Below are 62,838 nucleotides of genomic sequence, written 5' to 3'. Positions count from 1 at the left end.
TCATTTGGGATATACACAGTTTCATAGAACATTTCTGGATTAATTTCATGGGTGATCTCAGTATTGATTCCTCAACTTATTCACTATGTTTTTCACACCCAGTAAAGGGTTTGTCACTTCTTTGATTATCTTTTGTAATATCTGTTGTCCAAATCTGCTAAAAGTCTGCATGCATCTCTCTCATTGTTTTCCTCTTTTTTCATTTTAGAAACCCAATGAGTAGTGATTATACAGTATTCAGTGGTGTACTTACTGTACTTGAATTGGCCATTTTTCATGTCCTTTATCTGAAACAAACAATAAATGGAATATATTTAATAAATATACAATATATATAAATACAACTTGGTGTAAAATGACAGAAAGAACTCTGCTTCCATTTCTTGTCATTTTACACCAAGTTCTATCTTTGTGAAAAAGTTGTATTTATATTTATTGTATATTTATTAAATGTAAATATTGTCGACCATGTGTTTTTTACTATTTTTACTTGTTCCCACATTATATATAGTTAGGATTTTTTTCTTTTAGTTAAAGTATTTGCTTGCAATTCTTGGAATACAGAAACTTATTGAAACAAATAGTAACTAAAACCTTAATAAATATTATTTTTTAAAATTGTTGATTTGTTTTACTTCTCAACTTTTTTTTAATAAGAGACAAAGAACTAAGGAAACTCTGAAAAATAAAAAGGATATTTTTCTGTTCTAAGTAAGATATACATTTCAAGTGATTTTACAAAAATTCTTTTATACCCCACTTCAGACTGTAAACATACAAACTTTTACAACTAAGATTGTGTTTTTATTAATTATCATTGAATTCTAACCTTTTTACAAGTTTTCTGATCGAACATCATTTATCAACTGACATTTATCTTTATGTGGATAAAAGGAAGTAAAAAAATAAAACACGTCAACAATTTTTAAGGTTTTAGTTTTTATTGTTTTTAAAGATTATTTCTGCCTCATCTATATATATAATTGAATGGGTTGATAATAATAATGATGATAATAAGTGCAGAGCACAAACGGTTAGAAGTTGAAATTTGGTACACGGTACGTCACAAGAATGTACACTAAGAAGGGATTTTTCGAAATTCCCCTCGCGGGGGAGAGGTGGTTAACATTTCCCCATGGACCCTTCAAAAATTCTAATAAGTTCTAAAAATTCTAATGGAGGAATATCATCACCCTTAAGCAAGTGCTCCCACCAGCCTCTGGTTGTTGCATTCAATTTAAATTGAGCATATTATTTATGTTCATTATTCAAACTCATCTATATTAAAATTTAGAGCTTCTAAGGATTGAATACACACTGTAGTAGAGTGAACAATATTTAAAATTTGTACCACATTTTCATAATTTAATGTTGGCAAACTCAATATCTTCTTAATTAATGAAACTACCAATTCTCTTTTCCAAGAATACCTTTGGGAAAGTAGTTCCCATGCAATTTCGATCACAAATGGATAGGGATTATATGATTTTTAAAGGGTCATGTTAGAACTTTACAGCCAACCAAAACTCTGGCTAATAAAAGATTCATGTCTAAGGTACATCTCTCACTTCTCAAACAAAGGGACAGTGTGCATGCTGTAGGAGAGACCATTCATTACACAAATATGCAAAATTTCAGAAGCTTAAGGTACAGGGCAGAATAGGGTTAATTAAAACACAAACCTTCCCTTTTTGCTATTTGTTGAAAAATCACAGTGTGAGAAATTGACTGTCAATGTTTCTTGTTTAAACTGCAAGAGAAGACACAACTCACTCTTGTGTTATGGAAGAGAGAGAAATTCCATCTCATGTTGACTCCGAGTCAAATCCACAAACCACCCTTCCAACCATGAATTCAAGTATAGCTATTCCTGAGATGACAAAAGGGACAATTTGTAAGTCAACCACTTCAATTTATGAAGGATGGTCAAAGAAGAATGTAAACAACTCTGAAATGGGTAATGAACTGATTAATGAATTAATTCAATTATTAAGGAGAGCTAGATTTGAGCTCCACAAATGGTTCACTTGTGAACCGTCAATATTTAAGGATGTGTATGGTGGTTCGTTAGGTGACATGTTTCATACAACTAGTGAAACTAAAGTGATAAAGATTCTATGTCTAGAGTGGTGGGGGAAGTGTTAACAATGGAAAACAAGAAAAAGCGACGTGCAAGATTTACAGGTGCTGGACAAAAAACGAATATGAGAAGCATCACAAAAATTTAAAGAAAAGAATCCTGAGGCAAACAAAAGAGCTGTAAACAGTGGGGGATGAAAGAAGTGTATTCCTTAACAATGGGAGTGTTAAGAGAAAGCGATGTGCAAGATTTACAGGCGCAGATGCGGTTTTTTGTGCTTTTGCGGGAAATCGAACATATTTTTAGACCCATCTAAAAATTCTCTAATTAGCCTGGAAACGGGGACCTAATTCTTGCATTCTGTGAAAATGGATAAGATTGGCTATAATGCGATAATCTTAATCTTCGCTATCGTTACTTTTTGCCCGAGCAACGCCGGGCTTATCTGCTAGCTGTATATAATTAAAAACAAATATTTATTGTTTTCACTGAATTTCCGTGAACAGCAGTTGCATTTGTTTATAGAGTCAGTCAGGAAACCCTAATTTCAAAAATTATCTTTAACAGAGGATGGTAAGTAATAGTGTCATGGCCTACACATGTCATCACTTGTTAACATAACAAAACGTAAAACATATTATTCCAGAAATCCTGAAAAGCATTTTGTATGTTAATCTGTAGATGTTTTACAGTTTTCAGCTTATCCTTATACACACTTTCCTTTAGGTAATCTCAAAGGAAAAAATCCAGCAGATATTCGGATGGGTCCTAGTCATTGAAAAAGGTTTTTAGCATATCATAGAGTTATGGTGACCTGCCATAATTCCATTTCCATGGAAATTCTGGATCCAGCAAGATGGGGCAACATGCCATAACCAGTGTTTGTTTCTTTGCTAGCAGAATCAAGCTGGGTAACTAGATTCTGTTACAGCTTGGTAAGTTGAATAGAAGAAAATGACCCCCTTTTGATTCTCTGCAGCACTGCACACCATACACTCACTTTTTGGGACAAAAAGATTGTATATTGCATTGCTCAGTAGTGTAGAACTGTTTCGATGGTTTCATTAGTGATAGTTCAAATATCCTTCAAAAAGTACTGTACTGTACTGTACATGTGGTCCAGGATGTTCATATTAGTGGGAGTGAATGTTCTGAATTACCAGTAGTACCACATTTATCAGTGTGTTTATCAGTTGATTTCAGTACTTGCACAAATTCAGCTGATGATAACGTTCACAAATCGAGCTTTCGTGGTGTTTTGAAGGAATCCAATAGAAATTTGTTTCTTGGATAGGCAAAGAAGCAACTTTTGAAGAGAATTATGCAGTGTGTGTATGTGATCATCATCAAGTACTGGCTCAATACAAGATATAATCCAGGTAACTATTAATTAAAATACGACAAGGAGAAAACAATTTTCAAATATTGATTTGCAGCATTAAATGTAACAAGTTGTTAATATGATTTTCAACACAGTCAAATTACCTATACATAGTTTTAATTATTGCATGTGGAAACTGATCTTTTAGAATTCCGATCTCAATGTTGCGAGATAAGGAATATAGGATAAAGGAATTTGTTTTGCACTGTGATATGAGTAGTATAAAGAAGAGAGACTTTGGGATAATTTGTTAAACTTTTAAGACTTTATAACTTTTATTTCAGTATCGCTCTACATTTCGGGGGAAAGACGTCGACCAGGGGCTAAAAATCGCAATAACCGTTGAATCGCTCGAGCGTTTCTACGATATTTGCATTCCAAAAGCTCCCGTAGACATTAAAACCACGCCCATTTTTGTTGCCCCTTCGGATATACTTCACCGCGAAATTTGAGCGAGCGTTTTTAGAATACGACGAACGAGCGATTGTAGCCGAGTCTTAAGAGAGACAATATTTTTTTATATATATAACTTTAAGAGATTTTTTTTGTTTATATATAGATCTCTTAAGAGAATCAATTTTTTTTCTTTATTTAAGAGAATTAATATTATTATTATATATATATATATATATACATCTCTTTCTTTTATTTATTATTTTTTTTTTTTTTGTAACTCTTTCCGCCCAGTGGGCACTAAGAGGGCCTCTTATAGCAAGCCCATTATGGGTTCGGCCAGGCCCAGAATGGGGCGACCGGGTGGTGAGGGACGGGGCCCGACATATCCGAACGGACCACCCCCCGAAAAATTCCTGGGGATTTTTCGACCCATTCGGATTCGATCCCGGGTCCCCCAGGGCGGCAGGCTGCTAACCTTGATCGCTCGGCCATCCGGCCCTCTTTCTTTTATTGGTATACTTCATATTTTTTTTGTTAAGTCATCTTAAGAGAATCAATATTTTTATATTTTATAAGTTTTTTTTGTTAAGCCGGCGCCATCTGTCGACAAATATGTGTCGCGACGACGATTAAATAAACGACACAATTTTCTCTCTTGTTCTTTTTATTATGAATAAGAAAACAAAAAAAAGTTAAAATAAAAAATGATAACAGTATACAAAAAAGTTTGGATTATATTATAATAATTAAAAAAACAAAATAAATACAAAAAAGTTATATAAAAAAAGGGCTATATTAACACAAAAAAAATAGATGAGATCTCCATTCGAATGTATCTAAAAAAAAAACAATAAATATTATGTTAAAAATTTTTTAAAAATAAATATACATTATAAATAGTTTAAATTAGAAATTAAAAGTAGACTGTAAGGAAAATCCGCAAGAAAAAAAAGCAGAGGGCGTTAGTTGTTGTTCTTTTTCGAAACAAAGATTGGCAAACAAAGAAAGACGTCTAGTCATTGTGTCTAAATGTAACTGTCGCTTTTTGACTTACAATTGTTTTAAATATAAGAGGCAATCGATAGGATTATCCGATGCATTGCTATCAACCGCGTCTATAAGAACCGCGAAGGTAAGAAGTTTAAGATTGAAATTATAAAAAAGCGAATTAAAGTTATAAAAAATACGTTAAAAGTAAATAGAATAGAAGTAAGTCCTAGCATCTTAATTGGAATGGAAAAAACATTAGAAAATTCTGTAATTAAAATGCCTTATCGACGAGTTAATATTAAAGTATTTACATTAAGGGTAATTGTGCATATTAAGGGAATATGAATTTTTTTAATTATGTTATATTAAAAAGAATGTATATTTAATAGTCGTTCGGAAAACGCATAACGTTTTTCCGTCCGACCCGTATATAAAGAGCTATAAACAAAAAATCATAGGACTACTTACCGATTGTGCTCCGTTCGAGACGCCATTACTTAAGCTTGCCGTCGTCGTGGAGGTGCACACTGGACGGCGGATGCACGCGAAGCGTATCACGTGACCCAGTTTCAACGTCACTCAGTCACGTGACTAGGTCTCTGACGCGTTTCCGGCAGCTTTTCTTCTCGCGGAATAATCCGTTCTCTTTGCACTGACACGTCATATTATTAACACGTGATTAACTCTTGTCACTTAGAACAGCTCGCGGACTACAGTTTGACAACTTTGCCTAGTTACGCTTTTCTAACATCGTAACGTTCTATATCCAAATCCCAGTTAATATTTGACATCGACGATTTATTTTTCGATGTTAACTCCGTAAAAACAGAACAAATGAAATAATAAATAATCGAATTACTTTAAAATTCAGATTAAATGCTATAAAACTATAAATTTAATATCTAAATTTACAAACATGTATGTCTTATATAACTAATCTCTCTAATTTTAAAATCTAAAATTATATGACAGTAATATATAAATTACTGTATGTAAGATGTGTGACAACACTACATAGAGACTTAAAATGTTTTATTTTATTTCCAAACAATGTCTATAGTCATGTATTATTTAATAATGGACTTGGTTGAGAAAAACTATTTTTAGATTAACTTAAATAAAGCAGATTTATTTTATTGTGTTGACATTAGTTATAATCGACATTCTTGAATTGATACGAAGATTTAAATTTTTTCAAATCTGAACTGATGAAAAGGTTATCCACAAAAATTATCAAAAAGAAGTAATATGTTATTTATAAATTAACTTCATTTTTTCGATTTAGAATTATCAAGGTTCAATCATTAAACTGTTTCAAAATAATTGCAGACGTTTCCTCTTGATGCAAAGGGGAAAAATCAGAAGGCGGAAAGGAGTAATAGTTATAATAGTAGTCTACTCTATATGGCTAAGGAAAGTTGCTTAACGTAACCCGATCTGTCGATATCCTTGTAGATAATAGGCAGACACAGAATCATAATGGCGCAAATTATTCAATAATATTTATACTGTGTGTTTCTTGTAATTAGGAGCGCATTCCCAAATAACTATTCCGAATGTAATCTTCGGGTCTATACAGACCTTATAATCAGTGGGCGTAGCGTAGTGGGGCCTCCGGGGGCGGCACTTTTAGGGAGCGGCAAAATTTTACAATAAATAATATTTTGTGAAAATTTTTGTAATAAATGTGATTATTGAATTGCAAAACATATATATATGACTTTTTTATTTGTAACATGTACTGTACAATACACAATAATGATGATTGTTCTTGCCGAAAAGTTCTTTAGAATTACTGTATATTTTATTTCTTTAAATTGAGATACCTAAATAAGGGGGCGGCGAAATTTTCCTCCGCCCCGAACGGCTGACTCCCACGCTACGCCAATGCTTATAATTTATCGTTTTGCTATATTTTTAAGATAATTACACAATTTCTTAGATGCACCAATAAATTTGGTCATATCGGAAGTGTTTGTGAACATTCTAGCTTAAATTTATCATCCAGCGTCATTATTTACTGTCAGTTACTTCTTTGATATTATTATTGATTCTAAATTCTCCGTTGCAGCTATGTGCTGTATTATCTCTATTCTTAAACAGTATATTCCACATATTTCATTTTATCTTCATTATTAATTTATTGTTTATGATGCTTAATATGATGTTAATGATTTAATGATATATATATGGATATATGTATGAAAATAACAATAAAAGTTTTTAGATTTAAGGATGACAAATAATCAGCCAAAAGCAATATGATGGTTTTTCAGCTGTTTATTTATTTATTGACTCGCTGTTGTATTAATTTACTGTATTTACTAAATAAATTTTATTAAAACAATTTTTATAAATCTTCGAATAACTTTTATTAGTTATTTAAGGAACTTAAGAGATTCTTAATACTATTCCGGTAAAAAGATATATTAATTGGCTTCAAAAAATAATTAATGCAGAAGATTTGTCATCTAAACTAATGTACTTATTATACAATAGATCTAGAAATATAAACATTCAACGGAATTGGATAACTCAATTATCGAAGATTTTTAATGCTTACGGATTTTCGATAGAACTAGTATTTGAGTATCTCAAAAATAATGACCAACGAATCAGTCAATTACTATATAAAAGCCATGGAATATTCAATAAGCCAGGATAATGAAGATATAAGAAAAAGATCTCCCATTTAATGTTAAGAAGTTTTTCATTCAGTTAAGACTTAATCAAAAAGGTCTAGTTACTATAAACAAATACATAGAATATAATCAATGTACCTGCTCCAAGTGTGGAAAAAAATTATCAAAACTACACTTAATCTACGGATGTAACGAGGAGGAAGAACAAGATTTAAATATTATCAAGGATCAAAGTCATAACCAAAAGACGGAAATTGATATGTATAGAAAACTAGATAAAGTCAATAGTAATGACATTTATGGGCTGTATAATATTGTCAATAGGTTATTAAGGCAACGTGTTAATAGTTAATTAAGCCTTATGGCTAATTAATAAATTGAAAAGGTATACAATGTTAAAGGATACCTAAAACTGTAGATTATGTTATCCTAAAAATTGTATTTTTAACCCCCCTTGTAACAGGCTAATGCCTACTACGCTAATAAACTTGATTGATTGATTGATATTAGTTATTTAATTAATAAGACTATACATTCGATTTATTATAAAAATCGAATGAATCGTTTTATTAAATAAGTAATGTATATGTTGTTTTTATGTATAAGCTTTTAATTTAAAACTGATCGTTTACATTTCTTCATAACCACAATTGGATAAATATTTCTTCATTAAAAATATGGAGTTTTATTCAGCAAAAGATAAAAGAATTCTCAGTGGATAATACGACTACTTTCGAATAGTGACTGTAATTAGATAATTAGACTTGTAAAATCATTAGTTTATATATTAGCAATTATTCTGAATTATGCCACTACAAACAACGAGCAAACAATGAGCTCGAATTCAGGTCGTCCTCAGACAGGATACGTCCCGCTATGCTAACCCCCTCCGGAAAAACTGAACAGTTCAAGCGAAAGACAAAATTGCTTTGTCTCCGCCAACTGTTAGTCTTACACATTAGCGATCGTAGTGTTACATCACATTATTTTCGGAAGTTCCCTAAAATATATCAAAAATTGCTAAATTCCTTTTCCGCTACCTTCCCAATTAAGCGAAAAGTTGTCCCAATTAAATTATGTATTAGTTTATTAGTTTGCTTTTCGTAATTTGAGATTTGGCCCAAAAACGCGGCTGTCAAAATTATACTTTTTATTCTAGAAATTAGCTCTCTTTTTAAAGAGTAACTTTTTAGAAAAGTATTAAGGCTGCGATACCAGCAAGTAAATAGTTAATAGTTAACTGTTTTTAGGACTTATTTTAACGTGTTTAGCGACGATCCATCTTTCATTCCAAGTTTATATCACGACTGAAACAGTCGGGCAAAATGTAATGGGAAGTTTGAAGATAAAGAATGCATTTCTAAAAAATATAAAACAAAACTTTGTAGATCTCCAGCACAAAATTTTTACTAAGTAAACGTTTTTGTTAAATTTAAACATTAAGAATCTGAGTAGATATCTAAAAAGGTTGTTATTCACTCTTTAAATACATTTCACAGGAAACTGTTGAAGTGTCTTTTAATAAATATTAATAAAATTTAGTTAATAATTACGCTAAAAGTATACAAACACCATATTAAATTTGTAATATTCACTAAAACTATTAATCAGGGTTAATAGCAATCAAATGTCATACTATTTTATATTAATTTAACATAAAAAAAGCAAATTTTTAGTAGTGAAAGGGTCGTGGAGGAAGATAACGATATTAAATTTAGAATAAATTCTAGAATTTTCGACAATGAGAGAAGACTTAAATGTAAATATTCAAAATATTATAACAGAATTTAAACGTTTATGTGGTAATGTCTGGTCTACAGAAGAGATTTATATGCCTTTTATTTTGGACATTGATAAACGGGTAGCTAAAATGCTTTTAATGCATTTAGTGATATTTTAAGTAATTAAGTAAGTAGAGACGACGAAGAATTTTGTCGGATGGAAGACAATAATTTGATTAAAGTTATTTCAGACGAAAAAAACACTTGTCTGCTTAAAGAAAAAGAAGTCGATAACGCAAACACCGACTGTGAATCAGGATATTCAAATGATTATGAAAAAGCCGATAAGAATATAATTAAGTTTACAGATAGTGATTCCTGGAATGCTAAATTTAAAAAAGAGTACAGATCAGTATCTCGTAAAACTACAAAACTTGTAAATAAAATAGAGTAAACGAAAAGGATATTTTAATAAAAGCAGCACAAATTTCAAACCACAGTAAACAATTTATTGCCATCTTATTCGCGTAACCTTATATTCAATACAGATCAGTGTGGTTTTTTCATACGAAATGATTTCACCAAGAACACTTTCGTATAAAGAAGATAAAATACTATTTGATTTGCACATTCTCCAAGTAATAAAATTTACTCATTCCTACACTGTTTAATATTTAATTAATGCTAACGGACGAGTTGTAGGTAATGTATTTATTTACTTAAAGAGGATCACGGAACCTTCAGACCTAGAATTGAAAGATCGCTGCTGTTTAATGCCCCAAACGTTACTGTTACAGCTACTATAGTAATTATTACAAACTATGTAAAAGATATATTAGCTTCAAATATAACAGAAAACTCATTAATAATTGACTCGTGGAGTGGGCAAACAAATATTAATATTTATAACACATTATTTCAAACATCTATAAATCAAAATTCATGCGAAGTACCAATTATTCCACCAAAGTGTACGTCCAGCTTTAGACGTTGGATTTCATAGACAAGTAAAACTTTTAGCTAAATTTAGTAAAGAAATTTTAAACGATATACAATTATTTTGTAACGCTTCTTCGATAAAAAATGACATAAAATTACATTCGCTTTTCATCAATTATCTGCGCCAATATTTAATAATTTGATTAAATATGGATGGTTTTGCTTCTAGACTCATACGTAAAAAATGTGAATTTTTAAATGTAAAACATATTTTTAGACACTAACAGTTTAAATTGTGTTGAGATAATTGCCAAACTCTTTGATTTGTTAAATGTGCACGATGTCAACAAGTTCTTTATTTATTTATTTTGTTTTGTTGAAAAATATTACGTAAACAGTTGCCCATCTAATAATTTGTAAATGTAATTACTTTCCAGTTAAATACATCCAATAAAATGTAATTACTTATTACGTTTCGATTATTTTTTTATATTTATTCTATTATTACTTTTATATTATATTTTATTGTTAAAAGTAGTGTATATATATATCTAATCTTTCATATAACATTTACTTGAGTTTATTCCTTATTCTTCTCTGTAAATGTAATATCGTTGTCTTCCCCCACGACCCTTTCACTACTAAAAATTTGTTTTTTGTGTTAAACTAATATAAAATAGTATGACATTTGATTGCTATTAATCCTGATTAACAGTTTTAGTAAATATTACAAATTTAATATAGAGTTTGTATACTTTTAACGTAATTATTAACTACATTTTATTAATATTAAAAGACACTCCAACAGTTCCCTCTCGGTTGACAATTTTTTGTTGATGGCGTTACTTTCAATTTCTTTCGATGCTGAATTATTTTTGTATGCTACTTAATGTTAAAAGCTACAGGTTTTTTTGCAATTTAAACCCTTAGTGTCACCGTTGGTAAACCCTTAGGTATACCAACGATCGAAATCTGCTCACAAATGCATCTTTTAAAGACGATTAGGATCATATTTTGTTGTAGTTTTCTCAATTGCTTTCGTCTAAACCAAGGGTCGCTAAACTTTTTTGATCGTCGACCATCTACAAGTGTTCGAAACCTCATATTGACTCCTACCAAAAAGTTTGTTACAAGCAAAACAAAGCACTTACTATTTTAATACATTTCTGTTTCATTTATTGTATATTTGTTAATAATTTTATATTTCTCATTAATTTAACATTATAACCGAATTACTTTATAATTCAGATTAAATGCTTATAGTTATAAATGTATTATCTAAATTTACAAACATGTATGTTTTATCTCTAATTTTAAAATGTAAAGTTATTTAACAATAATAGAAAAGTAACAGTATGTAAAATGTGTGACCAATACTATTTACTGTTATATAACTTTAGATTTTAAAATTAGAGAGATTAGTTATATAAGACATACATGTTTGTAAATTTAGATATTAAATTTATAGTTTTATAGCATTTAATCTAAATTTTAAAGTAATTCGATTATTTATTATTTCATTTGTTCTGTTTTTACGGAGTTAACATCGAAAAATAAATTGTCGATGTCAAATATTAACTGGGATTTGGATATAGAACGTTACGATGTTAGAAAAGCGTAACTAGGCAAAGTTGTCAAACTGTAGTCCGCGAGCTGTTCTAAGTGACAAGAGTTAATCACGTGTTAATAATATGACGTGTCAGTGCAAAGAGAACGGATTATTCCGCGAGAAGAAAAGCTGCCGGAAACGCGTCAGAGACCTAGTCACGTGACTGAGTGACGTTGAAACTGGGTCACGTGATACGCTTCGCGTGCATCCGCCGTCCAGTGTGCACCTCCACGACGACGGCAAGCTTAAGTAATGGCGTCTCGAACGGAGCACAATCGGTAAGTAGTCCTATGATTTTTTGTTTATAGCTCTTTATATACGGGTCGGACGGAAAAACGTTATGCGTTTTCCGAACGGCTATTAAATATACATTCTTTTTAATATAACATAATTAAAAAAATTCACATTCCCTTAATATGCACAATTACCAAAGATTCGATTTTAATCCCACCCAATCCGTACACCCCAGACTTCGACGCCAAATCCTACGCTCGAAGTTACGCAACATTATTCGAAGAAATAGGGGGAATTCCCTACGGAAAATTCGCTAATATATCGTATTCCGATTACGCTCAAGGATACATGTTCGATTTAACTCCCGACCGCGCCGCATCCGAAAATCATACCTCTGTGTTGACGCATGGAAATGTTAGTTTCGATTTAAAGTTGAAAAGACCTTTGCCAGAAACAGTTAACGTCATATGCTTCTTAGAATATCGTAATACAATAGAAATCGATTGATCGCAAAACATTTACGTCGACTACTAAACAAATAATGGATACGATTACGCTCTGGAAACTGGCATTAGGTGATTCTGAAATTAGCAAGACATTCGGAGGCGTCTATCCGTCGGATTTATTACCTCCAACAATCGGAAAGGAGAGAAGCTTTATCGTTAATACGGAGAACAGCAAAAATCCCGGACGACACTGGATAGCTCTTTTTTTTCCGAAATTCGACTTGTTATTATTTTGACTCATACGGTCTACCTCCAAAAATCCCGAAAATTATAAAGTTCATAAGACAGAATTCCAAGGAGTTACGCTGGAATCGAAGAACGCTCCAAGGTCCATATAGCCCTACGTGCGGATACTTTTGCCTATTTTTTCTCTACAAAATATCGAGAAACCAAGACTTAAAAATTCTTCAGCCTAATACTAAATATTTTAATGATAACTATGTAATCGCTTTTGTACGCAATCATTTTCGTTTTGGTAAAATACCACCAAATATATTCATTAAATGTAATCAATGTAGCGTTAGTTTACTCAAATAAAATTTTTTTAAAACTTAAAAAAAAATGTGTTTTTTAATTGAAACTATAAAACATTAGTCGCTTTGTGTGGGAATCGGGTCACCTCGAATTCTTGACTTTGAATTAGGAGGCCTAACTTTGACCTAGAATGTAAAAAGATAGAGGGGGACAGATAAGACGCGACTTTGATGCCGTAGGCTAACATGTGAACGCATATATTAATAAACCTAGAGTATAAATACTTTCACTTTTACCCAATTTTTTAACCCCAAAGATGAGATCTCCATCGAATGTATCAATATTAGAAACGAAATATTATACTAAATATTCGGTAAATTTCGAAGGTCACGTGGGTAATTGTCTATAAGTATTGAATGGGGCGTTTTTTTCTAATTTTGCTCTCTTAAGACACCTCTCTAGTAGACGTGTCCTAAACAAAAATTTTTGGGGGCGAAGCGTATATTAAGAGCTATAAGCGAAAACTCATCGGATTACTTACTGACTGTGCACGGTGGGAGCCGCCATTGCTTAACATTGTTCACATCGCGGAGTAGCACGTTGGATGGCGGACGCTTACAATTCGTGTCACGTGACCTCGATTCCACGTCATCCAGTCACGTGACTAGCTCGTTCGACATCATCGGTCACATGACTACAGCTTTGATGCGTTTCCGGTCAGCTATATCACGTGATAGAGCAAAGACGTAGAGTGCGTTCGTTAATAGCGACTGTTTGTAAACATTGGGAACAAACGACAGACAAAGAAAGAAAAAGATGGCGACGTCCGTAGTATCGACAGTATCGTGACAGCAGGATCTATAATTTTAAAATATGCGTTTTTAGAGACAAAATTGGAAAAAAGGCTTTCAATGTCATTCAAAGTAGTTACGAAAAACTTTCGAGACGACACTTACCACTTACATCACCGTGTGGGTGTATATATATACTGTATGTTGACGTGCGCTTTCACAACTTGTAATTTTTCATTCATAAAACCACATAATGAACACTAAAACTGCGGAACTATCTGAGCCATGGAGCACGCGCTACGTTGCCTCCTACCGTAAACTACTATTACAAACGTTGTTGCGTCCGACAGCGAGCTTCCCGCCAGAAAGTAGAAACGAGTTCAGAATTATCCTTTATTGCTAACACGTGACTACTTTTTGGAGGCAACCGGCGTGGACATTTGACAAACTTTGCTCGAGTTACGCTTCCGTAACACCGGGACATTCTACAACGAACTTCACGAGTTAAGATTTTTGACAACGACGATTTATTTTTAGAGTTTAACTTGTTAAAAAGAGAACGGAATCAAATTACTTTAAAATTCAGATTAAATGTTTATAAATATAAATTTATTATCTAAATTTATAAACATATATGTTTTATATAGCCTAATTATTTTAATTTAAAATGATTAGATTTAGATGCAACATGCGTCACAGCAATGTTCACACACCCTTTTTTTTTCATTCCCATACCTCGCGGACCAATACTTTTGTGAAATTAAAATAAAAGTAATGATAAGACGGATCATCTCTGGTCTGCGGTATCACAGTTTGAATACGTCTAGACAGCGAGCGACTTTGTTTTAATTTCTTTTATGAATTGCACAAATTTTATTTCTTATCAGACTTTTCAATTAAACACGAAATATCTGTAGCTTTTAACACCAAATAGTATAAAAAAATGATTCCGTATTGAAAGAAATCGGAAGTAACGTAGTCGATAGAAAATTGCCAACCGAGATGTATTTAAAGAACGAATAACGTAACATTTCTAGATATTTGGCTGGATTCTTAATGCTTAATGTAACGAAAACGTTTGCCTGGTAAAAGTTTTGTGCTTGTTATCTAAAAAGGTTTGGTTATTCATTTTTTAGTAACGCCGGCTTAAAAACAAATCTTTAAACTTGGCAATTTTTCCTACTGCTTCGAGTCGAATAAAGTCGGATAAATGAGACTTCTGAATGCGTTAAGCGACAATCAATCCTAAAAAACAGTGAAATCTTATAAAATAAGTTATAGTTATCATAAACAAATCAATTTACGATTGATAATGTTAAAATGAAAGATGTATAAATGAAATAAAAAATGACGACTTCCTGAATATTGTGTAATTCCTATTCGACTGATATAATAAGTCTAGTTTAGAACGTGGATAAGAATATGCCGACAATAAAACTATTTCGTTACTAAACAGTACACCTTTATATTTCATCTAAAAAAGATAAAAGTAATAGGAATAAAAAATCTAACCATGGACTAGTTCAATGAATATTGTAATTAATATCTTAGTTTGGTAAGATACAGCTTCACTCATAGGAACAATGCGTAACGAAATTTCATATCGGTGATCGAAAAAATTAGAATTTTGGCTAGGAAAAGGTGGAAGAAGTAAAACTCACATTTTTATTTAAATATCGTAGATAAGCAAAGTAATTAAAAACTATTTCAAACATGTATTAAGTGGCAGACAATACACGACTCGAACGTAAGAAGTTACACGATACTGTTTGTTTAATAGTGCCGTCAAACCAAGAAAGCCAAATCAAGATGCCTTTCCTATTAGTTCAAAATCAAAATACGTATATGATACTTTTTTTATTTCAAAGGATGACTCGTCAACACAGAATTATTTTTAAAAGAGCGTCTTTTTAAAAACGTTATTTTATAAAGTTTAGTTATTTAAAATGAGCAATATAGATCTTTCCCGCTAGACTTATTATACCATCAATTAGAAACAGGACATGCTTTAGAAAATCACATTTTTTTCCCTAGCGTATGCATTTTTCGAACTTCGAGTTTCTTATCAACTCTTTGTCATGTAACTGTTTAGTTGCAGTTACAAAATTTGTAAATTTTTTTAACTTACATGGTTATGAGCACAGAAATTGTGACGATTGATAAAATACAGATGATAATTATTAATTTACAGGTATTTGCTATCGCATTAGTTAAAATGTTAATGATTTACAAGAACAAACATGCGCACGAGAGTTACGTTTTTCTGTTATTCAGAGGTTAACTAAAATCCCATTCGAGGTCTTGCCTAAACGCATTCCTAAGCATGTAAATAAAATTATTTTTATAAAAGTTGACCATATGGGAAGTGTTTAATGTGAACATTATATTGTAATTTATCTTCGATCGTTATGTATACAGTATTTGTTGTCAGTTAATTCTTTGATGAAATTGGTATCAGAATATTGCGGGTATAACTCGTAATAATAATATCGTCTGCTTGGATTAATTAAAATAATTTCTTTTCAAATTATTTGGAAAAATAATTTGTTTCCTTACACCCCATAGCTACCTGTCAATCTTCATTACAGACCCTTTATAACGTACGAGTGGAATCTACAACGGCAACCACGTTGTCAGTGAAAAATGGGATTCAGCACAAATTTTAAAAAATTTTGAAGATGAGGAGCGAAGAATTTGTTTTTTCCACAAAGGAGTGTGGAGAATTTTAGACAGAAATGGTAATTATCTTTTTTATATTTTAGTAAAATTTTTTTACTTGTATTTTTTAAAAAAGTATTTGCTAATTTTTCAGAAACATCAATTCCAATCCATAACATATACCACGTGCGTCCCAGAATTTCTATTCCATTAAACATACTATCAGAAGTAACAATAGGTGTATTTAAAAAAGAAACAATTTATCATGCAGGAAAAATATATTCCAAAATAACCAATTTAAATACAACATTTAAAAAAATATAATTATATTCCAAGACTGTTTCAAAAAACTAATAATAATAATGGGACATAGAAAAATAATTTTATTTGAAGAATAGAAGGTAAGTTTTTTTCAAAAACTTTATATAAATTTTAAATAATAGATGTAAGAATATTCCGCGAGATTTTTCGAGGCAAAGAAAGATGAATGTCTAGGCATTAGCTCAATTTAAATTCTTTTAGTTTTTTAATATTCGGAATAAATTTACGCTTTCTACGACTAACTTTTTTATAACTTTAATTCGCTTTTTTATAATTTCAATCTTAAACTTCTTACCTTCGCAGTTCTTATAGACGCGGTTGATAGCAATGCATCGGATAATCCTATCGATTGCCTCTTATATTTAAAACAATTGTAAGTCAAAAAGCGACAGTTACATTTAGACACAATGACTAGACGTCTTTCTTTGTTTGCCAATCTTTGTTTCGAAAAAGAAGAACAACTAACGCCCTCTGCTTTTTTTTTCTTGCGGATTTTCCTTACAATCTACTTTTAATTTCTAATTTAAACTATTTATAATAAAAATTTTTTAAAAATAAATATACAACATAATATTTATTGTTTTTTTTTTAGATACATTTGAATGGAGATCTCATCTATTTTTTTTGTGTTAATATAGCCCTTTTTTTATATAACTTTTTTGTTTTTTTAATTATTATAATATAATCCAAACTTTTTTGTATACTGTTATCATTTTTTATTTTAACTTTTTTTGTTTTCTTATTCATAATAAAAAGAACAAGAGAGAAAATTGTGTCGTTTATTTAATCGTCGTCGCGACACATATTTGTCGACAGATGGCGCCGGCTTAACAGAAAAAACTTATAAATATAAATATAAAAAAATAAAATAAAAATATATATAAAAAAACTAAAAATATATAAATATAAAATAAAAAAATATTGATTCTCTTAAGATGACTTAACAAAAAAAATATAAAGTATACTAATAAAAGAGAGATGTATATATATCGTAAAAGAATCGATAAAAACCAAATAGCAAATGGCGCGATCCGATTAGCGACGGACGGTTCGCGCTGTTTGTTATTTTTTTAATCGCCTTCGTAATTTCGAAGGATCCAAAAAAATAATTTAAAAAAAATGAAGTTTAATATTTTGCCAACAGATGGCACTGGCTTAACAAAAAAATATCTTAAATATTAAAGTTATATATATATAATAATAATATTAATTCTCTTAAATAAAGAAAAAAAATTGATTCTCTTAAGAGATCTATATATAAACAAAAAAAAATCTCTTAAAGTTATATATATAAAAAAATATTGTCTCTCTTAAGACTCGGCTACAATCGCTCGTTCGTCGTATTCTAAAAACGCTCGCTCAAATTTCGCGGTGAAGTATATCCGAAGGGGCAACAAAAATGGGCGTGGTTTTAATGTCTACGAGAGCTTTTGGAATGCAAATATCGTAGAAACGCTCGAGCGATTCAACGGTTATTGCGATTTTTAGCCCCTGGTCGACGTCTTTCCCCCGAAATGTAGAGCGATACTGAAATAAAAGTTATAAAGTCTTAAAAGTTTAACAAATTATCCCAAAGTCTCTCTTCTTTATACTACTGATATGCAAATTTTCAATTACTTCTCACCATTGTTGAAATCATTTGCCAGACATCAAATTAATGTAGCATTTATTATTATTTTAAATACTTTTCATAAAAGATCAAAATGAATGTGCATCGTGAAGAATATTTTGAACAAACATCTAGTTTGATGATATAGAACAAAGAATTATATGATGATTGAAATGAACATTTCAGCATTTCATTGTCGATGTGAATGACCACATTTCATCATCAAGAAATTTCAGACGGACATCCACAACTGCCGTAAATAGCACCTAACACCTTCCTCTAGTGCCAAATTCATTTGTAATTCGTAATTATTATTTCCAAATTATAGCCTGATTATCTACAGTTGTGGATGTCTATTTGCTATGCATCGGGTCTCTGTTGGTATTTATAGTTGTATAAGAAATTTCAATTTTTATACACTTAAGATTTCTTTTTATACAAATATCCTTAAGAGATATGATTTGACTTATAATTATTTTTGTACTACAGACTGACTAATGAAATATGATGATGATGATGATGATGATGATACTTTTGTTGTTATATAAACCAAATAAATGAAGACAGTATTGTTATAATGATAATGTATTCACTAATTTTTATTTAAATAATCACTTTTTTAAAAAAATTCATGCAACAATAAAAAAATTATCATTTACACACCGAAAAATGTTTTAAAGAAGATATATAAAAAAGTCGTCGAATATGTTGCCTTGCGTGTCCATTCCACCGTGAAGAAAAATTGCCGATCTGCCAGATTGAATATTGCTTGTATGTTCACTGTGGCTGGGTTTTAATTGCATGCCTCCTATATACATAAGTTTTAAAAATTATCAATCAAATTTAATTCAAGATTATTGAGATATATTCAAAATATTAGCTAAGTAAACAGGCAAATTTAAAAAATAAATAATTATTTCAGATCCTAAGATAGTATTAGTAAGTATAGAGCTATAATATCTAGGAATTAAAATTTTTACTAAAAATCAAATTTTATAAATATTTATGTCTAGAAATTTAGCCTAATTAATTAAATATATTGTTATATTATAATTTACACAGTGTTACATTTTGTGTTTAAATTAGACATTTATTATAGGAGAAAAAGTTGAGAGATTATAAAAAAAAAGTCACAACAAATGAGAAAATAAAAGCAATATTGTACATTTTATAAAATAGTATATGCAGATAATGCAAACTTACTCTTCATCCAGTGTACCTTATCAGAGGTGAATGTAAACTCGAGTGCATTTATGTATTGTATGTACAGAAAAAAGATTTAAATGCGACAATACATATCTATGTGTACATCATTTTCTCAAAGTTGATTATGCTACTATGTATTAGTTATGTTGTTGCTTAAATTTTATGTATTTCATGAAAAACCATATTGATACAAAATAAAAGAATGCTACCTCTGAAGTGTAAACAGGAAATGGAATTTAAACTACTGTAAACATTTTATCTAACTGGATATTCTCGAGTACACACAATAACCATTAGAATCAATCAACATGAAAACATTAATTGATTCTAAGTAGCTATTTAGGTAGATTGCTTCTTATTTTATTTTGGCACCATAAGAAATGTGCATTGTTTATGGACATTAACCAAATTCATTTAAAAACAATTTGATAGCTGTCTTGAAACAATAAAGACAACACAGATTTCCTTTATGTTGTAATAATTTTTGTCTCAAAATGATTGAAATTCAATCTTAGTCAAGTAAAAATTTAAAATATATCCATACAAGTTAAAAAGAAATACAGTCTAACTGGTTTATAATGTCATCCATGGGACCGGAAATTTTTTGACGTTATAACCGAGTGTCGTTATCTGCGAGGTCATAATTTCAGTCTCATAAAAAGTACCAAGTGTGTTTAGAATGGAGTTTATAATAGATTCTTAATTTAACATCGTATGTATTACCGTAAAATTATTTCTTAATGGTAATACAGTAAACTGTATCTATAAAAATGCAAACTACATGTTTAAATAAACTTTATTTATGTTATTATGTCTAAGTTTACATCGACGTAATTAAAAATGTCAAAAATTACCTTTTATAAGAAATTTCTATTTGTCTTAAGTTTCAATAATGGCAGAACTTCCGGTTTTGAGAATAATGTTGAATCGAAAGGCAACAAAAGGTTAAATTAATATAATAATTTAATTACTTTTAATTGGCATTCTTTATAAACTATTTGATAGAATATTTAACAATTTAGCATAACATATATCATTTTTAATATAAAGTAATTTAAAAATGAGTACGTAATAACCGATCGTCACGTCGTTTAAAAGTGGCGAATTTAAACCCACCGAAGTCAGGTGGAGAGCACCACCCACAGTCATTCTAGGAAGTGGAATCTGACCCTAGGACTGAACAAGTAGTTTTTCTTTGTTACATAAAATTTGTAATCTAATTTTGTAAATTTGGGAGTGCTTCAAATATGACGTTAAAACAGGGTTTTATGTCGTTACAAGCGGGTTTTTTAACATTATCTAGTATAGTAAAATTGTGGGACCGATTAAAAATTTGATGTTATATTAGGGTTGTCGTTACATCTGATGACGTTATAAACGAGTTAGGCTGTAAAACATTCAACAATGTATATACAGTCCTGCATTTTGATATCCTTTCTTCTAATCTGCAAACTTCTGATGTCTGAGTCAATTTTAAAAGTATTTCTATTGTATTTGTACAATCAAATATAGATTTTTAAGTTAAAATACAAAATCAATACAATCATAAATACTAACAATGAAATTTAAGATTAAAAATTAATGCAGTTCAACAGAAAACTGTGTTGGATGTTCCTAAACTTCCTTGTATCATAGTGCTATATGAGTCTTAATATGCATATTATTTTTTCTAAATTCTGTAAAAATAACTATATGCATAATATAAAACAATTGTTCAGTAAGTAAATTAAAGTACTAATATAAAACTGATCACATTTTACTCCAAAGTAATACAAATAAAAACCTGCTTGCTTAAAATGATGTCTCAAAAATCCATTGTTGTGGCATAAACACAGATGGGATTGGGATCAATCTTACTATGTTCATGTAAACATTAACATTGTAAAAAGATCTCTTGATAAGCATTAACAAATGCTTATCAAGAGACCTTAGTCATTATGACAAAATGCTTAAAATTATCTATTTTTGGATTTAGATTAGAAAAACATTTTCGTTCAGGGGAAAAAAATTTTATCATCAATCTCTCTTAATTATAGGTGCATCTTATAAATTATAAACACAATACATATAAAAAGCACAGTAGAATATTCTACTTGTGTATTTTTTAAAACTCATTGAGATAATATTTACTTTGAATGAGAGAAATATAAATTTTGAAAATGCAATTTCATTTTAATCTATATATGAATGAAAATAGGAAATAGGAAAATTAATATGATGTTTATCCATATGCAGTAACATTCAACAGAACACATATAATAATGAAATACTAATGTAAAACAATTCAGGCATTATTAAACAACTCCATAAAAATGATACCGATCATTCCAATATTTTCGCTATATCTTAATCAGCATTTACTAGAATAAAGCTTATCAACAGAATGTGAATAACTAGATTTAAAAAGAATTATATGTCATCTTCATCTAAATTACAAAACTAAACATATTTTTGAGTGAGTTTCAGATGTCCAAACAAAAACAATTTCACAAAATAAACAAAACTGTCATACAACAGTGTCAGGTCGATGCTTCAAACTGCTTTTTCAATCAGAAGATGCCCCGAAGAATTGTGGACTTTACAATAAATTTTGATCTTATAGTGGAGGCTTCAACGATCTCTTGTTATGTCCCAGAATGTATCTATCCCCTTTGCAGTGCAGTCAATAGGAGCTGGAGATTTCCCCTGGGCTCAGAGAAAACTTTATATGGATAGGAATTACTTTCCCTAATTCATGTTATTTTTATTAACAAAAAATAAAATCTTAAAACCCCCCTTTTTGTTAATAAAGAAACCTTATATAATTTTTTTTGAGCAAATAAAATTAATGATAAAGGGGCCCCATACAAGTTCTCAATAGCCCTACCTCTTATTCTTTAATGGCTTATTATAATTCTTATTCTTTATGTACTTCAGTAATTACAAACTTTTTAAATTATTAGATTAAATGCAAAATCACTGGAGAATATTGACATCTCTCAACTATAATAAGCAGTATTTGCTTATTAAGAACTAGTTATATTATGCTACTAACTGAAAAAGCATGTTGAAGCATAAATGATATTGTATTATTATATTCAGCATGTATGCTGAATGCAATAACCCAATATGTAAAAGAAAATTTTTCATATACTATATGATAATTTAACACAACACAAAAATTAATAGATAAAAACTGAAAAACATTATATTCAATTGAGACTGTACACTCAGTTACATTTAATTATATTTGTTATCTAAAAACACTTCATTGAGTGTTGTATGCCATTTTAAATAATATAAAGTAAATTTGCAACTTGAACACAAACTATATGGTGTATTTTCTCGGACACATGGCAAATTTCATCACTAATTTTTCTTCAGTTGATACGTGATGAAATTTGCCATGTGTCTGAGAAAATACACCATATAGCAGGGGTGGCCAGACTTTTTAGAACTTGAACCATATACTGAAAACAGAATTCGTCGAAGAGTTGCATATACATATATACATATTTTTCCACAGCTAAAAACAAATTTGGTCAGTTTTTATATAGTAAAATAAACAGTACTAACACAATTTTGAAAAAATCACATTTATTAATTAACTTGCATGACAATAAAAAAATCACATTGATACATAAAGCTTTAAAAGATTGCACCACTATTAAAAATAATAACAATAAATCGACTGACTAACGCAAAAAAAAAATACAAAACGAAATCATTTAATATTTAGTCTTTACTAGTTGAAGGATGAATTTGTAAATTGGAAACTAATTTTGGATAATTTGGTGTGTAATTTGTAACTGCACTTCTGAGCAATTCATTTAAATGGGAATTGGTAAGCTGCGAACGAAATTTCGATTTAATAAATTTCCTATTAGAATATAAAGATTCAACTTCATACGTTGACCCAAATAATGATAACAGTCGACACGCTGCATTTTTTAAATGGCCATATTTTTGTGTGGGTACAGTGTTTCAAAACTCGTTAATTGATTTTTCAGATTTGTAAACCATTTGCAGGCCCGCATCCTCTTGCATTTCAATCAATTCCATTTCTCCTATAGCTGTTTCCGGAAGTATTTGTTTTATAAGTGGTAAGCCGTTGTTGACTACGTCACGTTGGAACGGATTTAACAGAAATGTAATAGATGGTTTAAGTTCTTCTAGATCAGCAAATCTCTCTTCAAAATCGTCAAACACAGATTTTAATTTGTTTTTGTAATTATTAATTGCATTAAATGAAACATTAAGTTCAGCATGAGCTTTTAGACGTGGAAAGTGATTAAAAATTTTATCAGTAATATCCCTTTCAAATAATTTTAATTTATTTTTAAAACTAAAAATATTTTGCATCATTTCCGAAATATTTTTATTTTTACCTTGCAACGATACATTTAGAATTTTCAAATGTTCCATAATATCACAAAAGAACATTAGGTCCCGAATCCAATCGCTATCTTTCAGTTGTGGGTATGATTGTTTTTTGTATCCAAAAATTCAGATATGGGTTCTATCAATGCAACAAATTTATATAAAACATCGTACGTAGACAACCACCTTACTACGCAATACAAAGATAAATCTGTTATTGGTTCAGTTAAATTACAGTCTTCAATAAAATTTTGAAATTGACGATGGTTTTTTGCATTTGTGCGAATATAATTTACACTTTTTAATGCTGGTGTAAATACGTGCTCAAAATTTAAGTGTTTTGCAGTTAAATGTTTGCGACGTAAAATGCAATGAATAGGGATAAAGTCCGGAATGGTTTCATCTTTTTTTAAAAGACCAATTAAACCTATGTTTTGGCCCACCATTGCTGCAGCTCCATCTGTAGCAACACTAACTAACTTATTTTTTGGGACTGTTTTAAGATCATCATCAAGTGCTTTTTTTTTTATATCAACACTGCGTGTAGTATTTTTAAGAGAAATCGTGTCTAACAATTCTTCTCACACTATACAGTCATTCGAAACGAATCAAATAAAAATTGCCAGCTGCGGTAGATCAGTTACATCGGTAGATTCGTCCAGGGCTAAACTAAACGCAACGCAATTATTTATGTCGTTACGCAATCGTTCCAATAAATCTAAGTTTATTGCCGAAATACGACGTTCAATTGTATGCCGTGTGGTAGGAATGTTCTTAATCGAATTTAAAAGTTTCGTGTTATTAGGATCTAAGATCTTAATGATATCAAGAATATTTTTCTTTAAGAAAATCTTCCATATATGGACGTTTATCACGCACGATATTCCGTGACATTATAAAACTAACTAAGCCTAATGATTTTGCTTCTTCCGTAAATCTGGTCATTAAATTAATTTGACTGTTTAATGACAATTTTAAAGATTTAATCTTCTTAGAGCCAAGTTCCGATTTTCCTGGAAATCGAGCCGAAAAATCCGAACGTAATTTATCGTGGTGACGCTTTAAATTTCCCACTTTAAAATCATTTGTAGTTACTTTACATATGAGGCAAAAGGCTTTATCATCTTGTTGAATAAATGCATAATTTTCCTCCCAGTCGTCATTAAAATTTCTTTTTTCATCGATGTATTTTCACTTTTTTTTTAATTTTCACATGCCATGTTAAAAGGTAATCTAAAATAAAAATTTAAAAACAAGTTCATTTGTTTACTTAATAAATCAGCAGAAATATTACCTTTTTGTCAAAAATGTTCGTTTTCGAGTAATATTAACACAACTAACTATACTAACTATAGAGACAGAGCATTAACTCGATTTCAGCACCACTGCAGAATCAGAATTGGGATAGAAGTTCACAAATAAATATGAGGCAACATAGATTAAAAATAATATTATTAAATTTTACATGCTATTTTAACGGAAACTTTTTAAATCAAATATAAACATTTCCGATTCATATATGCAATTCATTTAAATATTTATAAAAAAAACAACACTTTAGCTATTACTTCATTTTATACTATGTTTTATAATACAATATAATTTTTTTAAATAATAAATAAATTATAATTGCTGTATTAAGTAGCATAATCTAAATTTAAAAACCAAAAAATGCTAAAACGTTTCCTAGTTTCAATTGTCAATAAGGAAATATAAATTTCAAAACTATTAACGTTATAGAAATTGTTATTCATTATCTATTCATTTTTAATGTTGATTTGGATAAATAAGCATTATAATTATTTTTTCTATTAATGTTTTTACGTATTATGTTATTTAATAAATATTACATTTATCTTTTAATAAATAATGTATAACGTTGCCATATTTTGACTTTTTTAATTCAAACAATATATTATTTATTTTATATTATCCAGGAATCATACATAAAAAATAATAAAAAGCAAAGTTAAAATAAAAACAAATTTGGTATAAATTTAAGTATCTTGCAGTGAGCCACAAGTATACTAGAAAAGAGCCGCATGTGGCTCAAGAGCCACAGTTTGTCCACCGTGGCCATATAGTTTGTGTTCAAGTTGCAGAATAAGCACCGGCACGGTTTCATAAATACTACATAAAGTAAATTATTAACATTATCTCAAAAATATAATGAAATTTAATAGTTTAAATAAAAAAAGAAATTATATGCTATATAACTTACATATTAGTAAATTTAATATTCATTTTGAATGAAATTAAATTAATCTCAGTAAAAATTTACCACATCACCATGACCAAATAGCCAAAGATTAATACATTAAATTTTAACTAAACTATTCATCTTTACTTTATATAAACTTATATTTTAAAAGGGGATTTTATTATTTAAATTTTATTTAGTGATTTTATTAAGGGGATTTTATTTAAATTTTGATTTTATCTAACTAGATAAAATCAAATTTTATCTAGTTTAAATTATCAAAGTATAAATCTCTCTTCACTGTCTAGATCAGTGGTTCTTAACCTTTTTAAGGCCATGAAACTACATCAATATCAATTCAAAAATCTATAAGCAATTCTATGTTTACTACACGTATCCCTTGATTAATAAGATTATTCAATATTATTAGTTTTATTTAATTAAAGTAGTAAACTTGGAATTATCTATGAGTAAAGAAATACATTGTAGTACTGTACATTGGAATAAACTGCCAATAAAAACTTAACATTTTTTTTTTCTTTCATAAGTGCTTGGAAAGTTTGTGGAACCTGGGTTGAGAACTAATGATCTACACAATAATTTATCTTTGATTATTTATTAGAACTAATGTAGATAATTATACATTACTTGATAACAATACTTTTTATTTACAATATAAAATCATCTGCACAATTAAAAGATTATTGTATACAAATTCACTATTTGTTAATAAATACAAATGTGTTATTTAAATGAAACGTGCAAAATGGTAATAAATGTAGCCATGCCACATATACCCTATAGAATGCTCTTCATTCAAATTAGTTGGATTAGAAAGATTAGATGAAACACAAGCAACTATTATATTTCTCTGGTATGAAGCATCATCATTATAAAGTCCAAATTATTGGTGCTTACCTGAAAAGCACCAACATTTGAGAAATCCAACATCATTACGAGTAAAAGAAACTAGTTGGGGAAAAAATAACATATAATAATATTATATAAGACATCATTTTAAAAAACTCAGAACTGATGTCAACATTTTCATAATTTTCAGAAATTATATAAGTAGAATAATCCATTGATGGGAAATGATGAACCTAGAGTATAATTTATTAATAATATATACCAAAAATCTCTGTAATAAAACAAATTTCATTTTATATATATACACAATAAATTCACAAACCCAATATTTAATTAATGCCAAATGATCAGTATTATCACTAACCTAATTGCCTACCCCATGTCAAATTAGTTTATATCTAATTATACATTAGTTTTATTATAACCCAATAATATGGCAGATCATTTGGCAAATTTTATCTTTATTCTGTAAAATTATTGTTAACTTAAATACCAAATGTTATAGATTTCTTAAAATCATCATCAAATACTGAATTGAGAAATAATATTTCTCATTACTGTTATGTAATATATATTTTTGTTCTGCATGTACCAAGAGTTCATTGTGGGCTTGCCAAGTCCACAATGGATGAGATCTAACAAATCAGACTATCCTAAAAATTCTTCAGGATACAATCTAGATTGAACTTTGATCCTTTAGAATGATATTTACATGCCTTAGACACCTACCATCAAAATATATTGCTTATATGTATGGTGAAATTTCTTCAAAGCATTAAAATCATTCCAAACAGACTAACACAACATTATTAATATACTACTTAAATAAAAACAATGATAAATTTAGAAATCTAGCAACATTTGGCTAAGTAAAATAGTTGTGATTTCAAACAGAAGTTTCGCTTATATTATAAATAGAATCAATAATATATTTAAACCAAATTTATAGCAATTAGAAATTATTCTAAAACAGTTTTACACTTTCAACTTCTCTGACAAGTTACATAGAATGTCCAAAAAGTTACTGTGCAGTGAGAAATTTGTAATGACACTAAAGTTATTTGTATAGTATTGTATACAAAACCTGTAAGTTGTCTGTTTGGTAGTAGTTGACTGTACTTTAATGTCACTACAAATTCCTCACTGCACTGTAACTTTTTGGATTGTCCTGTAGCACTTATCAATTAGTATTTAAAGAATATTTTATAATTTTTCCAAAAATTCCATATTTTTGTTAATTGTTATATAATTGCAAAACTACAGAAAAAACTTTTTAGTAATTTATAATTTGTGTATATTTTTAGTTTGATTCTATTAATAATACACTTATTTAACATTCAAAAGTTAATAATTTTGTATACTTTATACCTTTTAGTAATCTTAACAATACACTAAAATAATCATCATCATAACACATTTAACAATTATGTGATGATGATAAATATTCTTATAATATAATTATTTTTATTACATCTAACATTAATTTAGATTTAATTAAAAACATATGCACTCACTTGTATTAGATAACCACGATGGAGATGCTTTTCTAACAGGGTGAGATTGGCCATCTAATAATAGAACAATTGTTTTTAACTTTAGCATAAATATAAAATTATTAATCAATTTAAATCAAAATTAATAATATTTAAAATATTTGAGTCTACATAAATTAATGAAGCTGTATTTAAAAACATTTATTAAATACTTATCTAAATTAGACATTAAAAATTATGACAATATTGTGATAATCAATGAAAAGTTAAAACAGTTTGATCAACTGAATTATTTGAATGAAAATTTGACTTATAAATTTTAATTTCTCTTATATATATATATAAGACTTTAACAATTATTACATTATTCTTAGACAATTGCATCAAGATATGATCAAGGAACAGTTACAAAATGAAGTGTAAACAAAAATTAGCTTCATTTTAAGCCCAAATTAATAAATGATTGCAATGACAAGAACAATGTTACTACTTTCTTCACATTGTAAAAGTTTAATTGAACATACTGTAGAATGGTTTGATAAAGTGCACAATGAAATTTAATTTCATTTAAAGTATACTTTTCAGATCATACAATACACATTTGAGTAAAAGCCTCACTAAGTCAAACTTTCAGTAATTGACTAAACTTTCCCCAATTAGTTCTAATGTATATATATATATATAGAAATAACAATACGAGGAAAATATATATATATACTTTTAACCAGAAATTTTAATTGATTGAAGCTGGAAATTACTTAGAAATAAAAATAGTAATTCAAGTTTGTTCATACAGGCATAAGGAAAAATTTGATGATATTTTATATTTTCCTTATGTTAAATTTTCTTGAGAGGTAGTTTTACATTTTCCTAGTACAAAAAAAAAAAAAAAAAAAGAAAATTACTTCTATTTAAATATACTTGACTACTTGTATTAATTTATTATTATTTTCTTTTTTCATTCTTTAGCAACTGAGATTAATGACAATAAAAAATAATTTGCTTGCAAACTTATCAGAACTGTGGATTTAAATTAGAATATGACAATGTAAAATTATGTAATATGCAGAATACAGAATTTCTGCAATGAAAGAAAAATTAAATAATAAATAAATTTTGTCTTCAACTAACTTAACTTTATTATGTTTTGTACAGTGGAGCATAATTTATATATTTTAAGGGGTTAGACCAAAAAGGCATAATCAAAAATTCAAGATGCATCATAAGATGGCAGAACTAATTGTTTATGAAAAACTCATAGTAACAGCTTTGTATACCACACTAAAACATTCATTAATGTTTTCATGTTGATCTTTTATTTTATATTTTTACTAGCAAGTAGGCCCGGCGTTGCTCGGAGAAAAGTAACGATAGCGAAGATTGAGATTATTACGTTATAGTCATAAAAGAAAAAGAGTAATTTCATCAACAAACTAAGTATTTCTAAAGAAAGGTCAAATTTGAAAATCGAATGTTCTAATATTGTTCGATTTTCACGACGTGTTCTAATAAAAAAATTAAAAAACAAAAACCGTAATGTTTCCAGCAATAAAAACTATTTAATAATAACGTTATCGACTGTTTTAAACAGCCATCATCAGTTACAACGAACTTAAACAAAAAAGAATGCAGAAAAAAATAGAACACAAGCAATACAAAATATTTAAAATTCAAAAATAATTCCAAAGTAAAAAATGCCGACGTATATTAGAAACTAATCGGGAAAACATTATTTAAGCGGCATTGCGAAAGGAATTCAAACTTTCCCTTTGCTTTGTATAGCTTGATAACAATTCTTCTATATGTCTTGGCCGGCGTAGCCATGAAGTGCAATAATTAAACTAGTACTGGAAAGATAAACTATTAAAAAACAAAAACCGTAATGTTTCCAGCAATAAAAACTATTTAATAATAACGTTTTCGACTGTTTTAAACAGCCATCATCAGTTACAACGAACTTAAACAAAAAAGAATGCAGAAAAAAATAGAACACAAGCAATACAAAATATTTAAAATTCAAAAATAATTCCAAAGTAAAAAATGCCGACGTATATTAGAAACTAATCGGGAAAACATTATTTAAGCGGCATTGCGAAAGGAATTCAAACTTTCCCTTTGCTTTGTATAGCTTGATAACAATTCTTCTATATGTCTTGGCCGGCGTAGCCATGAAGTGCAATAATTAAACTAGTACTGGAAAGATAAACTATTAAAAAACAAAAACCGTAATGTTTCCAGCAATAAAAACTATTTAATAATAACGTTTTCGACTGTTTTAAACAGCCATCATCAGTTACAACGAACTTAAACAAAAAAGAATGCAGAAAAAAATAGAACACAAGCAATACAAAATATTTAAAATTCAAAAATAATTCCAAAGTAAAAAATGCCGACGTATATTAGAAACTAATCGGGAAAACATTATTTAAGCGGCATTGCGAAAGGAATTCAAACTTTCCCTTTGCTTTGTATAGCTTGATAACAATTCTTCTATATGTCTTGGCCGGCGTAGCCATGAAGTGCAATAATTAAACTAGTACTGGAAAGATAAACTATTAAAAAACAAAAACCGTAATGTTTCCAGCAATAAAAACTATTTAATAATAACGTTTTCGACTGTTTTAAACAGCCATCATCAGTTACAACGAACTTAAACAAAAAAGAATGCAGAAAAAAATAGAACACAAGCAATACAAAATATTTAAAATTCAAAAATAATTTCATAAAATTCAAATATTTTTTGAATTTTAAATATTTTGTATTGCTTGTGTTCTATTTTTTCTGCATTCTTTTTTGTTTAAGTTCGTTGTAACTGATGATGGCTGTTTAAAACAGTCGAAAACGTTATTATTAAATAGTTTTTATTGCTGGAAACATTACGGTTTTTGTTTTTTAATAGTTTATCTTTCCAGTACTAGTTTAATTATTGATGTGTTCTAATTATATCATTCAATTTTCACGGCACGTTCTGATTATATCATTTGATTTTCATGACATGTTCTGATTATATCATTCGATTTTTATCGAATGTTTTAAAGAAGAAAGGTTGAGAAAAACCAAACTAATCTATTTAAATTTGAAAATCGAATGTGTTCTAACATATTACTCTTTTTCTTTTTCTTTTTTTTTTCCACAGCCCGTAAATCTTGCATGTCGCTTTCTCTTCTTCTCCATTGTTACTTAACACTTTGGTACTTAAATTTGGTACCCAACTGTGTACCAAATTTCAACTTTCAACTTCTAACCGTTTTAGCAAAAATTAAGATTATTACGTTCCAGTCAACCTTACCCGTTTTCACAGAACGCAAGAATTGGGTCCCCCCTGTTTCCAGACTAATTACAGAATTTTTAGATGGGTCTAAAAATATGTTTGATTTCCCGCAAAAATGTAAAAACTGCATCTGCATCTTGCACATCGCTTTCTCTTAACAATGGAAATGTTACGTAACATTTCCATTGTTGGCATTTCCACTGTTACGTAACACTTCCATTGTTGATGAAAGTGTTAAGCCTTAATCCTGTCCCTCTCCCCCGAGGGGAGGTATTTCGAAAAATCCCTTCTTAGTGTGCGTTCTCGTTACGTATCCTAACTGTGTACCAAATTTCAACTTTCAACTCCTAACCGTTTGGGCTCTGCGCTGATTATTATTATTATTATCAACTCGTCTCGATTATATATATATAGATTATAAAAAATAAACAGTGATACATTTTTATTGCATATCTTTCTTTGAAATTGCAATGATCAGTAATCAAATACATAATACCTGAAGAGTGGCAATAAATTCCCAAGTGATTTTTGCTTATTCAAGATACAAATGCCACTGATAATAGACAATATGCTGCTCACTATTAAACTTTTTTATCCTCATTTTAAAATGCTCATTAAGAACTGAAGTTCTATATTAGAACTGTTTAGAATTATATTTTAAAACAGTTTTAGAAACAAACTTGCTTTTTTAAATAAATATTCTTTATTTATGAAATATTTTACTGTTACAAGATACTACAAACATGTAACTTCCCCTATATAGTACTATCATTTCCTACTGGCAATTAATGTTTTGCTAATCTTCCTCCTATTGGTGCACAACTTGGTGAACACAATTTTATGTCATTTAATTCTGGGAATGTGAAAAGAGAGATAAAAGAATAGAACATTCTATTCTAGAAATTTGAACATGTTTTCTAAAAGAATGTTCCATTATCTTTTATCTGTTTCAGAAAGAAAACAACATATAAATCAAACTCCACAGTGAATTTAGATGTATAAATAAAAAATTCACTATTGAAAGAAATAAGAATGTTTCGCTATCAACATAAAACAATGCATAAATGTAAAAATGGTGTTCCACTTGTACATAAAATATTGAAATAACTTAAAAATATAAGAAAAGTAATTTTCAATGCAATATTTAGTTGAATACATCTAATTGAGATTTAAAAAAAATGAAAAAAACCTGTTGATCCCTTCTCATCATTTCTGATTAATTCTATGTTGATTGCACAAATTGCAAAATCTAATCTTGCTGATGGTAATTTTCCAGGAACACTAATTTTCACCCAGATTTCTTCAACTGCAAATAAATAAATATTTTTTAAATAATAATTATCTGTATTTGTAAAATTAATTCTATACACAAACACATAGCAGCATTTAAATCAATATAAGTAAATATATGCATTTAAATTCGTAATACCAGCATTACATAGATGTAGGATAATAGAAAGAGCATTTAACATTAAAAATATAAATATCACACTCGTAAATATTAAACTCATACTATTTCTTTTCTTTATAACAACTTTTTTTTCTTGTGAAGTATTAAAACAAATAGCTATTGTGTATGGAAAATGAATTTAAAAAGTAGAGCTGCTATAATGAATATTACACATTTCAAAACATTTGTATTGTTTTTCTGACTTGTTATTTAACAAAATTAATAAAATTTATTATTTAAAAATTTTTCCCCTCTATAAAAAAATTTTAAAAGCTAATTTCAAACCCAAGGTACTGTACATCTTAGAATTTAAGAAATACAGTACAGCTGTACCCCAGGTTACAACCATCTCATGATAAAACAAACCATAGATACGATTGAAATATATTTGTACTCTCCTGTGATCTGATTTAGCTATCCCCACCAATATAATGCTTGGTTCGTTTTGTGTTGCCACATTTTTTGGTTTTTTTCTATTATTTATTGTAACAGTAATGCAATACAGAGGAGTATAATAAACTTACATAAAAAATGAGCATTTTATAGAAATACTGTACACTTATTTATTTTTACATTCTGTCCGGATGAACAGTTTCATAAAATTGGCAATGCTATCCGTTTCCGCCAAGTCGTTCAGTTCCCGTCATTGCCAGAAAGCCAGGTTGCTGACTTAATTGGGTTTATGTTTCTGTTGTTCTTTGAGTTAATCTATATCTATTGTATTCTTTTGACATTTGACTGTTTTTGAATAAGATCCACTCAAAACAGAGAGAAAAAAAATGTGTTTATAGTATGCATACATTTGAACTAAAAATAGTATTCTTCAGAGTTGATAATGGAGAAAAACATGCAGAAATTACATGGACATTAAAACTGTCAAGGTCCACAGTATTGACAATTGTGAAAAATAAAGAAAAAATGAAAGACTATGTAATGAGTGCCAGGCATATGAGGTCAATAATGATAAATCCGAAACATGGAAGACTTATTGAAGATATGGAGAAATTTCTCAAGATATGGCTGGATGATCAAGTTCAAAAACATATTCTGTTAAGTCAGGCAATTATTTCCACAATGGCTAAAAGCCCTTATGATGATTTAAAACAACAAAATGGAGAGATTAGCAACCAACCATCATATTCTGCAAATAATGGTTGATTCACTCAATTTAAGAAAAGAGCTAACTTTCATAATTTGAAACTGGCAGGTGAAGCTGCAAGTGCAACATGGAGTCTGCTTCAACTTTTCTAGCTGGATTTGCCAAATTGATTGAAGAGGGTGGATATTGTGCACAACAAATATTCAATTTTGATAAAACTGGGCTCTTTTGGAAGAGGATGCCAGGCTGTACTTATATTGCTAAGGAAAAAAAAGAGTGTCCTGGGTATAAACCTTCGAAAAATTGACTTACCTTATTACTTGATGGAAATGCATCAGGGCAATTCAAATTAAAACTTCTACATGTCTATCACTCAGAATTCAAGAGCCTTTAAGGAAAAGAACAAAAGTTTGCTGCCAGTTATTTGGCAATCAAATAAAAAGGTCTGGGTTACTGATACCATTTTCCAAGAATGGTTTTCAAAGGAATTGGTTCCATTGGTGAAAGATTATTTGAAAAAATGCAATTTAGTACAAAAGTGCATTTTACTTTTAGATAATGCACCACATCATCCTCAAAGCATTGGCAACATACTTCCACAATTTTCAAAATGGTGTTTCTTCCTCCAAATACAACCTCATTGCTTCAGCCAATGGACCAGATGGTAATTTCAACTTTTAAACGTTAATATACATGCCACAAAGATCATGATAATCTATGATAGCACATTAATTAATCCAAAAATTAGATTAGATTACACTAATATTATAAGATTATTTATTGTTTTGCCAATTCCAAAAGTAATCTCTTATATGATAGATCTGAGAAGATAATATTTCATTATCACAGAATTAACTTTTTTCTATTTAATACCTTATTCCTGAGATACTGTAAGTTGTCTGCTAGTTACTACATTCAAATGAGAGTTTTTATTAGTGTGAGTTATTTTTAAGGAATATATTCACCATATCACTAAGAATTATCTGTACTTACTAATTCAATAATAAATCAGTTATTTAAAAAATTATTTCTTTTTGCAATTTAAAAATACTAACCTGTGTCAAATCTGTAAAGATCATTAAGCGCTCCTCTATTTGAAAGACCACCAAATAAAAATAACTGTTTATTAATAGCCACAATACTGTGTGCTGCTCTAGGAGTTGGATTTCTACCTTTCGGAGAAAGTTTTTTCCACATACAATTTTCCATATCGAGGGTATAGAAATCATCATAGAATGTGGGGCCCGACATGCCACCGTGAACATATATTAAGTTTCCTAATGAAACCATTGCATGCCCATGTCGAACAGATGGCGCATTCCCTGTTGCTGTTAATATGGACCAAGATTGTGTTGTAGCATTGAAAATATGAACATCACTATAAAAAAATTTTATTTTGTTAAAATATGTTATAAATATAATTAGTCAAACATAAAATAATACATCATTCTAGCAAAAATAGAACATAAATGTTTGTTAAGTGCAAATAATCAAATATCAAAACTAAATTAATCATTAATTGTAGATTCAATTTATTAATTTTTAAGCAATAAAAAAACCACGATTTAACCAAATAAAATAATGTTTTAATAATCATTAATATATTTTTAAAAAAACTGAAATTAAATAGATAGCTTTTAGATAGCTGCTTTATATATATAAAGCTATGTAATGTTCTATCTAATGTTCATAAAATCTAATGTTTTATTTAATGTGTTGCATGTTGTTAATTCAAATTCCATCCAATAAATATCTACATTTTAATTCAAGATGATAAGTATGTAAATAGTTTATATCATACCAGTCTGATACAGGATTAGCTCCACAATCACCTCCACCAAATACAACTAGATAATCTCCAAAAGCTGCTGAATGATGTTGAGTTCGTGGGGAAGGTTGACAGCCATCTACCTGAAAAATAACTGATATTTTCATTAGTGACAAATTTTTTTCAGTAAAAACTGAAAAGTTTTATGAATTATCTTGTTCATAAAATACATAATTTGTATGAACATTATTTACCTCTACTGTTGTCCAAACCATGGTATTAGTATCTAAAACTTGAATGTCGTTTCTATTTCCGGTTAAATCCGCCCCACCAAATATGTATATTTTATCGGGATAACTTGTCGGAATATAACAGCTATGTTCGTAACGACCGCAGAAAGAGCCCGACGAATGACCGGTCCATGTCATATTATTTAAATCTAGAACAAAACTCTGATCAAAAGCTCGATCGGGATCGGCACCACCTATTAAGAAAATTTTGCCTTTTTTGTCATCCATTTCTTTGGATGCAGTTTCTGATAATTGTGTAACATAAATTCCAGTATGACCTCCTCTTGGATATGGTCCTTTAGTTAATGTTTTTATTTCATACCAACCAGATGGTCTATTTAATATACTTGTATCAAATGAAGATATAAATTCCATTTTTCACTGTAATGAAAAAAAAAAAAAAACACCTATTTAAATAAAATTAATATTTATATATCAATACATTAATTTCTTAAAGAAAATAATTTTTCTTCTTCAAAATACCATAAAAATTCTCTATCAAGTAACAAGATTAAAAAATGTTTCACATAAAAATAAAAGCTGTAACAAAAATATAAATTACAAATTTATAAACAGAATTAATTTTACAGACTTACATAAATCTAATTATAGAATGAAATTACTTGCAAAAGAATCTAACAAAGATTTTATTCTTATTATTCATATGAGATGATTTTAGAAGTAAAAACTGATAATGAGTCAGTGTGTGTAAATATAATTACATAATTTGATAATGTAGCTTAACTTAGATTCCACATTAGAACCAAGAGTTTTTTGTTCTGTTTCTGGCTGGCTTCAGGATAGCTATTTTAAATTTCACACAAACGTTTGAACTCATAACTTTACTTTTTAATTTAGTTTTAGGAAAATCTTACCAGTTTTATTTGGATTTGAACCATAACTATTTTAAACTGCACAATTTCTCTGCAGTTACTATTTAAGGCTGGTTATTGTTTGAATGTGGTTATTATTTCCTTTGCACATACCTGTCCATTTATTAATATTTAAATGTTTATTTATGAAAGTTTGATTTTGAAAGCAAGTTATACTTGAAATGGCAACTAGTATCTTTCTTTATAATAGGTATTACTATATATATATAATCATCACTAAGCCTGATGTATTAACAATAAACCAAATGATTGCTGTAATTAATTGGGCTATTTTTCTCTACTATTAATAATTAGATATCGAGTAATTGGTATTAGAGGTAGACGTTAGGTCCATCACTTATCAAAATTAATAATTATAATAATTTAATATTTATTAAATAATTTTAGAATAGTCTGGAAGAATAGAATCGGCCTGGAGCAGAATTTGAACCTGTAACTCCTGCTTTCTGTGCAGTGGTGTTGCTAGTTATGCCACCCAGACCTCCAATCAATTTTTTGCTTGCAGACATTTAATTCTTGATATAACCATCCTCTAATACCAAATTACTTAATAATAGCAAAAATAGCCAAATTATTTATGGCAGTCATTTATCATTTGGTTTATTATTAATACATTGGGCTTAGTGATGTTTACATATATATATATATATACACATAAAGTAATAGCCTGCTGAGTGCCATAGTCGATGATTTTAATGGCCGTGGGCGTAGGAATCGTGCTCAGTTGGTGCCATGAATATCTATAGATGGTTATATATCAAGAATTAAATACATCTGGAAGCAAAGAATCACTCAGAGGACTGGGTGGTGTAACTGGCAACATAACTGCATGGAAAGCAGGAGTTATGGGTTCAAATCCCACATCGGGCTGATTCTTTTCTTCCAGACTATTCTAAAATTATTTAATAAATACTAAATTTGGTTTATTATGAGTGTTACTTTCTATATACCATCAATAAGAAAATAATTTAAAACAAATGTTCATCATAAATAAAATGTTCATCATAAAAATTTTAACAGGATGATAAAATTATTGAAAACTTTTAATAGAAGGAATCATTTATTCAATTTTAATTACTTTATCAATTTTATTCAATTTTGCATATCACCAAGTTTTAATAACACCATGATTAAAATTCACGAAAGTCCAAATAAATCATTAATTTGCGATTTCCTTGAACTTTTTTCATGATTTACAATTTTTGAAATGGTACCGTATCTATTTTCATTTGTTTAAAAATAAACATGTAAACAGGGTGACCAACTTTTGAAAATGAAAAGTCAGATCATTAGAAATTTTTCTTGATTGTGTTTTTTATGGTTATATTAACTACATGTAGTTATTCAAGACTAATTTATTCTACTAAAAATAATATTATGAGCTATTGTTGTTACATAGCTGTTCTTAGTAATAACTTTTTCATTATTAAAATTCAAAGAATATTGATTCAAAATCAGTTTATTGTTCAAATCAAACATTTATTCAGATTTTTAAACAAAATTTAGTTCAAAAATGTTATATCTACATTACAACATTTTTTTCCCCTTCTAATAGTTAAAATCTCATTCATGAAAACCAAGAATTTTTATTTCCTAGGCAGATTTTCTCTAGGATATGGGACAATAGACATGCTGTCCCAGCTAAACTGCAACCTATGTATAAAGTATCTTATGATCTTAAACTTTTCTTTTACATTAACTAATGCTATCAATCTTCTTAATTAGCAGTTAACATTTAATGTTAATTCTTTTTTTTTTTATATATTCATTTCAAGTTAAACCTAATTAAAGATAAAAGTTTATAAGATTATAAATTTTATACAATAAATTAATAAAAAATTTACTACTAATTTTAATGTGAGTTCTAGCCTTAAGAGAGCCTTTCAATCATACCCATCAAGAATTTGGAGGCCCACAATGGAAGCGGCCAGTGGTGAGAAACAGAATCTGACATATTGAGGATAAATCACCCATGAAAAATCCCTGGAGTGCTCATCTGAATTATAAGAATTACAACTCTAGTTCTCCAGAGCAGAAGATTGACATCTTGATCATATAGCCGTCAGTCTAAAGGCTAGTAACGATCAGTCCATACAACAGGATGTTGAAAGTTGTCATTCATCTAATTACTGTTTAGAAAACATGAAGCAAAAGTTTATTTTTACAATATCTTCTAATTCAAAAGTTACTTAATAATATTTAGGCCTATATTGTGTACAAATGTAATATGACTAATGTGAGAAGACTACATGTATTGAAAAAAACTGTGATACAGTATGCATTTGCAGTTATTCTAGCCTGTGGAAAATAATTTTCTTTTCAATGCTGGAAGCAAAACTTTACTCGTGTGTATAATCTTGTAATGGACACATCTATGATTCTCTGTAACAGCAGATATTTATAATGATGATTTTTGTCAAATTACAATATAAAGCAAATTTCTACATTGCAGAGTTTATAAATGAAGCAAATAAAGAAAAATTGTAATGATACTATCTTTACTTTCAATTCTGTTAGCAAAGTGACAGAAAGTAATGCTGCTTTGCATAAACAAGGCAAGACATTGCACAATTAAATAAATCAGAGCTAATATATAATTAGTTAATTAATTCATTTTACATTCAATACCACTTTTTAGTGGCTTTAAAGTAACCCAAAACAGCAATCTTCATTAAATCCATTTGTCAGATTTTAATTTCAGGCATTAAAATCTATAGAGTCAAACTTGCAATCCATAAAAGTAGAACAATGCCTTACTACATTCATTCACCAGATTAGAGGATAAATGTATATAATTATTTTAGTCCACAAAACTCAGAAAAAACACAAATAAAACCATTTATGCTAAATCTAAATAAGTATATAGGAAGACATTTTAAGCACATTCAAATTCAGGAAGGCTTTTGAAAATGAAGACAGTTACAATGGAAACTGGCAATGTACAAACAATAAATGTGATACAGGCAAAGACATTATTTTAAAAAGTAAAAATAAACAAAATAATATTTCTTAGAAACAAAGATTTAAAAAATAAATTTCTCTACAGTATAAGGTGATCATTTATTCTCTTTATATTTTGTGGAGTTTCTGAATTATTCTCAAAATTCACTTTACACTGACAAAAGAAACAAAAGTTTACAATCTACTACTAGCTTCACAATCATTCATAATTATCAACAAGACTGACAAATCCATCATCAAAAACAACTTTGAACAGTTCATGTTTCACCAAACAGAATATACACATCTATGATTCTCTGTAACAGCAGATATTTATAATGATGATTTTTGTCAAATTACAATATAAAACAAATTTCTACATTGCAGAGTTTATAAATGAAGCAAATAAAGCAAAATTGTAATGATACTATCTTTACTTTCAATTCTGTTAGCAAAGTGACAGAAAGTAATGCTGCTTTAGACAGAAAGTAATGCTGCAAAAAGATTTAGACATGTAAAAAGAATAGTAGTAAGTGCTAAAATAAACTCAAAAAAATTTTAATGTTAATTATACCCATTGTCGTCGGTTTGAAAGTCAATCACTCATCTTCTATACAAGACCTTCTAAAATAGTTCTCTTAGAGTTACAGTAGAGTCCCTCTAGTCCGAACATGTTTCAGTCGGTGGAGAGGTAATTTTTTAGCTCGCAAAATATACATTTTTGTATTTTCCAGTTGAATTTAAATGGTATTAATGGTACAAAAAGATTTAGAATTCCACAACAAAAAAAAAAAAAAAAAATTGTATTTTATTGTAGTACTGTATTAATACTGTACAAAATTAATAAATCAGTGTTTGACATGGCCTATTAAAACAGCAGATCTATACTGTACTTACACACAAAAGTCATTGATGGTGTTGGATCTATATAAACCAGACCTGTTTTACAGCTTGCTTCTACAATATTTGGCTAATCCGAAAATCTGCTAATCCGAACAGGGCTCGGTCCCAATTAGTACGGGCTAGCGGGACTCTACTGTATCCTAGAGGGAGAAGAATTATTGGAAATTTATCAAATTTTAAGAGAGGTTCAAATATGAATGTGTTTAAACTTCTTCGGTTTGTTTTAAAGCTTCAGCTTTTTGTCTCTTTCTCTATATTCTTTTAAACATATGTTTTATAATGCTCGAAACATTTTGTACTGTTGTATCAATAAAAATGTTTACTCCCCACTCACTTATAACTTTTATCATCACTTGCCATTTCTTGTGACCAAAGGACACTATGTAGAACTGAAAATATATTTAAATGAATAAATACAGCTAGACAAGTATAGACCAGCTCTGTCCCTGTTGTTTACACTATCCCTCTAGCTATACCAGTAGTTCCCAACCGAAAGCTGAGATAAAGTTTTGCTAGATCAGTCTAATTAATGTTTATACTAATGTTAGAGAGCTCCAATTAAAGAAAATCTAGCTGAAAAGTCTATGGTGTATCCCTGTGATCAAAAAATGTAAGCAGAGTTTAAAATCTGCTATTCATTAGCACCCCTCCCCATTAACTCCACATCTGCGATGGTCGAGAATTCAGAGAACTGAGAGGTCACAAAGGGGAAGAGCTGGGGAAGGGGAGAGAGGAGAGAAAAGTCACCACTTTTTAGACTGGAAATGTGTGTAATGGACGTTGAAGTCATCTGTGCTTGTGAAATTTGTGATATTACAAATTGGTGCAGTCGACAGGATTTCAGTACACAGCTGTATTTATATAGTCTTGAAGAAGAATCATGCTTTTCAAATTCTTGGTTCAGAAGACCGAAGACTCCTACATTATCTCCCAATATCAACAAGAAGGGAAAGACAAATGGACGGAAATCTACCAAGAATTTCAAGAAATCGAAAATTATCCCGTAATTTCGACCTCATCGATTTTTCAAACTGCTATCCGGACGATGACGAATTATCGAACACTATCTATTTCATTATTGGAGACAGAAGGTGAGCTCTATCTTAACAAAACTTTAATATGACCGGTTGCCTCGGACAGTTCGTCTGACCCAAAGTCAGATGTGTTGGCACAAATGGTTCATTTGCAAAAGCTGTACATGAACCAACAAGCCAAGACGTTGAAGATTATGAACTCTTTTCGGCAAACCATCGAAAAAATGTCATTAAACTCATCTTGCGATACGATCAACATAGAAAAATATGATGGGAAAATCGAAGAAAGTGCATGTTTGGATAATTTCATATGAACACGCGTGTGCATCTCACAATTGGATTACGGACAAACAAAAGATCTGTAACCTTCGAAATTATTTGGAAGGAATTGCCGTGAAATGGTACAATTCTCGAGTATTAGATAAGGTCGATGATAACTGGGAGAAATGGAAAAACTCTTTTCTTGGTGCATTCAGACAGAATCGGATCCAACTTTCCACATTAGCGGATATGTGGGAATATCGTGGCGGTTCACTATTAGAATATTATTTTGAAAAACAACAGTGTATCCAACTTGCATATCTGGATATTGGGGAACAAAGCTTTATCACCATGGTAATACATGGACTACCGGCAGATATGCAAGCTATTCTTCTTCAACACAATTTAAATGACAAAGAAAACTTACGTGTCGGATTGAGCAAATTGGTACCTACAAAAAACTCGGTACCGAGGAAAATCGAAAGAAGGAATAATAATATTCATGGTAACCGAAGTTTTACCTCCATGAATGAAATTGATAATGGTCCAAAAAACGAGTAAGGAAGGGTTTACCGATCCCTCTGACAAAATCAGATCATTGTCTAGTCACAGATCATAATGATCCCTGAATATTCTCAATGGAAGTGATTAACGTGTATTGCTCAGTTTTTCTAGATCCAGGATCCGCGGTCAACCTTATTAGTCCAAAATTGGTAGATAAATGCAAACTAGAATCCCATCCTATACACACAGTCTTAAAATCATTTAATGGAGCACTTACTGTATATAGGGAGGGTGTTTTGGCTACTATAAAGTTTAGAGACCAAACCTAACTCATAGAAGCAATTATCATTAAGGAAATGGACTACGATCTTTTGTAGGGATTCACACATTGGGAAAACTTAACATCTGCTGGAATTTTAGTAAGCAAGAAGTTTTATTAGTTAAAACCGACAGAATTATATTACAGAAAGACGTTTTGCGGCATTTTCCGGGCATCAATCAACCCGATTATACCAGACCCCCTAAGTTCACTGTCGATTTTAATATAACAGATACAAAAGTGATCAAATGTAAACCCTATCGGTTGTCTCGTGACAAATATCAGTGGTTAAGGGCCAAAATAAAAGACTTGTTAGCACAAAACATAATAGAAGAAACATCATCTCCTTACGCTTCTTCTTGTGTTGTTCTTCCCAAAGGGAATGGCGATTACAGATTGGCTCACAATTATATGAAAATCAACAAAGTGACTGAATTGGATCCTTATCCCTTTCCCTTAATAGACGATATTATCAATGGATTCGGAGGATGCAAATATTTTACAAAATTGGACTTAAAAAGATGGATTTTGGCAGATTGGAATTAGTGAGGAGACTCGAAAGTATACGGCATTTGTCACCCCATTTGGACATTATCAGTATACTCGTTTGCCTCAAGGTTGGAAAAATTCTCTGGCACTATTTCAAAAAGTTATGAATAAGGTGCTGGGGGATCTCTTGGAAAATGAAAAAGTCCGGAATTATATCAACGATATAAGCACGGGCTGACAATGAAATAAATAATGCAGAGCTCACTTATCAAGTATTAGAGAGGTTATGCAATGCGAACTTTGTTATAAACCTAAATAAATCAGAATTTAATGTAAATAAAATCAAATTCTTGGGAAGAGTTATAGACGGTTTTAGCAAAACTACAGTAACAGAGTGGATTGAAAAAGTTCGTAATATGCCTCGGCCCCATGATTTTCACACGGTAAGGTGTATCACGGGACTGACTGGACACTTCTGTGCATTTATTCCAAATTATGCCGCTATTGTTAGACCTTTAGATCGACTTAAACAGAAAGACATTCCCTTTGAGTGGACGAAAGAATGTGAGCAAGCATATCAAGAATTGATTCAAAGAATTACATCAAATCCTATAATACAAACTCCTGATTGGAGGCTGAACTTCGAGCTTTGTACCGATGCTTACCATTATGGCAGCGGCTCTATATTATATCAGCGGGACACCGATGAGATGCAAGGAAGACAACTACGAGTTATAGGATACCAATCATATACTTTTACATCAGCGGAGGTTAACTACAGCACAACTGAAAAGGAGTGCTTAGCCGTGATCAAGGCGATTAAATATTTTCAAAGTTTCTTGGAGGGAAGAAAATTCACCATGCATACCGATCACCAAGCACTTACCTTTTTAATGGGATTAAAAGAACCAAAAGGAAGGTTAAACCGGTGGCAAGTCTTTTTACAAACCTATGATATGAAAATTAACCATTGCACTGGAAAAGAATTAACAGACGCAGATGCTATCTCCAGATTGTGTCCCCGCGTGAAATCGATGCCAGTCCACCAAATCGACAAACACAAGTGGCAAAAGACCAAGAATGGCCAGTTGATTGTCCCAAAAAATATTCAAAACAGCATTATGAAGCGGTATCATGATGATCTGGACAGCGAGGGTCATGATGGATTTTGGAGGACTTATTACAAGTTAAGGGCACAGTTCTAGTGGCCTAACATGAGATAAAGTATCCAACATTACATGCAGACCTGTCCGATATGTCAATCCATCAAGTTTAAATACCGACCCCGTCAAGACCAACTCTATTTGCCCCCATAATCGAAAATACCCTTCAATACGGTACACATTGATTTTGCGGAGCTTCAGAAACACAGTGAAAGAGTAAGAATGACTAAATCATTTCTAGTGGTCATAAACGAAGTTACATGGATAACTTATGCTAAAGCTATGAAGGAGGATGTGCGTAGTGTCATCCGTTATTTGGATAATTTACCATTATTCAATAATGTAACTACTATCATCAGCGATTGTGGATCTACCTTTAAATCGGACAGTTTCAAGCAATGGGGCCAGAGACAGGAATATCACATTAAAAACCACATCACCTTATCATGCTGCCGGGAACGGAGTGTGTGAATGGTAAAGATATATATAACAAACAAGAGTGCGCTCAAGAGAACTGCAGGAGTGCGGTTCAGTTGAGGGTGAGAACTGTAGAGCAAACAAAGTATTTGTTGATGAGTGTCTTGAAAGCTTCATGTGTGTCCTTGTTGTCAAAGATCTTGTGGCAATCGTTGGGCTAGTTGTTATCATGTGCCTCCATGATGAGCTAAAGGTGGTGCCTCTCCAGCTCCAACATGGGGCAGTGGAAGAGGTAGTGCAGTGAACTGTCTTCTGCACCACAAAGAGAACAGTTGGGAGTTGTAGCGTTGTGAAACCTCACCAGGTAGGAATGGAAACGTCCATGATTGGTGAGGAACTGATTTGTGCGATGATTTGGGAAGTATCACTTGCTGCTGATGAAATTGTTGATATTAGGAATAAGGTGATGTGTGATGAGGTGACATTGCTCGTCCCAGTCCCGTTGCCAGGCGGTGAGGAGATGCTTCCAGAGAATGTGCTTTACGGTGTTGATGGTTATTTTGTCATAGGCGGTAGGGAGATTGCAGCAGACTTTGCTTGGCCCGCTCATTACCAGGCGTACCCCGGTGAGCCTGAGTCCAATAGATATAGTACGTGTTGCTGGAGGTGAAGATATGGTTTTGTATATCTGTAACGATAGGATGGCGGGAGTAGCTGTAAAGGAGGGAAATTGAGGAGGCACTGTCAGAAATGATGGCCACAGTGGAGCCTATGCAATTAGACGTTGACCACTTTATGGCCATATAGATGGCAAAGAGTAGTACGGTGCATTCGTCGCCCAGCCTGTAGTGCTCGAAGTGTGTGAGAGAAAGATACAGGATCTCAAGAAATTCCTTAATTGCTATCCAGATTTCAAAGGTGGGTAAAAATTGCTTGGATGCTGCAGTTTGCCACGAAAACTGAAGCTACAACTCTTATTTAGGTTGCTCTCCATTATTCAAATGGCAACGAACAGTTGTTAAGCTGGAGGCTGACAGCGAATTTGGAATTATATATTTACAATCATATGAAAAGGAGCGTACCAAAGAACAACAAAGGAAATATCGAGAATCCATCAAAAAATATTATGATAGGAAGCATGCAGGACCTTTGGTAAACATTAAAGTTGGATCCTGGATTTTAGTTCAGAGTGATATGAGGGGAAAACATCCAAACATTAAAGGGCCGTTAACTACGACAACATGCCTAAAAATGCGATGTATAGAACGGAAAGTGGAACTAAAAAGATAGCTCACCTTACCAATATAAAGTTGTATCATCACAGGGGTGATGACAAGGCTAAGAAGGGGGGTGTAAGCAGAGTTTAAAATCTGCTATTCATTAGTACCCCTCCCCATTAACTCCACATCTGCGATGGTCGAGAATTCAGAGAACTGAGGGGTCATGAAGGGGAAGGAAGAGCTTGGACAGAAGAGAGAGGAGAAAAAGGTTACCACTCTTTAGACTGGACATGCGTGTAACGGACGTTGAAGTCATCTGTGCTTGTGATCGCCTTATGTTTTAGTTTAATTGTTGTATTATTAAAATTCATAATATTACAAAAAATATAGCTCAATAAAACACAAGATTTAAATTTATTCATTAAAATTTCTTTTTAAAGTAATCCCAATTCACAAACAACAAGAACATTATGAGCAGGTGCTTTATCATGGTAGATCTTGTCATAATCTGTGTGTTTTCTTGCCACAAATCAGGCCATCTATGAATTGCTTCATACAAACAATTCAAAACACTCATATAATATTCTTTGTTGACAGTTTGGTCTGTCAGAAGAAATTCGTAATGCACAACACCACAATTAAAAAAAACAGTCAACATGAGACCTTGATTTTTGATGTGGTCACCTTGGTCTTGCTTCACCTTTTGAGTACCATTCATTTGATTGTTAAACCGTTTCAGTGTCAAAAGCATAGATCCATGTTTCATCACTCATAATGTTGCATTTTATGAACAATTCACCTTGAGAAAGCATTTCCTTGGCCACTGGAACACGTTTTTGGAAAAAATTCATCATTTTTGAGATGACTCAAGAAGCAATGCAATGCAAGCCAAAATAATTTTTTAAAATTGCTTGACAAGATCCAAATGATACTAGAACGTGTTCAATAATGTCCATTATTAAACAACGATCACTGAGCTTTATGATGCTCAGTGATCATTGTTTGATTCTAACTTGAACAATGTGTTGTTCATCAGTTGAAGTGGATGGCCTACCATAGTATGGTTCATCTTTGATGCATTCTCTGCCCTCTTTGAACATCTTGTACCATTTGAAACATTTTAATTTGATAGTCTATCATCACCAAAGGCTTTTTGCGACATTTCCAACATTTTTGTAGCAATAATTCCATTGTGAAAAAAAAAATTTAATGCACTTCTTTGTTCAATCACTCTTAACAGTTTGAAAAGTTGCCAGCGCATAAATTCTTTACACAAAAAACAAGTGTTTATTTGCAAATAAAAAAAGACAATGACAAACGGATTGCTGCTTGATGTCAATGAAAGTTGTACCAAACAACAAAAAAGAAGCTGTTAGCACGCTCTTGCAAGCATGTAGTTTAAATGAACCATTCTCAATACTTTTTGATCACAGCAGTATATATACCTTCACATTTTGTAAAAATGCTTTTAGTAAATTTCGACAAAGAAAAACTGTTTGATGAGTTCATAATTACCAGTTAAAAAACAAAGATAACTTGCAATATTACATAACTCGCACCTGCTTTCAAACATGAATAACTTAAGATTATAAATACAAAAAATATGACAAAGCAGCAATCTTAATTAGTAATTTATAGTAGTATTAAGATTGGTATTCTATTATTTTTGCTACCAAAAACTTTTAATGTTTAAAAATATTTTTTTAAATTTGCATAATCAAAAGATACATAACTACAGTAATTGATAAATAAATAGCTTTTAAGAATAATACTTTAAAAATTAAAATTTTTAACTTTAAATTGATGATTTTATATTGCGAGTCTAAGAAATTATGTAAGTAAAGCTTTTAATTAAAAATACAAAATGAATTTCTAGACTAGTTTCCAAAGGTTGTGAATAAGTTACATGCTATAATTGCTGTCTATCTGAATTTTCTAACTTCACTTCTAGGCTATATTCTATTTTCAAAATATATGAAATATAAATTATTAACTAGCATTTATATATTTTAAATATAAAATTTTTTAAATATGAAGATGTAATGATTCAAAATTTATTTTACCTTGAAATAATGAAATACATATATAAATACACAATAATTAATTTTCTGTTATATCTGGTCTGACACTGGAAACATCACAATTGTTATTTTTCTGCTAATAGTTAGTTACAAAACCTATTTTTAGAATGTTACAAAACTGTATATTGGAGACAGTGAAATTTCTTCCAATATACACAAGTTTTTTCTATGCCAATTACAAAAACAAATTGTTTTCTAACATTCAAAAATATTTATATAAAACAGTTTATCTAACATTTTAATAGCTGAAATGTCAATGTTTAAATAAATTAATATTAATTTTATACAAACTCTGTATGGTTAAAATAAATTCAATATTTAAAAATTCACGAAAAATACAGAATTTTTCTAAATGCTGATTTTAGTGCAAAATACTAAAAACTAGTAATAAAGATATTAAAGGATTGATATATTTCAGTACAATACACTATATTTTATCTAAATATATAAAATTACTTGTCCTGACTGACTGACTAATTGATTCATCATCGCCCAGAGCAAACTGCTGAACCTAAAGAGGTGAAATTTAGTACACAGCTAGGGTTTGTCATAAAAATGCACACTAAGAAGGGATTTTTCAAAATTCCCTGCAAGGGGAGAGAGAGAGAGAGAGAGAGAGAGAGCATTAAGGCTTAACCTGAAGAACGGCTTCGACTGTACTATTTTAGATGCAATTTTTTGTTTTCGACTACTTAGATGTATTAAATTGATAATATTTATAACAATGTCTAAAATGTTTTTATATATTTCAATTTTTTAACCAAATGTTCGAACCATTTTAAATTCGAATTTGTTACTGCATATTGGTTCGATTATAGAACGATTGTAAACGTTCCAGAAAATTGATCAAATTGAAAACAGTTCGTTTGATTCTCGGCAATTCTCATCATTCTCAGTGGTAGGTGTTATATAACAATTACTATGGTCGTTGAAATACTGAATATAAATGGCGTTTGCTCGCAAAATCCGTGCGGCCGAAGTCGCGGGTAACAGCTAGTATACCATAATATTATGCAATAAACATACGATGCCTCGCATCTATACATAGCCTACATCTTTTTCATTTCATTGCCTATTTTATAAAAAAAAAAAAAAAACAAGAGGTATTTTCATGTAAGATTTATCTAATTATGCCACAAATTACTTTTTTAGCAGCTTTCAAATTAGCCTAACTGTGTCTTTTTTCTTGATTAATTAGGTTTAAAGAATTAACAATATTCAGGTTATTCAAACATATCTAGATCATCAATTAAGCTGATCCATAATTTATTAATACCAAAACAGGATAGGGGAGTTGCAGATGATAAACACAGGCCATTTCTTATTAAAAATTTTGTTAAGAAATATAGATGGGTATTGTAATGTGGAGAATCCTATTTGTAAGTTTTTATTTGTTAATTCCTGTACTTGCCCATGTTTCTTGAAATATACTTACACATAATAAAATAGCCATTTCTTTACATGGTGCTGTCTATATCAACTGGTGTCCTATTAGCAGAAAAGTATTTTAATTTGTTTACATTAGTTCGTTTAATTTCTGGTCACTCACAATTTTATCATAAAATTTATTCATTGTAAGTTGTAGTTGTGCTTCATAAGCATTACTTTCATGTCTAATTTTTGCTTCTCTTTTGATCACAGAGAATTTGTGAGTAAAAATATTCTTTCCATAGAAGTTGTAGTTACTGAAAAACAAAGGATTAATTTTATCAAATTATTAAAATCTTGAAATTCGAATATTTCTTCACATTTTATTTTGACCCATCTCTCAGAAACATTTTTCTTTGTTTTTTTCTCAGATTTTTTCCTTTGTTCCATCTCTCCACATGTTTGATTATTGTCTTTATTAGTGCCTGTTATTAAATTGTCTAATTTCATCTGTATCAGTAATATATTACTTAAATTTGTTGGAACTATTCTGTAACCTACCTATGCCATTTCATCTTAGCAGTATCCAAATTTATGATCTTTATCAATTCAGAATTAACACTTTCTAAAAATCACAAGTTCAGAATACAATATACAAACTAGAGAGCTAAGTTTCTTGATTTTCAAAAACAGGACAAAAGTGAAAACTAAAACAACGGGACAGCTGGGACAAAGCAAAAGATCGTACCGTCCCATTCAAAACCGTACGTCACCCTATTAATGATGTATCGAATTAAGCAACATACCTTTAACGGCAAGTGAAGTTGTTAAAGGTGCATTGCTTAATTCGGTAGATTAACTACAGCAGCTAGTTTGATCTTATCAAAAATAATTTCTAAACATTTTCGAAGTAAACTTCGGACTTTGGAAATAATCTTTGCATCTCAATTTACAGATCTAAATAACCAAATTCCACTCTCGGTTAAATCTCTGCTTCCAAAAAAAGTTAATTTTTGCTTTTGCTTCTTTGACTGGCATATTTAATGAAATTTACATTGCATAAAAATGATATACAGTAGTCTTATATTTTAAGAATTCAATACAAACTGTCTATAAATTACGTAATGCAGATACGGGTGGAGATATGCAGGTAATTGCTATGACGTGTCACAAGGGGTGGAAATATTTACAAAAACATTATATAATACTACGAACTCGGCCGTCAGGTAACAAAGTTTTACATGCTGTTTAGCGAACCGTATTGTCATATCGTATTTACATCACTGCTTTGTACATTATACATGCAAACCATAGAGTAATTTTGGGAGGTTACGGTCACCCGTAGAGGTACAGTTCCTTTGACTTTTTTGTTCCTATCGGAGTGCTCTATGGCTCTGTTAAGGTCCCAACCATCACATTCGGCTCTCGAATCAAGCCCTTTTCAATCAACTTATGAACTTATCATCGTAATTATGATGAAAAATAAAAAAAGGTATAAATCTGCAACATTTTGACATATGACATTTCATTATCTGCAACTGCAATCTTAAGTACTTCTTTTGGTCTTCAAGATGATCTATTTTTAGCATTCTGCAAGCTTTCACGTTTTTAGGCACCGATTTAAGATTGATGCTTATAAATTCGACTTGGTATAAATTAAAGCATACATTTCTTATTTACAAATTATTAATTTTAAAATGAATTTCTTAAAGAAAATATGAATTGATTTTTATTTACCTGTAATTGAAAAATCTTATTTGTGGTATAGCAATTGGTGAAACTACGACTTTCGATTTAACCCACTTAAACATAAAGAAAAGCGTTTCGCATTCTTTCATCTCAGGATACTTTCCAATTTGAATCGGATTACTAAACACGTGCTAAAAAATTGTCTAGCCGTCATTTGTAAATAATTCTTAAAACGCACAACAGATGGCGAGATCGTCGTTTGTTTTTTTCTTATTATTTTTTTTCTTCTGTAATAATTTGTCACCATTTTTAAAAATTAAATATAACAACAACAATTATTTTTATTGTTTAATTTTATAATAATTTTGGTTTGAAAAATTATAATCTCCAGCACTATACGCATTCTATATGCTTTTTAACAGCAAGATCTTCCATAGACTTACTATAAGCGTTTCCCGGGAATATTTATTGCTAGACGGTTTTGAAAACATGTTTACTCGTCAAACAACATTTAATTAGCAATTTACAGCTCACAACACGATTAAAACAAGCGAATTTATAGCGATTGTCTACATTCGATTTCCAAGATCATTGCCAAAGGGGCGGGACATTTTCCAGTAATTTATAATTAGATTGTTTTCACAGGTCGCTGACTGAAGAGTATACGTAAAAAAAAAAAAAAACGCCAACCAGAACTTACATCGCCTAATATTCAAGTTTCTCTGAAAGCGCTGTACTTGACAGATCGTCCACGTGTTACTTGCCGCATTCCATCAAACAAAATAATTAGGTTCGACTTCTAATGTCTTTAGATCTAAACGTCCTTGATTCCGAATGTCTATTCAAAATGACAGCATTATTCATTTGAAGTTATTGTTAAATAACTACTCTCGACATTTTTCCGGTATATATGAAGACACACTCAATAAACCGTTTTTTACGGGATAAAAATTTCTTAAATGATATCGAACCATGTACAAATTAATTCCTTGTTTTATCTACAATTATCAAGAGAACTTTGTAACTGTTGGAATCTTATTCAGTCTCCTCTTTTTCGTGAAAATAATGGAAATAATCCATATCTTTGTTCTTCGCCGGACTTTTCCAGTAGACCTTAGAAAATATGGAAAATATGCTGTTGTAACCGGTGCCACGGAGCGAGTAGTAACTCAGATTTTACTGGTTAATATTTTTAAATTTCTATGACCTTGCCTTTGAACTTCCAATTGGCACGTTCGTTATTTAAGTGGTTTGTTAAATACATTCGACTTCTTTCCGCCACGAATATATACTTATAGACGTTGAATGTAATAAAACTCCTTTGTTAACTTCAAAAAGAGGTTTTCCAATTGATCTAGAATCATGTTCAAGTTAATTCTTTATGTTCTTTGCAAGTATCAAGAGAATTTTATGATTGTGGGGATATTATTTATTCTCTTAACATTTTTTCTTTTATTCATGAAGACAATAGAAATAATCGATATCTTTGTTCTTCGCCGAACTTTTCCAGTAGACCTTAGAAAATACGGAAAATATGCTGTTGTAACCGGTGCCACGGACGGAATCGGAAAAGCATTAGCTCATCAATTAGCCAAGAGAGGTTTGAACATCGTTTTGATTGCTAGAAACCAGAAAAAATTGAAAGATACAGCTGAAGAAATTCGTTTAGAAAACGTAAAAGTCTCGAAAATTCTAGTGGATTTCAGTTCTGAAAAGATTTATTCTTTGATAGCTGAACGACTGAGACAATTGGATGTGGGAATTTTGATCAACAACGTAGGTCAAATATTTAATTTACCTTGTAAATTTGCTCTATTGGACGAGAGGGACTTGGTGAGTTTGATCAATATCAACATGTCATCGGTACTAATGATGTCGCGCATCTGTCTATCCGCGATGGATTCAAAGAAAAGAGGTATAGTCGTGAACGTATCTTCATTATCTTGTTTAAGTCCTCAGCCTTTGATGTCTGTCTACTCCGCTTCTAAATCATTTGTCACTAACTTATCTTTGGCTCTCAGTTACGAATATCGCGACCATAACGTCTTCGTTCAATGCCTTATTCCCTCCTTCGTCACAACCAAATTACCTCATTACAGCGGATTCTTAAGTAATAGAAGCATTTGGTTACCCGATGCAAACGAATATGCCTTGTCAGCCATAAAAACAATAGCCACGTCTATTTTGACCACAGGCTATTGGTCGCATGAGCCTCAACGTATCATATTCCAAATCTGTCCTGATTGGATTAAAAATGTTATTACAAATTTTATATTCACGAAATTCGATGATAGAAGCTTGTAAATTGCAAATGATTTGTATTTTATCTTGTATTTTTCGGTCTATTTTAAATAAATATTACCATCTTGCTGTATTTTATTTATGTTATCGTTGGTATGTATTTAATGTAGGCCTAATCGTTTATGGGATTTTTAAATCAATCTTAAATGTGATTACATGAAATGACGTCCACAAATAAACTCAATAAGATCAACATTATTTGGTAGAAAAATTATGCTTATGAGCGGTTTGATTTAACAAGAACCGATTTTTCTGTTCTAATCTTGAATAACAGCTACTTTACAAACTAAGCTAATAATTATAGAAGAAGAAAACTAATTTCATCACATTATGGGCCGTCCATAAATTACGTGAGAGCGATTTTGGCCATTTAGACCCCCACTCACCCCTGTGTAAGAAACTAATATTTTCTTTGACTCCCCTTTCCTTCCCTATCTTACGTAATATTTATAAATAATTTTATAGAACGATTTGGTTAATGTTACCTTAGGTAGCCAAGATGGCGGCACGAGTCTGATTTCAGCAAGGAAACAGTGAGACGCTCGTTCTAACCTAACCTATTCTAATAATTTGGTTGCTAATAATTATGGTAATTTATTAGAATAGGTTAGGTTAGGTTAGAACGTGCGTCCCCACTGTTTCCTTGCTGGAATCAGAGACGAGCCGCCATCTTGGCTACCTAAAATAACATTAATCAAAGATTTTAACAAAAATAAATTTCTTTAATGAAACCCTAAAAACGTTAGGTCCAAAATATATAATTATTAATTAGTTAATTAATATGTACTATTATTTATAAAAGACTATGTGAACAAATTTAAAAATATAAAAAAATTAATAAATTCGAATGAACAATTTATTTTAAGAACTTTATTTTTTTAATTATTAACAATCTTTTTATTGTTATCATTAATCAACGTCATAATATTCATTTTTATATTAATTTTAATTTTCACAAAAGGACCAAAAAACTTTGACAGAAAAACTAGCTAGTGCACGTGTAAACAGAAACGTTATCTATATATATATAAATATATAAAAACGAATGTATGTTTGCATGCTGACTGTCTGTTTGTCCTTCACCCTCTTGCTCTGGCGGAGTGTCGAAACACGAGGAGGCGATAGGTCTTGGCCAATTCCAAGGTGATTGGGGAAAATTTTCTTGTATTATTTAAAAAATTCGTATAAAATCAACTGTTTCTATTAAACTTATGAAAACAAATAATTCTGATATGGAAGTATGTGTACTTTTATTTGATGTATTATTTATTTGCTTATACAGTAGAGAGTCGTTAATCCGAACCCCGGTAATCCGAATCGCCGGTTATCCGAACGATTTGCAGTCGGACTGTGACGTGCTGAATCGAACGTTTTTGATACTAGATTTACTTCTAAAGTATAATTTTCATGTTTTTATATTTTTCAATGTATTTATTTTGTTTGTACAAAATAAAGAAATAATTGAGCATCAAACACAAGACCGTGTTATTTATTAAACACTTGGCACTTTTCCACTTCTATTAGTTGATTGAGCATCAAACACAAGACCGTGTTATTTATTAAACACTTGGCACTTTTCCACTTCTATTAGTTGATAGCTATCAACTAATAGAAGTGGAAAAGTGCCAAGTGTTTAATAAATAACACGGTCTTGTGTTTGATGCTCAACATATAAGAAAACACGGTTTCAAGAATACCTAAATGCAAAAATAATTTTTAACGATACGATAGCCTCGATTATTATTATAAAAATTTTCGTTAGGCTTAAAATCGACGAAAATTCAACACGAAGCGACACGCAACGGAGAAAAATTTGAACATCGGCCAGATTAATATATTTTTTCGTACATAATCGGTTATCCGCAAGGTATATAGGTTATCCGAACAAATCACTAATCCGAACAATCCCAGTCCCCAATTGATTCGGATTAACGACTCTCTACTGTATTTTGTATTATTTTTATAAAAAATTCGTATATTCTTGTTTACGTTAATGATCTGTAAATTAATTGCAATTTTATATAATGTAATTAAATTTTAAGTTTGGTTAATGTACTATTTGATAGTATACTATTAATTCTATGTTATATTAAAGTATTAGTTTATTACATTTATCGTAAATTATGTTAATTTTAATTTTAGTAAATATTCCAACGGTTCTTTTTTATCCAACTATCGAATCGATAGTGCTGCCATTTTAAATACGTTTTAAACATGTACAGTACGTATATTCTACATGTAGAATATACGTACATGTTTATTAGGTATGTTGGTAATTGTGCATATTAAGGGAATATGAATTTTTTAAAATTATGTTATATTAAAAAGAATGTACATTTACTAGTCGTTCGGAAAACGCATAACGTTTTTCCGTCTGACCCGTATATAAAGAGCTATAAACAAAAAATCATAGGACTATTTACCGATTGTGCCCCGTTTGAGACGCCATTACTTAAGCTTGCCGTCGTCGTGGAGGTACACACTGGACGGCGGATGCACGCGAAGCGTATCACGTGACCCAATTTCAACGTCACTCAGTCACGTGACTTGGTCTCTGACGCGTTTCCGGCAGCTTTTCTTCTCGCGGAATAATCAGTTCTCTTTGCACTAACACGTCATAGAGCAAACCAGGTCTTATTATTAACACGTGATTAACTCTTGTCACTTCGAACAGCTCGCGGATTACAGTTTGACAACTTTGTCTAGTTTAAATTCATCATTCTGACTGAACCATTAATAATTAATGTTTTTAATACATAAAAATTTTAAAATATTTTTCTTTGTTCGATTCTTTAAAAAATTTTTACTTATTTCTTTAGGAAAGAAATTAAAAATCTGTATAACAGTTACAGTTTAAATATTTAAGAATAGAATACAAACACAGCATTAAAGGAAGAAAAACATTTATTATATTACATAGTTCAATATACAGTAATCTAAATTACGAAAACAAAATAATTTTTTTTTTTTTTTCAAAAGGATAGCCCTGAAAAGGGCTGTTTGTAAATACTGTAGTTGCTCGCAACTTCCACTAATATTCCGGGGGATAAAGCTTCGCAGCGGCAAGCAGCAGATGGTGGAAGCGCTCACTTAAATTGTTATATTTAGCTTTAAAAAGATGTTCCGCTAAATAGCCTAACACTATGCTCTTCTCGTCGACCGCTGTTAGGAACGTTTGACCGGACTGTGCGCCACAATCTTTCAATTGTGTTTGTATGGGCGCCTGTCTGGGGATTAACAAAGTTGTATGCGTGGTTGACTGTTAGATGGCGAAAGCCTTCATTTTGGAGGCAATCGTAGGCCCTCCAACAGTCACTGATAATTATTGTGCCCGGAAGCACCCACTCCTTCAACACATTGAGCAACCCTCCAAAAATCCACTGCCCTGGAACTATTCTCCCTCTGTTGTATTTTCTCTTTCCAAATTTTGCTTCGTCGATTTCCACCACTCGGTCTTCTCCTCCAATTTTCTCAGACGTTGTCATCATATCGTGGATATAAACCTCTCTGAGGAAAGAGGCCTAATCCACGACTGTACGCGAAGAAACACCGAGTGTTTGTTGCAGAATATTTTGTCTTGGAAGCGGCACGATTACAAGCTGATTAAGAAGTCTCCACAGGGTAAGGAGCGGAAGACACGTACCTCCAGAAAATGTCCCACACCAAATCGATTTAGACCAAATGCAACTTGCCGCACGTTGCCTTCCTCGCCGGACTAGCTTGCCACAACGAAATCTTCCACTTTCTCCCGCAATTAAAGGATTGTCACACCGACCGCAATTGGTTTTGTCCCGCCAAATGCCGTGGCGTAACAATTCCTCTTTTATCCGGGCGTCCGAGAAGTCCATAACCTCGTGGAATCGCAGTTTGCATCCTGAGCAGATAGAAAAACTTGGACTGGCCATTTCAGAATGAAATCGATGTTTAAATTCGTAGTACACTTTTCCAGTGATCACAAGCGTCTAACCCCTTTCCTTTCCTTTCCTTTCGCTTGTTTGATATGGAGATTATAGCCTTTGCGGCTCTTTCTCCGACCGACGTTGCCAGTTGCTAAGCGAAACGACCAGTGAGGCTAATGTAGCGCTCCAGCGCCACCACGTGGTGACTAGGAGTGATGGAGGCCGGCGGCCAGTAGATAGGCGTCAGCGTGCGCACCAGAGACATGTTAAGGGTCATCGTGTTGCCTAGGTCCTTGCGGGCTAAGGCATATTTAGGGCAGTCTAGCCAGTAATGAAGAGTTGTTTTCGCCGCCCCACAATGGGGGCACCCCGGAGAGTCGTGAAGGTGTCGTGAGTGAAGGAAGGCATTTAGCGCGGCCGTCTCGGTCCGGAGCCAGGCCAATAGTGTCTCCGCGTGGCGAGACGACGCGCAACTGTAGCTCCAGGGGGCGAACGGGCAAAGGTGGTCCCAGCCTTTGCTGCGGAGCACCGCTGACCAGGCATCCGTCAGGGTGGTGATGGTGGTGTCCCGTATGGCCCGGGTGAGGTCCCGTGGCGTGAGGGGTTTCCAGATGGATCCACTGAACGGGTCGCGGCGGGCCGCTTTGTTGGCTGCCTCGTTAATTGGAATGTTGGCATAGCCCGGTGTCCAAGCGATGATGATGGGCGCCGTGTGGGCGCAGACGAGAGCTGCGAGATCGATGATGATGGGTGGTGAAGAGAACGAGACGTTGGCCATAGCTTGGATGACCGAGTGGCTGTCAGAAAAGATAACGGTGGGTTTGGCAAGCGGGGCGCTGATGTGAATTGCGCGCAGGATGCCCTGGGCTTCTGCCCTGAAGACGCTACAGTAGTTGTGCAGGGACCAGGCCTCTGTTTTGTTGGTGTTAGAAAAGACAACGCCAATGGCGGTCTGCGTACTGGTTTTGGATGCATTTGCGCCCAGATAGAGCCAGCCCGGCCATTTTGCGGCGACTGTCTCCCGGAAACGGACGCTCGTGACGACTGGTGGGTCGGTGGATGAAGTGGGGTAGTCGTCTAGACTGATGTGTGGATGGACGCTGGCAGTGCTTGGTGGCACGCAGCGCTGGCGATAAATAAGTGACATCATTTGGCCTTCCCAACGGTATCGGGATATGACCCAGTGTACGTATGGTTCTTGGTGTCGGCGCCAACGATAAAAGTCAAAACTTGAGGCGTTTTGGTAGAGGTCATGTAGTGGGCTGAAACTGCCCCTCGAAATTTGAGCCGCCGCACGGGAGAGTGTTCTGAGGCGTAGTGGCACATAACCAGTCTCTGTGTAGAGGGATAAGAGAGGGGTCGTCCTGGGCACTCCCAGCGCCGTTCGTAATGCAGCGTGGAGCGGTTTCTCAATGCGATTTATGGCTGTGGGCGGGGCGCCATCCAGAAGCGGCGCCCCGAACTCCGCCATAGGACTGAGAACCGTAAAGAGAAGCCTGAGGAGCTCAGCTGTACGAGCGCCGTTATGGCGGGAGGCGAAGAATTTTAGGAAAAATCCCGCTCTGGTCAGTTTTGTGCGCGTGAAGGTCTCGTGGGCCGTCCACGTGAACGTATGAGAGAAGTGCATGCCCAGGACACGTATGGTGGTGCGTTGCGGAATACTCCCCGATGGCAGGGTCAGCACCACTGGCGGACGGTTATGTTTGGGTGACAGGTCCATGACAGCGCTTTTTGTTGCAGAGAAGGAGAGGCTCCATCTGGCCGCCCAATGGGTCAAATGGTCAAGCGCGTTTTGCGCGCGGATGGTGGCCTGAGTGGGGTTGGTACTCGTTACGATAAGAAAGAGGTCGTCCGCGTATAGGACTGCCCTGACGCCCAGAGGAAAGTCCTCCCAAAGGTCAGCCATGTAGCAGGTGAACAGGAAGGGCGCAAGAACGCTGCCCTGCGGGACGCCCTGCGTAAGAGTGTGGAATGAGGACAGCGCGCCTCTCCAGCGGACCTGGAAAGTGCGCTGGAGCAGGAATGAGGAAAGCCAGCGCGACGTCCGGCCGCCGACGCCCATGGAAGACAGCTTTGCCAGAAGGCCATGGTGGCAGACAGAGTCATATGCTCTCTCCAGATCGAGGGCGATCAGGTACGTCCAACGGTGCTGTGTCCGAGCTACAGCAATGTGGTGATGTATGGAGATCAGCGCTTCCTGGATGCCACGATAGGGTAAGAAGCCAAAATGGTGTGGGTGGAAGTGGTTTGTGTGCATGGCGTGCACCTGGAGGCGGTGCAAAACAAGGTGTTCAAAGATCTTGGCGAGATGAGGCGTCAGGGATATTGGCCTATACGAGCCGCAGCTCGTGGCGGGCCGGCCCGGGTTTTGCGATGGGGATGACTGTAGCTGTTTTCCAGTCTTGGGGACAAGTCCCGGAAATCCAGAACTCGTTGAAGAGGTCTAAAAGGGAGGGGAGGCCGGCGATCGGGAGTGCCCTTAAAGCTCGAACGCTGATGCCGTCCGGGCCGGGCATGGTGTTGCGAATCCGGCGGAGTGCGTGGACCAGTTCCTGGATGTGAAAAGGACGGTCGTCGCTTATCGCTGTGGGCTGGTGGGGTGCCGAGAGGGGAGCGAATGCTCCAATTGGGCGATTCCTCCCGAAAAAGTCGGCCAGTGCCTCCGCCTGTTGAAGCGGTGTTAGGAGGGTGGTGGGGGACTGGATGCTGTTCTGGATATCCGCTGTTGTAGGTGGGCTACGCAGCCGGCGGAAGATCCGAAAAAGTGTAGAGTGAGAGGGAGGGGACGCACATATGCTGTTCCACCACTCGCGGCGGGAATGGCGGACCTTGCGACGAAGCTCGGCCCCCAGTTTTTTGTAGGTATTCCACCAAGTGATCGATGCTAACTGATGGCCTGCCTAAAGGCGCGGCGTTTCTTGGCCCGTAGGCGGCTGCATGCTGGGGTCCACCAAGGGGGTAGTCCCTTGGGAGGGGCTGCGCGACCTTCGGTAGAGTCTGTGAGCGCCGCGCGAATCTTATTGATCAGCGAGTGGTAGTCGTTGGGGTGAGGCTCACCCTCTGTCCAGCTTTGGCTGATTTTGGTAGCATACTTGTCCCAATTCGTGTGCCAGCGTATCCGAGAAACGGCCGGGGTGCCGATGGTGCCTGGTATAGACATATTAAGCAGCACCGGAGCGTGGTCGCTGGTGAGTGTATCGGCGCTGGTGCTCCAGGCAATCGTCCCCATAATATCTGGTGAGCATAAGGTTATGTCAATGGCTGAGGCGCCACTTTGGCGAAAATGGGTGGGTTCCCCTGTATTAAGGCAACCGAAATCGGCTGTCATAAGCCAGTTGGATAAGGCTCGGCCCGCCCCGTCGGGGCGCCCGCACTCTTCGTCCCATAGGGGATGATGTGCGTTCCAGTCTCCGCCGATGATGCGCGGCCGATGATGGTTGTGTGTGAGAGCATCTAGCATATCCTCGGTAAGGTCCCCGTGAGGGGCATAAACGTTGATGACGGAGAGGGGCGTCCCTGTTACGTAGATCAGTGCTTCTTGGTATTCGAGGCCCTGAATGGTGGGGTTTTGTGAGCGGTATCGGACTGGCCAACGGTGGGCTATAGCTGTAAGTAGGCCGCCTCCCTGGGCCGAGGTGCGGTCTGCCCGAAACAGAGTGAACCCCGGGAGTGAAAAGAGGATATCTGGCGTCAGGAAGGTTTCCTGGATAATGATGATATCCGCATCGCGATACCACTCTGCGGTTAGGAGGAGGTCGCGTTTTGAGCAAATCCCCACGCGTTCCATTGAACGATACAGAGAGTGTGTTGATAGTTCGGAGAATTAGCCATTTGAGTGTTGTGTCTTTTGTTGGCGGCGACGGAGTTTAGCAGACTCAGCTGATGTGGGCGCATTGAGGTTCTCGTGGGAAGGAGCATGGGATGGACCTGGAGTCGATTGGGATTCCATGTCCGACCATGGGTCATCCGTGTCGGGCGTTGTTGTTGTGGTTGGTGGGTTGTGTTTGGTCCCTTTCTTCTTTTTGCTTCGCTGTGTGTCTGCTGTTGTTTCTGCCGTGAGGGAAGGGCGTTTGTTTGGTATTGGTGTGACCATTTCCTGTTCCGGACCTAGAGGTCGTTCAGGTGGGGACGATGTCGAGATGGGCGTTTATGACCGTGGGTAGGCGATTTGACAGAGATTCCGAATCTCCACTCGGAGAGCTTCCACGGTGGACTCGAGTTGGCTAACTCGATGTAGGAGGGTCGTTAGGTCCCCCTGCAAGCCATTGGTGGAACCGGTTGTATCGCGGTCCCGGCGAGGAGGCTGGCCACCAACCTCTCGCACAGTTTTGGTGGCAGCGGATGCCGCCTGGGCGAAGGTGCGGGGGGGCCGCGTTGGGTTCGCTTAGCCTTGGCGTATGATACGCGCTGAAGGGCACTGAATTTTAGAAGTTGTGCTTCATGGCGGTAGATCGGGCAGTTTGGGGAATCGACGCTGTGTTTCCCCCCACAGTGCATGCACCCACTGTCTGTAGTGGAGCAGTTGGCTGGGTCGTGGTCAGCCCCGCAGTTGGGACAGCGGCGACGTCCCTGGCAAGTACGAGCGGAGTGGCCGAAGGATAGACAACGTCCACACATGCGCGGTCGGGGGATGTAGCGCGTGCATGGGTAGCGCTGGTAATATATTGTCATGTAGTCGATCGGGGCAGCTCTGGCCACCGACACGAGACGGTGGGACTTGGGAGGGTAGTGGTGTCCTCAGTTCACGTGAAACGGCGAATTTCGATGACCGGGTGATTGGCCGCTGTGAGGGCCTCGTATATTTTTTGTACTGTAATTGAGGGGTCGACCCCCCGGAGGAGGTATGCCGTGAGGGCTGAGTCCGGGGCCAGACGACTGCGGACAGGGGATCCGGCGAGGGTGTCGATTTGGAGAGCCGCCTCGGCGGTGTGGGAGTCCCGTGTCTTCAGGATGAGAAATCCCCCTCGGGAGTATCTGACGTCTGTGAGTAGGTCTGGGTA

At 32.7% G+C, this 62,838-nt stretch overlaps 1 protein-coding gene and 1 pseudogene across 5 annotated transcripts; one reads left to right on the top strand and one right to left on the bottom strand.

Annotated features, from left to right (window-relative positions):
- Positions 1-18,920: 18,920 nt before the first annotated feature.
- On the bottom strand, positions 18,921-56,413 carry LOC136980830 (rab9 effector protein with kelch motifs-like). 5 transcript variants are annotated; one of them, XM_067277028.1, is made up of 8 exons: positions 56,363-56,413; positions 36,322-36,738; positions 36,101-36,210; positions 35,355-35,677; positions 32,940-33,056; positions 28,501-28,554; positions 27,035-27,085; positions 18,921-19,159 (listed from the first exon to the last, which is right to left on the bottom strand). In XM_067277028.1, exons 2-8 carry the CDS (start codon positions 36,730-36,732, stop codon positions 19,026-19,028), a joined length of 1,200 nt encoding a protein of 399 aa, XP_067133129.1. In that variant the 5' UTR covers positions 36,733-36,738; positions 56,363-56,413; the 3' UTR covers positions 18,921-19,025. The 5 variants fall into 5 exon arrangements, with proteins under 5 accessions (XP_067133129.1, XP_067133127.1, XP_067133128.1 ...); XM_067277026.1 differs by lacking the exon at positions 56,363-56,413 and adding an exon at positions 51,687-51,859; XM_067277027.1 differs by lacking the exon at positions 56,363-56,413 and adding an exon at positions 50,131-50,185.
- On the top strand, positions 52,999-54,017 carry LOC136980802 (inactive hydroxysteroid dehydrogenase-like protein 1 pseudogene; annotated as a pseudogene).
- Positions 56,414-62,838: the final 6,425 nt, after the last annotated feature.

Source organism: Centruroides vittatus, unplaced genomic scaffold (assembly GCF_030686945.1).
Source record: "Centruroides vittatus isolate TY-2023 unplaced genomic scaffold, ASM3068694v2 contig_726, whole genome shotgun sequence".
In the NCBI taxonomy this organism is placed as follows: domain Eukaryota; kingdom Metazoa; phylum Arthropoda; class Arachnida; order Scorpiones; family Buthidae; genus Centruroides; species Centruroides vittatus.
Note: the sequence above shows the minus strand (reverse complement) of the source record. Positions and strands in the feature narration are given on the sequence as shown.

Coding starts and splice junctions, on each gene's coding strand:
- LOC136980830 (XM_067277028.1), bottom strand. CDS start 36,732: ATGGAATTTATATCTTCATTTGATACAAGTATATTAAATAGACCATCT. Junction 33,057..35,354: donor TCTTTACAGATTTGACACAG/GTTAGTATTTTT, acceptor ATTTATTTGCAG/TTGAAGAAATCTGGGTGAAA. Junction 28,555..32,939: donor TGATGAGAAGGGATCAACAG/GTTTTTTTCATT, acceptor TTCTATTATTAG/ATGGCCAATCTCACCCTGTT.